We start from the raw sequence: 56,157 nt of genomic DNA on the forward strand, positions 1-56,157 counted from the left end.
CTGAAAACCCTTCCGAGCCTCCTTAAGATGATTGCCTTGAAAATGACGTACTATCCAGATTTTTTGTAAACTTGGCGCAATTGATACTCATACACAGGACAATTAAAAGTCAATGTCATATAAATTCAAGATGGGGGTCACCGATTTGCTTGGTTTTACGCGTCTGTATGCCCTTTATTCTCAGTGTTTTTACCTGATTACGTGACAAGCGTTCGAAACTGGATCAACCGGAAAAAATTGTTGTCATGTAGCCAAAGCTACTGAGTATTACTGAAAACTTGAACTTGTTTGTTTGTCCCGGCTATAATCTTTAAGTACAGTGATTTGAAATTCATCAATCATGCAAAGAAATGTAACAAATTGGACCGCTACAGTCATCACCATGCACTCATGTCGGGCTCCGAATGCAGTTTCACGTTCTTTAAATGTAAATACTACAACTTCTACCATCCAACTTTTTTTCGCTTCATAATATGTTTTCCGTGTACCTATTATGAGTAAATAAAACTATTAAAAATGAGGGGTCACAGTGCTCGTTTTCTTCGCAACACTATGATAATGCATGGCAAAGGGGCAATTTCCGCTTCAAAATGATCATTTTCCGCGAAAGGACGGGGGCGAGTTCCAAAACAACACCTTCTTACCGACAAGAGTTATCGTGATTGCTCTTAAAAGTCCTTGAACAGCAAAAGTGGCCTTAATTGCCTCTCTTCGGATGACCGCGGTGAAACACCGCTATCTCCGAAGTCGCAATGTTATGCGCAGTGTGAGATGCGTAGTGCAAAACCTGGGAATCACCGTAAATGCATCCCACAAAGATGAAAAATATTGCAGACTTGGGCGTACTAGGGCCTTGTATGCAGTTTCGTTGGTTCTGGATGGGCAATGTATTGAGTTCCGCTTTAGAAAGCCAAGAGTTGTTTGCTTTATTGGAGATGGTTTTAATATGTTCGTTCCAGCGGAGGTCGGTTCGGATAGGTAGACACCAAGGTACTTTGACAGAATGCAGAGAGTCCACCGAAGACTTGCTCTTTAACCTTATAAACATGAACATACGGATTACACTTTCTTGTGATGCTTAAAACGTTATATTTTGAAGTATTGAACTCCATCTTCCAATCCGATTCCCACTTTTCCACATTTAGGAGATTTTGTTGGTAATTGGATACAATCATCCCACTGTCATACGCGGACTTAATGGCTAAAGAGATCAAAATGTCGTGTGGCGAAAAGACGAACTTTGAATTTCACATACCGGGCCAGGGGAGGTTGCTCTATATAGGCCAAGAATAAGATGGGACCTAAAACGGAACCCTGTCGGACTGTCTGATGACACCGGAACTTGATCAGTCTTTGCCCCTTCAAGAACTACCCGTTGCTTACCCCGTAGAGTGACAGTTTGCACAGCAGTTCAAATGCCTTTGAGAAATCATCACTATAACATCCGATTGTCCGCCGTTTTGCACTTACCTGGCCAAGTCATCGAGGTTGCGTGGTATTTGGTGTTGGTCGAAGTGATGCATAATGTTGGATACCATGACATGATCCATAACTTTACTGAAAATACAGGTTTGGTCCTTTCTTGAAAACATTTGAAGATTTTAAGTGCGATGGGACAACACGGGACTCTTAACCAGGCTAAGGCTGGAGAAATTGAAGAACTTAATTCTTTTAAGACTTGAAGGTGTAAGGTATCAGGACCAGGAGCTTTGTGTGGATTTAGCTTAAATTATCAGTTACAGTGATAGTAATGGAGGGCATAATTCGAAAAATGGTTTGATCTGTAAGTAGATTTCTTACTGCTGCGTCAGCTACATGCTTGAGAGTCATGGGGCTGGACTCAGAAAAGATACCCTTAAAGTGAGTGTTTAACAATTCTCTCTTTGATTTGAATTGCGTTAACTTGTTAATTTCAATTTACAGTGTCCCCGATTAGTGCTCTACAGCGCTAGAAGATTAGACACTTAAATAAAGTTTCTTTCTTTCAGTTTTATGTGGCGGAACAAGTTACACGAAACATTTCACAGTGTAGCAGCGCCTTGAGGGACTCAGAGTTAACCCATGATAAGTGGTTCTTTTGTTTTGCAATTTTGGATGGAATAAATTTTTCGATGCCCGCGAATTTAGTAACTGAACAAAAGACTTCCTGAGAGACTCAACGGCTACACTAGCTTCACAGTCCATTGTCTCTTGTTCAGCATGAGCACTGTTGGAGTAAGGCAATCTCAGTCAGCTCGTCTAAAAAGGTAGATCTTTCTTGCTGTCTGTTTGTTGACGATTGGGGAAATGTTGCCTTCCACAAAAACAGCACCGTGATCTTCTAGACCAGGTAGAACTTTAACATTCTCGATCAGAGATGGATTACATGTGTATTGCAAATGAAAAGTCCAAGGTGTTATTTTGCCGTGTAAGTTATGTAACAAGTTGTGTGAGGCTGTTGTCGTCCATCATGTCTACGAACTGTTCATGCAAGGTTGGAAAATTACAATTTTGCTTAAGTGTGCCAGTTGATCAGTCAAGACCAGGCTAACTTCCTCACTGACATTAGGACGGTAATATGAACAAAATAAAGAAGTCTTTGCAGCCTGCCACGCATAGTTTAACTCGTACCATTTGACAATCGCTCAGACAAAAAACGCTCAGAGATTACTATTAAAACTCCACTTCCCATAGATGTCTTCCTGTCACAGCTGTAAATAGTATATTTGCATGGAAATATTTCATTATCTTTAATGTCCGATCGTAACCAATGCTCGAATCCAACAAATATCATCTAGCATAACAATGAGTTGGTCCTTACTAAGCATTGACAATTTATGTTGAGTAGGCATAGTTTGGCATAGTTTCCTTTTATAAAATAATTAGGATAATACGCGCACTCTTATTGGTCAATAGCTGTGTTTTGATTGGTTATGTGTTGTCAGACGCGCCTTTTGATTGGGTGGTAGGAAACATGAGCATGTATCAAGAAAATGTGTTTCAATCAAGAAGTAAAATACCAGCATTTCCCTTCATTTATCGAATTATTTTTTTTAGAAATATTTTATAAAAGCAATAGAGGATTTTTTTAGCCTCTTCTAAATACTCCAGGACAGTTATGCATGCAAACCCTCGACTGCTTCCTGTCTCGAATTCTCCCAACTCCCCCTCGTGGCTAAATACGGAAAAAGTCCTGTGTTGCTTAATTAGCTGAATTCTGTATGGGATGCGTAACGCCCTTCTTGGCTTTGTGTGGTCGGTTTGACGTTCGATGTTCGGTTTGATGTAATACTTTCACGAGAAGGTGTTCATGAAAACTGAGGCTGATTTGTAAAGATTGATTCACTGTAACTCGTATCTGATAAATCCGCTAGAAGACCAGAGTATTTTAATAATAAATAATACTTCATTATTTATATAGCTCTTTATACAAGGCACTAAAGCGCTTAACAAGAAATATTACAGTGCGACGCGCCTTACCGTGGCCACCTAACAAAGCCTTTTTACAAATTGTTCGCCAATCAGGATGTGTGAATTTGATTGACAGTCACGCCTCTTTGCAAAGTTCACACAATAGGCCATTTCCGAGTTAATGTCTGCCTCCTCTTCAAAGCGAGTCTCAGTGCAAAGTTTTTCTTATTAAAATTATTTTTATTCATATGTAAAGAAGAACTAATTACCACCACAAAAACTTCGCACTTAGACTCGCTTTGAAGATGAGGCAGACATTAACTCGGAAATAGTCTTTTGTAGGTTGAACACCGTTGCATGGGTTGTTGAGTTGACGTATTTACACGTAATTGTCAAATGTGAAAGTTTGTTGGGTGGCCACGGTAAGGATTGAACTGTAAAACTATGTTAAAGAATTACGAAATAAATAGGCTTTCAATTTAGATTTAAATTGATTTAAGTTTTTGGCGGATCGAATTTTGAATGGAACAGAATTCCAGTTTCGGCGCTGCAACGCCGAAAGTAGGTTAACCAAATGAAACCGTGTGTTATGAAACAGTGTTTTACATCTAATCAGAATTAACTATCACCCTTAGGCTTGCGCGGTGGGTACTTCAGATTTTAATTCGCGATTAAGTGAACATGTACAAGTAAATTGAAAAAGCTTAGTTTGCCGCGTGGCATTGGATAACGAGATAATTAACTACCAAAAAGTAAAAAGTTGTAATCCAAGGGAATTATGTGACCATTGGCCCCAGTATGGAAATGGGAGCAAAGCAATGCTACGAGACTTCAACGAAACCAACCAATTCAATCGTATTAATACGATCAACTGATGAGACACTTTCGCTCAGCTTCTTGAAATCAGTGCCAGTCACGAATAACAGTCCTCTGTTCACCCGGACCGCGGTCAAATTACGTCAAGGCACCCTTTATTATTGGACGCATTTTCCCCACAAAATGAGGAAATCAAGGTTATTTATAATTTCCTTTTAGGGATCGCCGCACATAGTGGTGAACGACATTATTTTCCAGACTTCAGCGGCAGACGGAGACTAGCCTATAGAAAAAATATTTGAAGAGAAGTCGATGTTGTTTTACGCTATTGTACCAAGTGCAGAATAGACCCTTCCACGGTTTTTGACCTCCAGCTTGGCTGGGGGGCAAAACACGACTAAATTTACAGTAAATGTGTGGGATTTTGGCCGACTTTTGAACCGCTGTAGCGCCGCTAAAAAGAGACATTCAACAGAAAATAAGGCCATCAAGGAAGGTACGACGTCCTAAATTCGAATTATAAATCTTCTCATATTGCTTCTAAATTCGCTGCAATTTGCCGAGATGATTTTACACGGGTTTGAATGAAATCTTAAAAATTCGTTTACGGTCGTTGTAGCCTGAATTTGTTCTTTATATTTCATGAAAATAATCTCAGTATAAATGTCTTATAAAATACACTTTCACTGTGGAAATAAGTCTCTTTTTAGCGGCGCTACAGCGGTTCAAAGTCGGCCAAAATCCCATACATTTACTGTAAATTTAGCAGTGTTTGCCCCCGAGCCAAGATGGCGCCAAAAACCGTGGAAGGGTCTATTTTACCTTCTATGGCTATGCTATAGGCAGATTGATTTGAAAAGAAGGCCCGCTTTTCTTGTTGACATGCGCTTCCATAAAATCATGCAGGGGTAACTTGATGGCTACCTTTGGGATTGAACTCATTGTACGCCGTGTCATTTGCACTACAGAGTTATGAGATTAAAGTTTGATTGCATCTGATGCTCCCAGAATATCATCCACAAGTTTCAATCTTCCTTTCAAGTCAATGCCTTTGTAAGTCTTGGATATCTCCGCTTTTCCAACAAAATGTTTGATAAAAATTCTCAGACACTGACGAAGGGAGGCGAGGTCTTGTACTGCCGAAATCCTTTCAAACACATTTCTGTAAAAAAAGGGAAATGTATCAAAGGACGGATAAAATCACCGCGACCATTACAAAACCACAAACAACAGGGCTTTATCCTTCCAGCTGCTCTCAAGACTCCGTAATGATTGGATCATAGCGCACATGATCGCAATACCCATGAATCTTGACGTGGTTTTTGGAAGTCGTCGTCTTTCACCAGGCTCCAAGTTGTTAGAAAGGTGATAAGTGTCGTTTCCGCGGGATAACTCATTTGTTTTTAATAAGGCATATCCTTGACTTTCAAGTAACCTCAAGGCGGCCACGTTTGTGCCCCTCAACAAAGATACGGCGTTCATCTTTGTGTTCCAAACTAATCATCCTGAATTAATCTCAATTCATATAAATAATTTTCTTTTGAAATGATGTATTTATTGTAACTCAGGAATGCTCGGAAAAAACTCAGAGTGCTCCATTGCATGATTGGGATTTTCTCCGAAGATTCCCGAGTCACGAGGCCAGGTTCGACTCAGTAAGATAAGTATCATTGTTTACCCTCCGATTTTTAGAGTAGCTATTAGCTAACATCTCCGAGCATTAAACAGAACAACTTTTAAGAAACTCTACTGGCCGGAGGCAAACTAGTTGGCTATTTACAAGTGCATCCAGGAAATTGAACCAGGGACTAGATGGAACAAATTGAGAAAGTGGTCAGAACGTGTCTTGAAGCCAGGATATCCGGATCTCAAAGCAAACGCCCTAACCACTGGGCTGCACTCTGCCTCCTTCAAAAGAGCAATCGGTTTTTTTTTCTGAGGAGCCCTGAGACACCAAAGGAAATAAATCATTTCATTCATTTATCAAGGTGAACATTAACTATCTCCATTACTGCAAGTTTTGTTGTTGTTTCGCTAAAGAAAAAATAGCGCCTGATAACATGGGTGAAAGCCAGCATTCCGGTAGAAGGAATCCGGTGGTGATTGTACGAACAGGGAATAACAGAGTTGTCAACTATGCAAACAAGCCATGCAGGCTTCACTGTAGCATTTATTTATGCTCTTTCGATATTGCACTTGTCACGAAGTGTCCAATCTGATTTTAGGGTCTCAGTTGACCAGCCGAATGATCTGAACACTGCTTGGACCAACAACAGAACAACTTACCTTGTTATCTCCTCTGAATTGCTCAATAAAATGTGGTGAAATAGTTTGGTGAATAGCCGAACTGAAGGCTTATCGAGCTCAACAAAGTTCACAACCTGCAATTTACAAAAACAATTAATTTCTCCAACAAAACGTCAAACCCGTGTGGCGAGCATCGTAAAATGTATGTCAAGTAAGAAGAAGTAGCGACCATTACTTTTTTTGGAACGGGAACAGTTGCCCTTACAATACAAGGTTCTCAACACAAGTTTACGTTTACTCTTTTGCCTTCTGAGACGTTTAAATGCCCTCGAATATTTGTCTTTGCTAAGAAAAATGTATTCACCCATTGCAAAAAAAAATGTACCGTTTTCACATGGAAATTCCAATTTTGTTGGTCGTAAAATTTAACAAAACCAGAAGTCAGTCGTTTGTCCCACGGCAGACGCACTAAGAGGTATGGGCCAGTCTTGAGATGTCGTCAAAAACTGCTTTGCAATGCAAAACAGCTTATGACGTCATTTCAGGTATAGACTTCAAAAAACCGAGATTAGGAGCACTTAAAGTGGTACTACGACCAAAGAAACCATTCTTTTTTTTCTTTGGATTTCAAAAGTATGTTAACTAAACACTAACTGACCCAAGTTTTAAGTTCTGATTTTAAAAAGACACCTGTTTATTTTAACTGGAATTTTCTTATTTATTGGTCCGCCATTACTAACTTTAAAATCTTTAGAGAGCTGGGTCGAGGAGAAAATGACGTCAAAGACTCACTAGTTTAAGAATGCAATGCGTGCATACGCGGCCAAATTAATATGCAGCACGGGAGTTTCGGGCTTTCAGACTTTTAAACCGGTGTTTTGCATATGTAATAAATTGCGTTTACACGCTGAAATTTTAAGCTAGTGAGTAAATGACGTCATTTTCTCTAGATCCAACCCTCTGAGGTCCAATCGGCCAGTTTTGAACGTGAGTAATGGCGGACCGTGAAATCCAAAACTTACACTCAAAATAAACAGGCTTTGGATAAAACTCAAAGCTCAAAATTTTGCCAGTTTAAAGTGCAAACACGCTTTCAAAATCTGAAGAAAAAAAGGAAATGATTTTTTGATCATATTACCACTTTAACGGAATTTGATGGAAACCTTGCAGCCTCTTCGCTCACTACAACATATTCTTGGGTTCACTCATAACAGCCATGTTTTTCAACGAAAGAAAAAGGTGCATAATAATAGCCTCGGAGTTCAATTCCCGGAGGATTGGGTAGGGACACCAACATGGCCGCCGTTTCATTGTTTGGGGACATCAACCTCATGTGAAATCCTGTCCAGTCTATCCACAGACGACCATTTTCTTCAGTGCTTCAAAGATTAACAAATTGATGTCAGTTTTTAATGTGTCTGTCCTGTTATTGATAATGAATTGCCTCATAACATTGCCAAAGTAGCTGTGGATCCACGAGGCGATAGCCGAGTGGATCTGCAGACGCATGAAAAACGGACATCAAATTGTTGTTTTACAATAACAAAAAGGCAGAGGGGTCAAAATAAGTCAAAACACGAGAAGAAAGTGAGACAAAAATGCGAGAAACTTCAATCTGACACGAGCAATATCGCGTCGTTATCGCATAAATTATAAATTTATGTGTCTGTCCGCTTATTGACAATAAAAATTAGCCAATGAGCGCGCGAGAATTTTTGCAGTCATTGTAAAATATTCTTTCGTTATCAGCGCTACAGGACTGAGTGATCCTCGCATTTACTGGACAATTTATGCAATTGCAACTTTACAGACACCTGCAAATTCAGGCCGCTTCAACGGTATTCGAACCATATTTTTTGCAAGGAAAGTCTTTCCCAAACCTTGTTTAAGATGTTTTATAATCTCACGGTAGACAATGTCAGCTGTAGGGTAAACAATTACGGGTGATTGTAAATTGAATCGTAACTCCATTTTCGCCATAAACAAATACATTCGTACCTTTAAAATGGATAATGATAATGCTCTGGTAGAAATGAGATGAGCCATGAGACGAGACAGGTTATCAACACTGTGAGGAGTCAAGTCATTAATTACTTTGAACTTATCCCAGAAGGAATACTGCAAGGTTACCTGAAAGAAAGAAAGAAAGAAAGAAAGTAAGATGGATCGAACAATTGATAGAAAAAGATGAAATGAAAAATGTGTACTAAACTGCAAACATACTTGAATTAAGTGTATTAAATAATTCTGATTCAAATTGAATGGGGTGGCAGCCCACAGAGAGATAGTAGACAACTATACCTGTAAACCCACCTATAAAGTCCCGATTCAAGTATTACCCGTGTTAAATAACAAATGATTAACAAAATGCCCCCAACACCCAGAGAAAAATACTTAAAAATCTTACCTGATAACTCCGACTATATTCACAGAACTTTTGTCCAAGATAAGCATAAAATGGGTTGTATGTTTTCTCCTAAAAAAAATTAACCGTGATGATGAGTAGAATAGACCATTTTACAGTTAAGCCAGGTCACCTAAGAATGGAAGCGAGGCTGCCGGTTGACCCTGCTTTGATACAAACCTTTGCGCTTTTCTAATGTTAATGTAGCTAATTACAATAACACAATTTACATGATAGAGTTGTTTTCAATTGAGTGTCGAAAGTAATTAGTGAATTACTTTGGTTTATAATTACTTCACTCAGTGATTGGTTCAAAGTTCTCGCGCCATTTTTTCAACCAATCAGAAGTGACACCAAAACCAATCGTGGCTCGCTCGTGCACATTTTCCCGCGCTTTGTGTCGGCTACGTGTAATTACTTCGAGTTTTGATTGGTTTTCTGGATTGTCTCAGACCTTTTTGATTGGCCAAAGTAATTACTTTGGTTTTGGTTTTACGACACTCAATTGAAAACTGCTCTAAAAGAAGTGAGGTCTGTATCAATACAAAGTCATCGGCAGCCTCGCAGCCAATCAAAGGCTAGGTCACTGAGCAAACAACTGTAAAATGGCCTATTATCCAATGGAGGGTTTTCACTCACGTGACCAGGAGCCATGCTGGACTACTGAAACAAGGGAAAGTATTTGCATAAAAATAGAGTTCAAATCCCAGAGGATTAGTTTGGTACACCATCATGGCCGCCATTCCTTTGTTTTGCAACACCAACATGGCCGCCGTGACGTCATGTGAAAACGCTCTATAGGATATTTGCATGATGACGTCAGTTCCATAATCCTTCAGGTTTTGCTTGTCTCATGCTAATTAGACCTATTGTTATTTTTACCCCGATGGCCATACAAAATTTAAATAAGACAATTAAAACAAACTGAATTCTGGTAGTTGTAGTCAAATGACGCTATCGTGAAAGTTGGCTGTTATCACACGAACGAAAGAGAGAAGTGATCTTCGCACTTATTCTGGACAATTTAAGCAATTGTCTCTAAAAGACGCCTGAGAAAATTCTGGCGGCTTCAACGGGATTCGAACCCATGAACCTCTGCGATACCGATGCAATGTTCTACCAACTGAGCTATGAAGCCACTCAGTTGCCCTTATTCACGATAGCCGCCATGTTGGCTTTCAAATTGTCATGTAAATTAGCCATGTGCTATGCTGGGGGGCAAACATTGGAATAAAGGCAAATTGCGGAAAATCGGCTCGTCGAAATATTGAATTAACATTACTCAAAGTAAATTTTAGAATTTAGAACTAAGTACCTTTTATAATAATTTTATATCTTTTGATTACCTCCGACATTTTGACTTTCTACTTCGTTATCAGCCCGGGAAGGGGAGGAGGGGGGGGGGGGGGGTACTCCCAGAAAAATAGGGTAGGGGTGTGCGGCCCGCTTCCCAAAACCCTTACCCTATTTATGACCAAAATCTGCGATTTTCCCTACCCTATTTATGACCTGACCAAAAATTTGATACCCAATTTATGACCTGACCCTTAAATCAATACCCTGGTGCAGACCTGCCTTATAATTATTCCCTAGTTCAGACCAATGTTAAAGGCAATGTTTATCTGCTTTTATTAGGTAGGTTACACGATAAAGAAGTAGCTTCTAAATAAAAAACGAATTCAAGACTAGAGTGCAAAAATGGATACCCTATTTATGACCAAAATGGCGGAAAATTGGCCAAAATCGATACCCTATAAATATTTATGACCAAAGCGGCTGAAAAACCCTACCCTTTGGGGCCGCACATATAATCTTTTAATACCTGTAAACAGCAGTCAACAAGAACGTGGATTATTTCACGGCTTTGAACATCCTTTAAGTTTAGCTTCATTAGCTTTTCAAATGCATCTACAAAGTCCTATCAATAAGAATCAATCAGGCGGCTGATCAGTACAATTATAATAGCTTCCGCCAGCTCGATTATCAGAATATTTGAAACTAAATTACCAAATACCAAACTAAGTTATATAAAATCAAAATAAGTCAAAATAACTGTATCTGTTTGCATCTTCTTTGCAAATGAAAGAGAAAGTCCCACACCTTACTGTACGCTATTAGAATTTTTTGAAATTTTAAATTGGTGCTCTTGTGCAAAATACAATATCAAAAAAAGGATATACCTCCTGCTCTCTATGATTTAGTTCAACCAGCTTCGACTGTCCATAATTATAATACCAGGTATGCCACTAAACAAAACTTGTACAAGCCATTTTCTAGAACTAATTATGGCCTAGCAAGGTTTAGCGTAGTGGCATCAAAGACCTGGAAAACAATACCTATGAAAATTAAGTGTCCCCCACCCCCTCGACAGTTTTAAAAAAAGAATAAAAGCTCTTTCTACTTGACAGTAAGGCATGTGATTAATTTAGCTAGAGCTTCATAAGTAGTTTCTATAAGTACTGTATAACCTCCACCCACTTGTAACTGCTCTGTGGAAGCGGCCAACTCGAAAGCTTGGCTCCTTTGACTGCTACACACCTCCTTTGTTATGTTTAATTCAATGTATAGTTAGCTCTGTATTTACTTCTTTTTATTCTTATTGTTGTTGTATTGTAATTGAAGAAGTGTGAATAAAATGAACTTGAAAGAATCACACTACCTAATGCTTTCTAAATTTGACTGCCAATTTACAAAAGCAACAACAACACTTCGACGCCAAAAAAGGATTGTAATTTGTTCCCCACAAATAGCCTATGATTTGGGCTTTCCCTCTCTTTGGCCTTAAGATATAACTGTTGGTAAACTCGCACTTGAAGATAAAATGTAAAGCAAGAGCAAAAGAAAACATACGCTCTTTTTTTATGATCAACCGGTCTGCGATCAACTTGTAACTAGAACTTACGGAAAAGACAGTGGTTTTGCTCGTGAAAAATCGGTTACATAGTAGCCAGTGAGCCCAAAAATGAAACTTTGAGTGGTCCCAGGGAAAAATAACTCGGATTTAAAGATCAGGGCCTTATCGCCAGATCAATTAAGGTTTCAAAATACCAGCAACATTGGAAATAGAGAAAACAAAACTTTTCACCCATACTTGGTATCCATAACATACCTGCACGCTGCCTTGCAAAGCCCACAAACTCGCAAAGCAAAGTAACAAATCGAACTTCAGTCAGCTTGACGTCAAGTTGGAAAAAAACTCTTTAGTTAATTAAGGGAGCTACATGGTTAAAGTTTTTATACGCACGCCAGGCATGCCGGGTCTTGTTGTAAGAGTTGCGCATACGCATTAGACCCCGAATGCAACTGAAAAAAACTGCACATTGACACATTCATTCGCTTGCAGTTCTGATGAGCATGAGCTTTCTTTCCGAGAAAGACGTCAGTTTGAAACGACTCTGCTACCGGTGTTATCAAGACTTACTTACCTCACTGGTCATGATAACAAGAAATATATTCTTTCTGACATCAGTGTTCATGCGTTGTTTACGGGCCAATTCCAACAGCTTGGTGTTCTCCATTGCAGCAGATGATGTCATTTCAATTTCACTTCCACCTCTTTTTAATGACGAGCCAGTGATCCACCAGCGTCCTACATTCAAAAATGTTCCATCATTAATTCACTGCACAATTTTCCCCACCTCTGGTATTGCACCATACACGGTTCAACCTTGTTGTTCATATGCTCTTTTTTGCCAAACCCAAGGCAAGTTCTACCTCAAACGTAGTTAACAGCTTCAAAATTTCAACGCAAAAAGAATGCTACCGCTAGGGTGCAGGAGCCACTTGATGGGCTCCGGTAGGGTGATATTCCAAGTAAGGAAAATATTGCCGTATGCCACCGTGATACACATCTGTTGAATGTGTTAGAAGTTGTGATGTCACGTTACCACGGTACGCCAATTTAAAGAGAGGCGTAACTGCCAAAAAGTATTCAGTATTGTTCATTCAGTATCCAGCATCTCTAGTAGTTTTGGCTAAGCGTAACCAAAAACACTTAAGAATGGTTTCTGTGGGCTCAAATAGCCGTTTTGAAGAAAATGTGGCCATTTCTTTTTGTTTGCCATCGGTTAACAGGTCTCCTTTGCTTTCCAGATTTTTACAACAATCCATGACACTGCCCCTTTAACTCTAGATTCACAACAATCGTACCTTTCCCTCTCTCCCTCTCACTCAATGTCAAATTACTGAAATAAGATTCATTCTGCGGTCACAACATGAAGTGCGGCCAGATTACGAGTGTAATTTGCATTGCGTGACCCTAAAATACGCGTTCCGACAAACGGTGTCAGAGTATAGCAAGACGCGTTATTGAAAAGTTAGGTATTCAAGTATTCTTGGATCGTTAGTCTACACATGGGATAGCCGTCGGCACAACAGTCATTTTGGGAATCGGCATTCTGGGACACGTTATCGGTTTGATGGTGCAGCGCATATGAACCTTATAGAGGCTCGAAATAGTTTCTCCTTTGTTCAATCAAATAAACATATTCTGCCCTTGGATACAGTTAGGGTAATTATATCAAGACGACATTTGGCCAGAGTATTTAGTACCCATCGCAGATTTCTCACATTATATTTTCCTACAAAATAACGTTACCATGGCAACGATATTAGGCATTTCTTTGAGCCCTAAAATCAACAGTGTCTTTTTTGAAGAAACGGGACGGTGAAATCTTCTCATTCAGCGTTACCAGATAATGTTAGAAATAATCTATAAAATATTTAAAATTCAACAAATCTGTAGGCCAGAAATTAAATGGTCACTTAAATCCGTTTGTGTTGGCCTGTAGCTCCACTCGCGCGCGGACTCAAATGAGCGGATGACGCATGCGTAAAAGCTGATCTTGTAACCCCATCATTTTTCCTTATTTTTCAACTTTACTCGTTTTTATCTCTGGTTCCGGACGGTAAATGTTTTTCATTTTTTGCATGTTAGCTTGGATGAAATTAAACACCGTTTGTCTTTCAAATTTAAAGAAATTCTGTGGGTGAAAAAAAATTACAGACTTTTCCAGAGAACTTAATTTTCTGAAAAACTGACCTACAGATTTTGTTAAATTCTAAATATTTTAGAGGATTATTTCTAACATTATCTGGAAACGCTGAATGGGAAGATTTCACCGTCCCGTTTTTTCCATTTTTTGCACGTTAGCTTAGATTAATTTAAAACGTTTGTCTTTCAAATTAAAAAAAAAATCTGTAGGTGGAAAAAAAAAATTAACAGACACATTTCAAAAAACTGATTTTTCCGAAAAACTGGCCTACAGATTTTGTTGAATTTTAAATATTTTAGAGAGTATTTCTAACATTACCTGGTAACGATGAATGGGCAAAATCTCGCCGTCCCATTTCTTCAAAAAAGGCAATATATGTTGATTTTAAGGCTCAAAAAAATGCCTAATATCGTTGCCATGGTAACGTTATTTGGAGGAAAATATAATGCGAGAAATCAACGATGGATACTTATTATCCTGGCCAAAGTTCGTCTTGATATGATTACCCTAACTGTATCTAAGGACAGAATATGTTTATTTGTTTGAAAAAAGGAGAAACTATTTCGAGCCTACTTAATTCAAACGACCTGATGACACCTCATACGTTCAAGTTAGCCCACACATCACAACTTCTAACACAACACATCACTACACTGACTCCCAGTTTAAACATCGCATAGTTTGCAAAATGCTATTAAGAGCGTTTATGGCAATACTAGCCAAGCTCTGTCGTGTTTAAGTGAGTTGATTCCCATTAGGAACAATGGCAGTTATAATTTAAGTTCTAGCGAGCAATGCGTGGAATTCATGATTTGGGCCGTTTATATGAGAGAAAATAAGCCGCAGCTTACATAAGACGCCACCAACCCGTATAAATGGTACAAAATCTACGTTCACGGCTTTCTCAAGCCGCGGCTTATCCTGGCCTGGGAGTTTATACTCGTATAAATAGTTCCTTTCGCGTATTATGTACGCCGCGCCAGAGTAAGCGGCGGCTTATTTTCTCTCGTATAAACGGCCCTATTGAGTCATAGCATTATCACGTCCTCAGCTATACCCGGGGATCGTTTATTTCATTTAGCCTAGAGGCCTCGTAGCTTTGAAAAGATCTTCCAAGAGTTATCAGAGACATGACGTCTATTAATAGTGTGAACACGACGTTAAATTACTAATGAACTAGTAAACCTAATCCCATCCTTTTTACGTCGGTGGAAAAAGGCAACTTGATTTCACTGTGAGAAAGGACATAATCAACGGCTTTTTCTTATTTTTTAACTGAAAAAAAAAAAAACAAAAAGCAATAGCGATACTAAGATTAATAACAATTTAATAAATTTGTATTGAACTATTGTTGATAATAAACATTAAAATCCGTGAATTAAATTATTCATGTCACGTGTTTATAAATTGAAATGTGCAAAATAACATAATATTTAATTCACGTTTTCCTAAACAAGTCGGTCTTTGAAGATGTTCCCAGGTCATGCACCTCCTCATCCCATAAGAGTTTAAATATCTTGGAAACCAGGTAAAAGGCGATGATATTTTAGCAAATCACCTTTTGTCTCTGGTGTTAGTAAGACTTCCAATGACACTTGCAGCTGGACTTTGGTTGCTTGACCTGGAAAGGTACAATCAAAATTGATTAAAAAGAGTAATAAATGAGATCTTGATTCTAATCTTGGCGCAATGTAAAAGGTTGGCGGGGTGGTCAGAACAATGGGCTCTTTGCTTGATAGTGTCACATTGTACAAAATCCGCCATACTAGATGGCAAAAGAATGCAACAGCCCCCAAAACAAACCGATTTCAACCAGCCAAGCGTGACTTTTCTTTGTTTTGGATTTCCCAGTGCGTAGCTTGCCATCCAACGGGGCAGATTTTATACCATGTGACATGCAGTTTCATGCAAAGGGCCCATTTGTCGCGAGTTTGAACTCTTGCTGGTTGACTTTGTTGGTTCTCTCTGACTCCAAGAGGCCTTTTCCTCTGAGTATTCCGGATTTTCGCTCCACCAAAATAATACACTTGAATTTATCATTCTTAAAATGATTTTAATTATTTTTCTGTCTCCTTAATCATTAGAGCTCTTTTGCTTGGCTATATGTTAAAAGCACTCATAGTAATTTCCCTTTCCTCTCGAGCAATCCTTCCTTCCCCACCCCCCTAAAGTAAGGTTGAGGCAGTTGTTCAGGTGGTCTGTTGCACACTCCCCTCACCCATTGGCTGATGACTGCAGGAAATTTCCTAAACATTCGTAGGTTATAACAGTGCAAGCAAGGACCATCGCAACCAAACTGAAGCAACGGACCCTAATTTTTAAAAAAACGAAAAAGGGCAAACCTGATTGACTGATAGAGGAATGTATTTATTATCTTACAATACAATGCAATACCTACTTAATTACCCACTCCCCATAGGGGCTTCTCAGGGCCAATGAAACACAATGAACGAAACGACAGAACACAACAACGACTGTTAAGAATCCCAACTGGCCGGAGGCAAACCAGGTGGCTAATTACAAGTGTGGCCGAGAACGTTGAACCAAATTTAACGAGTGGTCAGAAGGAGTCTTGAACCCGAGAACTCCGGATCTCAAGGCAAGCGTCCTTACCACTAGGCTGCACTGCCTCCTCCATTCTTTATCGGCTATATCCAACATTTTGAAAGGCACTGCCCTTCTTTATCAGGATTTTAGGATTTTACAAACAAGTTAATGTGAACAACCATGACCTCTTCTACGAGGGATATGCATTTGAGCCAAGGCTATTGCCTGTTGTCTGTTGACTCCCGTAAACGTCACACCATGCACCTTACTACCCAATCACATTCTAGGCGCCTCAAGCTTATGGACTAGTATGCCTAGTCCGACCTTTGCTGCTGTGTCATTCCAGTTCTGTCTTTAGTGCGAAAAGACTTAAGCTCAGAAGCATCTACACTGAAAATCCTTGCATGTGGAGAGAGTAGAGAGAAAAGTAGCGTAGGGAGTCTGCGCAAAATGATCAACACCGTCTTCATTCTCTTTTACCCACACTCGGGAACAACATAGGGACGAAGCATCGCCCTTAAGTGAAACGGCAAACGGCGGGGTTCTGTTTGTCATTAACGACAGAAAATTCACTAAAAGCCCCGTTCAAACGGACGCGAAATTGTTGGCCAACAACTCCAACATTGTTGGGTGTCACATGTTGCGTCCGTTTGCACGCACAGTTGCATGTTGTTGGGAGTTGTTGCACGAAGTTTGAAACTGGTCAAAAGTTTGAGCCAAAAACCAACATTTCTTTTGTTCGTTGATCGCCGAAGTGTGGCGCAACAATGTTGGATTCGTTTGAACAGCTCTTCCAACATTGTTGGGGCGACGCATGCGCGTTACTTATGGTCACCATGGAGATAGATTTTCCTAAGTTGCCAAGGTCTTATGGGTCGTGACCTTCCCATAATACATTGCACGTCCTTACATTGTTGGGAGTTGTTGCGTCTGTTTGCACGGGGCTTAATTCTAACTTCATATCTTTTGAAGAGTTACTCGATATCTGTAGACAACAGGTCAAAAATGAGTCAGAATCAATCAAGTTTCTATAATTTATGACAAGACGCAAATTTCGCTCTGACGTATGCTGTGAGGCTGAATCTCCGTAATAACGGTCCCTACTCCTGAAGGCACAAATCAGTCTAATAAATTACTACCTGCAAAACTAAGCGAATGCCAAATACAAGGCTTTTTCACACTGAAGTAGTTAATTATATACTCAACAGAATATCACGGTTCTGATTGGTCAATGACGAACGCACAAATATGTTACTGAGTGCAACGCGAAAGTTGCTATGGAAACAGCGATGGAGTAATTTTGTTAAGAAACATAAATAAAAAAAATTATGAACTTGCTCGTGTATTTAACGATTTATGGTCATTGACACTCGTGATGTTTTGAAAGTTCTCAAGTTGCACTGGCCTAACTTTCAAACCATCACTGCTCATCAATAAAGAAATGCACTTGCGTTCATACGATTTCCTTTACTTAATAAAATGATGTACAATTCGATGTAGTGGGTATACGTTATATTCAACGTAAATACAGAAAATATTTAGTTGATTTTGTTTAGGTTTCATAGCACTATAACTCATAAATTCAGTAAGTTACTAAGTATGATAAGCAATTATCGATTTGAGACATCACACTGACAAACTAAGGCCAGTGGAGTAGTTTTTACGCCCAATTAACAGTAGCGTCCAGCTTCCCGCCAGAAAAGCCAATGTCAGGCATATGTGCTCACAGGGACCGATATATGGTAAGATGTTTTTTTTTTTAATTTCAAAGTTATCTTGACTTTGTTCCCCTCACACCCAGCAAGGAAGGGAAAGAATCTCAAACGACACTATTATTATATCCCCTGAAGTACTTCCCCAATCTCGTGGACCATTTAGCTCAAAAGGAAAGAAATGGAAAGAACTTTATTTAAGAGTCTATTCTTCAAGCGCTGGAGCACTAATTGGGGACATGTAACCTAAAATCAACAAATACTTGTTAACACAAATCAAATCAAATATTGGTTTTTGAAAACCGGTAAAAAACCTCTCCGTGCAGAGTAGAGAACCAACAAACTCAATCCACATGACCCAGGCCACATTGGTGGGAGGCGATTGCTCTCACCACTACGCCATCCCTGCACCCCAAGCCAAAGCCATGACGTGCTCCTTACATGTTTAGGCATGTTTTTGCACAGTTAGTGAGAAGCAAGTCAGACCAGAGTTTTTCTCTTGCCTATTTGGAGGCCTTTGTTGCATAAGTCAGTCAATGATCATTATTACACACACACATTTTCAAGGCTTTGGAGCATCTTACTCGACTGTCGAAGGAGTGAACGCAGAAATTTTCTCAGATGTTCGATTCTTGATGGATCATATCCCGGGATTTTCCTCAGATTGTTGTTGCGAAGATTGGAAACGATCTCCAACATAAAACGAATCCTGGAACTGATAAAGAACAAGAAAGAGAAATCCACCACAATGTATCCACCTTGCAAAAGGAGACTATCACCTACTTATTAACCGAAAGGGGGAAGGCTTCTAGCAAAGACCAGAAGTTCGAGGTTAATCAACTGTTTATTTACATGAAAAGAATTAACTGATTAGAGTGTAATGTGAAGTGCTAAGCATCTACCCCATATGAACCATGTTAGCGTTAGCCCTACTAATGGAAATGGGCCCACACAAAGGCAGAGAAAAACTCTGACCAGGGTGGGAATTGAACCCACGACCTTCGGGTTAGATCACCACTGCTGTACCGACTGAGCTACAAGGTCAGACGTGACTTTAACATCGTCAGCTCCCACGGCCGTCTGACCTTGTAGCTCAGTCGGTAGAGCAGCGGTGATCTAACCCGAATGTCGTGGGTTCTTTTCTCTGTCCTTGTGTGGGCCCATTTCCATGGCTGTGACTAAAAGTGGGACGGGGACGTGGGACTGGGACGTGGGACTTGGGACTTGGGGACTCGGGGACGTGGGGACGTGGGGACGTGGGGACGTGGGGACTCGGGGACGTGGGGACGTGGGGACTCGGGGACGTGGGGACGTGGGGACGTGGGGACGTGGGGACTCGGGGACGTGGGGATGTGGGGACGCGGGGACGCGGGGACGCGGGGACTCGGGGACTCGGGGACTCGGGGACGTGGGGACGTGGGGACGCATTTTTACCATTTGTTTAACTTTTCATCATATTTCACAAAATCTTCGTCTGTTGATCGTAACTGCGTTGTACCTCGGTTTAAGTTCCTCGTTTGTATGATGTGAAAGAGAGATCTAGTAAATATATATAGTATAGTTTATTACTCGTCTTCATAAAAAGGTGACTTTCATTATACTACTATCAAGTTACATAGTGGAGTAATTTAGGTAAAACGAAGGGACAATTTTTTTTTTTTGCATTAAGTCCTTATTTGACATAGGCAACATGAACGAAACGTTGGTATGACCATTTCTCAGATCATTTTACAATTCCCTAAGTATATCGAGGCTTGAACATTTAAAAGTACTTCCACTTTCTGCATCCTAACCTTTTTATTTTAAATTATGCATTTCACTCGTAGTTGTCTGTCACGTCACATTTCTTGACTGAAGACATCATAACGCTTGTTTTTGAGATTGGGGGAACGTTTACCCTAAAAAATTCCGACAAAGTTTGGGTTGAAACTGCTTAAAACTACCATTAACGTATAATTATACCTATCAATGTGATATCGTTCATTTTTATTGTGACCTCTATGTGATTTGACCTTTTTTTTTCTTTTAATTTTGATTTACCGTTGCCATTAAGATGGGCATATGATTAAAAGGCAGAGTGATAAAGCCTCGGTAGGAGTACTACAGCAAGGTATCTTGATATAAGATGACTTTTCCATCCTCTTTTCCGATAAAATATTTCAATTGTTTTTAGCCGTTAAAAATCACGTGACACATTTCAGATGAAAGAGGGAGTAGAAAGCAAAGTATGCAGATTTCAAGTTAACGTCGATTGGATAAATGTTTCCTCGTAAAACAAAAATATGCCAACTTATTCGCTTGGTCAAGCCTTAACACACAGAAGCGTTATTTAGCTTCTGGCCCGGGGACGGTACTTTAGGAATTTCTGGGTGGGGGATGTGCCGCTAGGACCTTGGAACCCTTAGCCTAAACCAGAGCTTGTTCAGGTGAATTTTGCTACCCCGTACCAGAGTAAACTCCCCAAACCCTCCCTATCCTAGAGTAACTGTTTTTCAGAAACTACTGAGGTCACTAGCACAGTCTAGCCAAAGAAAAACCTATACCACAATCGTTTCTCTCTCAAAAAATGATTTATTTATACTTGAAGGCGGTAGTTTCTAAAGAAACTGTGGTGCTGTTTCGGTGGAAAAGTAGTATACAAAAATTTGGTTTTATCAACTTTCCTTAGTCTAGATAAAATCTTCAACCAACTGGTCAGTTCCGTGAAAAATTATATCCAATTCTAGAAACAAACGCTCTGATTTATGTATTCTATCCTAGAGCAAACTGCTTGAAAACCATACCCTTCACAGCGGCACATACCTATATAGCTCATATATGGCAGTACCCCCCTCCCCCTCCTGGGGAGCTTCTGGCCCTCTGATGACGAACATTTTCGACAACATCAACGGTGACAACCCGAATCAAAGGTAACAAATTGAACAAGCGCCAGGAAAGATGCAGTCACAATGCCGCCAACAAGGACATTGGCACGGTATTTAAACTTCAGTTACAGAGGAGTCATAAGGCTCAAGTTTCTGAGCAACAACAACAAAAAACGCTGAAATTTCAGCTGCAGTGTCAGCAATGGGCCATTAGGTCTTCTGCTTTGTTTCACATTCGAGCTCTGTGACGGGTGGCGAGAATGACTTTTCGAGAATCCAATTTTTGAATTTCGCTGTGTATTTAGCTGGTACTTGAAAAGCAAAATAACACAAGCAATTCAACTTTCTTGGCGATGTTGTCCCATTTCTGAAAATCTATACTTCGAAAATGTGTCGCCGCGTCCCCACATCCCCAAGTTCACACGTCCCCGAGTACCCGAGTCTCCACGTCCCCACGTCCCCACGTCCCCACGTCCCCATGTTCCCGAGTCCCCGCGTCCCCACGTCCCCGAGTCCCCGAGTCCCCGAGTCCCCGCGTCCCCACGTCCCCGAGTCCCCACGTCCCCACGTCCCCACGTCCCCACGTCCCCGAGTCCCCACGTCCCCACGTCCCCACGTCCCCGAGTCCCCACGTGCCAAGTCCCACGTCCCCGTCCCACTTTTAGTCACAGCCCATTTCCATCAGTAGGGCTAACGCTCACATGGTTCATATGGGGTAGATACTTAGCACTTCACATTACACTCTAATCAGTTAAGTCTGTTCAAATAAAAGTGCTACACGGCCAACTTTTGCAAAAACGTAATCCTTCCTTGTGTTTATTTACATGGTTTTATAGTTAATTCAAGTGGAAGGAATCATTTCACGTCCGATAATACAAGCGCTTATCAGTTCGAGACAATTGATCACACTTTGGTGCGGTAAATTTCCTGGACATTCCTGGGCAGAATTACCTCAAGTTTTTCCTTTTAATTGCGCAATTGATAATCGATCCGTAAACAACATGGTAAAACAATGCCCCAACAACGTCAGCCAGTATAAAAGATCACTCCTTAGGTCGGCAATGAACATGAGCCATGCAATTAAAATACTTAATGACCAAAGTACTTATGTTGGTAATAAAATGTCTCCTCATGCTCACATTTACTTTGCCTTCGTTAAAAACAAAAATTCTTTAACACTTTAAGATTGATTGCTCAACCTTACTTGCTGGTCAGGTTTGGTGCAGAAGCAGCCTTTGCTTGGATCTGAAGAATGATGTCCTACATGAAAACCGAGACAAAACAATCATATAAATAGAAGTGCAGTTTGAGATAAACCCAAGTGGCAAAAACAGTTGTAAAAAGTCTTTTCTGTGAATCAATTATTTGAAGAAACATCTCAAAAAATTTCAAGCTCTCCATTTTTCTTTTTGCAAACTACTCGACTTTGAGTACCCCGGGTGCCAGAGGAATTTTTTTCAAGGTCGGAGAGAACGCTCAGGGAGTCCAAATAAATGGTCAAGGACAAACTTAATATCATGAGTCCCAGAAATAAAGAAAAGAGGTTTGAGAACCTTTAGGGAAGCAGGATCATCTCTCCTGATTTCAGCTCCAGTGCCTGTGTTGATTAAAAGATGTGATTTTAAACAATAAACCAACTGATTGAAGTTTGATTTAATGAGCCGAAGATAATTGTGCAACACCACTTCCATGAAAACTACCTATTGCGAACGACCTTCAGAATCAAGACAGTTAGGGACACGTTTAAACAGGGATTCTGTCGTTGATGGTCATTGAAATCCAAGTGTAAGAACATGACTCAACTTTTATGATTGCAAACAGTATTCATATGGTCAATTCATTCACAGTTACTGTAGTTCATTTTTAAAACTGGCCACGCTAATCATCCATTCTTGCAGTCAACAGGACTGACCTCTTACTAACCGAGTGCGAGGGCTGTGGTGAGAGGTGGATAAGTTCCCTAGTCATGGGACATAGGGTGTTCAGAGATGATCACCTACCTAGAATTTTACATCCTAGTAATTTGAGTCAAACTAAGAATACAACAGATACATATGATTTGTAAAAATAAAATACCTGACAGTGTAAAAAAGGAAAATTCTAACTAATACCAGTAATAAATTGCACTGCAGTTTTGAATGATTGTTCACTTACTTTTAAGTAACAATAAGAGAAGTTCTATGTCTTGCTCAGTAAATGCATCTACCAATCGACGAATAATATCGTAAATCAGACCACAGTGAATAATCTGCAGAACAAAAAAAGTAATGTTTGAGTTTTTAAAACCTCTGAAAAAGAAGATATTTGGGAGCTATAAAATCAGACTAGGGGTCAACTTCAGAGAGGTTCAATCACCCAAGGCATTTGAATATTCTTAGCAACTATGAGTGCCCTTGCAAATGGATCAAAGGAGATGGTTACTATTAAAGCCCAGTAGTAAAAAGAAAACATGTATTCATCAGTGGTACAGAAATCACATTAGTCTTGAGCCAAATATGAGCAGGTGATCCACACATGCATCACATCAAAGTCTGACTTGTGTGCAATATTATGGAATCCTGATTGGGGTGCTCTTGACAGAACCAATGGCAAAGGTATGTTGAAGCGGAGGGTGTAAAGTGCAGGTTGCAGGTCATTGTTTTAAATACCATAACTGAAACAACCCAAACCTTTACAAAAATGCTAACCTTAAGACTTAAACATTATTTTTCAGGCCTAATGTTAGCAAGAGTAAAGGTTTGGGTTGTTTCAGCTATGGTGAAGCAGTGACCTGCAAGTCTCACCTGCAACCTGCAGTTTACATCCTCCAATGTTGAAGCCTGGATTTGATCAGTACATAACATTGACCAATATTATTGAAAGTAAACGCTTCTTAGCATCACATTGAAATAATACCAAGCGATAAATTCCAATTGCTTACTTACTTTAAAGTTGTAAAGATGTCCAAACAATGCTACCACATTGGCGCATTGTTTTCCTTGTCCAAAGCTGTCCTTTTCACAATCATGCAAAGCATCAAAAAGCTCTGCAAGCTTTTCGACAAAGAAGGCACCTACAATGAAACAAAGGTAAGGTAAAGTCTGCTTACGAGCCTAGGAAGGCCCATCAGGCCGGCGCTTATCTCCGGTTTCTGTAGCATGAAGCGACTAGGAGTATTTCTACTCCCCCCTGGATGGGATGCCAGTCCATCGCAAGGTTACCCCCAGCATTAAATTCGCTGGTACCCATTTATACACCTGGGTGGAGAGAGGCACCGTGGGAGTAAAGTGTCTTGCCCAAGAACACAACAGAATGTCCCCGGCCAGGCCCCAAACCCGGACCACTCGATCCCGAGTCGAGCGCACTAACCATGAGCCCACCGCGTCTGGCCGGTTTAGGCCAGTTTGGATGTTAAAGGGTTGGGGACAGTTTTTCAGTGAGTCATTAACCCATTGACTCCTGGGGGTTCCCCATTGACGAGTAAAATCGTCTGGCGTTAGACAGAGTAAAATACTACGTCTGGCCGGTTTAGGCCGGTTTGGATGTTAAAGTCAATAAAATAATAATCGTTGTAAGAAAACACTGGATCAAAGGAAATGTGCAAATAACCAGAAAATGGAATCAAGAAATGTGTGTGGCACTACTATCTTCAGTATTCTTACATAAACACCAAAAATCAGTAGCGGTAGAGTGAAGCCAAACTTGACTTGACAGGTTTTGGTTTTTTTCAAAAAAAGATCAGGGCAGATCAAGAGAAGAATGAGCAAGACAACTTGAATGTATTTTGTTCTCTTGCAATAATTTTATTTCACATAACTAATTCCTACAAACGAAATATTGCATCAGACTCCTACTTGACACAGCACTACAATAATTGTTATCATGGTTAACAATTATCTTGTGAGTCATAAAAACTGGCGAGTCATGTATTTATTGTAAGCCAATTTTTTTATTTGCTTGATATTTTTTTCTGTTATGCATATTAGTGTGTAAAGCACAGTCAATAAAAAATTTGTTCTGGTCAACCTTTCAGAGATTAAAACCAAGAAATATCTAAAAAAGGAAGAAAACTTTGTTTGGTAGAAGTGAAGGTGCCTTTGCTGATTAAAAAGGACCTAAACCATATTGTGGCTTGTGTCCTGTGGTAAGCTTGATTTCATGGCGAGCCACTGTGTTGTACACAACTTTCATATAAAATTCCTTATAGACATACATTAAAGGGAAGTGGTTCAACAAGTTTTAAGCCAATAATAGTAAATTCAGACTTTAACATGCATCACTTCACTAAAGATATATAACAAAATTTTGATATAAAACACACATTCTGGTTAAAACAACATCCTTTATGAGAATACAGATGCACAGCTGATGCCACTCGTAGGATTTGGAAAATAAAGTTTTCTGGAAATCTTAGCCGAACATTATGTGTAGTTCATTCATTCCGAAACGAACAGTCTGAACGCAGCAGCAGTTTGTTTACTAGCCAGACCAGCCACACACATTAAGCAGCTTGTTTTCCAATTATTGTTTGGGTTTTCATGAGCGAAAATTCAGCCATATTTTACTGCTTTTCAATCCGGATTTTAGAGTGAAAAAATACTTGCACTCGTCTGTTAGTTTGCTTTGAACTTGCTTTTGCTGGTTTCACATTTTGACAGCTTTGATTGAGTTTAACCAATAAAATGTTTTGAACCATTCCAATAAGAGTTGTGATTGGTCTGTCTTAGCTTGCTTTATGAGAGTACAGATGCACAGTTGATGTCACTCATAGAACTTGGAAATTAAGAAATTCTTTATATTTATCAGACAAATAAAGAAGCCTCAACTACATCTCATGTTTCCCCTACACTTGTTGAGTGCTCTATACACTTCCTAAGTTCTTTACAAAAGAACAAATCAACAAACGAGGATTCTTTATATTTTGTTAATTAAGAATATTTCTATTCCTTTTTGCTTTAAACAAGAGGCTGGTATAGTCTTTACCTGGGTTACCCTCCCTTTATATAGTAAAGTATTTACTTTTGTTCAGATAATCATAATCATTGTCTTCAGACTTCTTTGAAAGTTCAAATGCATATGTTGTTTTAATCATTGTTTTAAAAAGCAGCAATAATCTTTCCTTGAGAAAATAGTTTTTCTTGTGCAGCTGCATTATACGACTTTACATTTTCACTCCCACCTCACCTACTTCAATCCCAATGTGAATTGTAAGTATTGTTAGCAACATGACATGTTCCATCAGAAGTTTATCTGGCATCAAAGATATGGAAACACAGGAGTCCAGTATAAGGTCAGTTAAAATCTTGTTCATGTCTGGAGTAAACAAAGAAAACAAATCAATGATAATTCTCTGTTACTCTGGTTAACTAGTAATATTAGTTGACATCTTCAGGGATCAACAGTCATTTCACATTTCACAGCTAATGTCACAGTAGAGTCTGCAATGCATTAGTTCGTCACATGAGCATTGGCATGACCAATTTTATTCTTCTCAACCTTTAAATTTAATGTAAGTTGAATCACAAGTCTTAGAGCAATTCCAGCTGCTTAGCTCAGTCTTTAATTAAACAGCTTGATGATGGTCATTATTAAAGGTAGCAGTAGAAGTAGTAGTACATTGGCCGAATGCAATAATGGCCGTCATCTTTGTGTTAATTAGCCTAACTGGCCTCGTTCACACACATAAAGTTGAAAGAATTTGGGCTGTAAAACGAGGCTAGTAAAGCTAATTAATGAAAAGACAAAAGAATAATTTGTTGGCTGCCATTTTTGCATGTAGTAAATGTATCTTTGCTCTTTAATATTGACATCATACCATTTCTACTGTTGTGAATGAAAAGGTTTTCTATTTCACTGCTGATTACTGACATGTTCCCCTCACAGACTCTGTGACAAAGGCAAACAGGTAAAACTATCAGTACTTAAGGAAGTAATAATTTTACAATTTGAAAATAGTGTCCTATAATTTGTCTTGGTAGCCTTGCAAAGACTGGTTGAAAACAAAAATAACTTATAAAAACGTTGCGGTTCAAATTTCTTTCTTGGTTTAAAAATTTTCAAACCACTTCAATTTTGATTTAATTCATTTGTTCCATATCATGATAATGAATATAATGGTTTAAAAATTTTTGAACCATGCAAAGTCTTTTTGAACAACAACACGTACATGTGTAATAAATGTAGTATGCAAACTGTGATTGGATAACTTAGTGGGTCGTATTCTTTTGACGCAAGTTTTTCATGTTATTTAGGTGAAACAAACTGTTTGAATCTTGCAAGAAATTATTTTAAAAAGTTAATGAGATTTTTTCGTTTTTCAGATCTTTATGCATTTATTTAGTAGTAGAAGTATCATTATTTACTCCTGCATTTTTGGAGTAGCTTTCGTAACTACGGTAATATCTGTGAGTATTGAACAGAAAAACTTAAAGAATCCCAAGTAGCCGGAGGGAAACCAGTTGGCTATTTACAAGCGCAGCCAGGAAATTATTTTATTTTATTTTAATATTAAAAAGCAAATTGATATTAATACAGCAAATTAGTTACCCACCTACATAATAATTATTATGATATTACAACTAATATTACTAATACTAATACATGTAATATAATACAACTACGGTAATTAACACTAATAATTCAACTACAACTGATATTATTATGACAAACTAGAACTAAATGTTAACAAAACTTAATATAATGTAAGGAACATACTGATTAGTGTTACATATGTCACATATAGAAAGTGAATGCATATTAAAACTTTAAATAATTAAGCACTTACGAGAGGCAACACTATCCATTTAGCTTCAAAGAAATCCTTTGTTTTTTACTATGCAGACATATATTTTTCCGTTTCATATTTTACAGCAACTTTCTTTTTAAATCCACATATCTTTGGAAGAATTTGACTTCTTCTACAATCCCACAAGTACAATTTCCCAATCATAATTAGATAGTATAGCAGCTTAGTAGAAGGGGAGTTTTGTGGTATCATTCCAACTAAAACATCTTGTAACAAAAGTCAGATGTTTTCCTTTAAAAATTGGCTCCAGAATACTTCGAAGTCATGCCAGAAATCTATCGAGTAAGGGCAGAGATATAGGAGGTGATGTAGCGTTTCTGGTTAAGATAAAGAAAATGAGCATGATTCATTCATTTTAAAGCCAATTTTGTAAAGTTTAGCAATAGTGTAAAGAATACCTTTTATATATCTTTATTTTGTCGAATCGCAATTGCTAAATTAAATGTTTCTACAATAACTACAAAGAGATAAGGAGAGAGCGGGTCTCCCTGTTGTACCCCATGTTCAAGATTAAAGTATTCAGATGAAAGTCCGTTATTTATCTCACAGCTTTGTATGTTTGTGTAGAAGGTTTGAACCAGAAACCCATAAGGGTTGAAACGTATAACGGCCCCTTGTGTGCTTGGAAACAAGCTTCTGAATATTCGATTTGCTAAGTACCATATTTGGAACAACAAGAGCGAGGGGTTTCCAAATATGGTACTTAACAATGAAACATTCAACCAAGCCGTTCGCACTGAATATTCCAAAGCTGTGAACGCGCGTTACACGTTTCAACCCTTATGGGTTTCTGGTTTGAACCCAATGGATGCCAGGAAAGTGAACCAGGGACTACCTATTCGTTTTTGAATAGTTTGAATAGTTTAAATAGTTTGTAAGGACCTCGCTGCGCTCGGTCCATACAAAAACGACCAAGGGCCAATAATCCCCAGTACGGCCCTCGCGCTCGGTTAGTAAGAAGTTATTATAATAATAACTATCCTTGTTTTCTCAGTCCACATTGCACACTATGGATCCTTGTTTTTTCCAATTAATATACGGCCCAAGAATGAAATAAATCAACAGAAAAAAACTGGGTCCATAATGTACAGTACAGACCTTGAACCCGGTTAGTAAAAGGTCTGTTACTGTACCTATATTACTGTACATGTACATGTATGACTAATAACAACGACTGAAGAAAGCCCATTATGCATATTATGGTTATGATTAATTCTCCTTAAAATGCAGCAAATTAGAACTTACCCAAAAACAGTTACTCGCACTTCCCAAGTCAAAAGTACAGGTAACAGAGGAAAATCAGTTTGGTTTGTTTTTATCAAAGTGCCTTCATTTCTATGCATTTGGCTTGCAAAAATGTTTTAGAGAAGCTTGTTTCTTGAAATTCAGGTGTAATTTGGGGTTAGTGAGCCACTGTTACATGTACAAGGGCTCCCAGGATTGGTTCAGAAAGCAATGGATACATGAACTATACAAAAGAAACAATGGACCCTAACTCTAAAAACAATAGAGCTGCGTCCTAAAGCCGGATCCAATGAAATTCGAGGTTGTAAAGAGCTGTGTAATACATTTATCTCGTAATTATTTGATGAAATACATGTAACCAAAAAGATGAGAAAAAGTGATACACGAAGTAAATAAAATACTCAGAATAACAGTACTACTTAAAACACAAGTCTTGTTTTACCCATACCTGTTTAAAAGACCTTTCACCTGACGTCTGATTTTGTTTAAGTGTTCTCTTTGGACTTCAGATAATTCTTGTTTTCTCAATTGAGGGGCAACATACTTTTGTAAATTTGAGTTTTGATTCTTTACTTGCATATGCTTGTTAGTGCTGTTATTATTTTCATTATCATCATTATCACTTTCACCACCATCATCATAATCATCATCCATATCAACAACATCAGCTTCATGGTCGTCACTATAACTGGTTTTGTTGTTCCTGTCCACATCATTGTCTTCAAATTCATAATCACTGACGTTATCTGCAGTATTATCATCATTCCCCAATTTATCATCCTCTGTGTTATTACAATCATCATCACTATTTTCGTTTTCACTGCAGCTCTCTTCATTCATGCCTGGCTTCTCTGCTTTGTTATCACTTGGCATCTATTAAAAGCAAGAATCAGTGCAACAAAAAAATTAATGTTAACTGGTATTTAATCATGTATACTTGAGGACAAATACATGTATTACCAATAATTTATAATAATGTACATGTAAATACTTTACCAAAAAGTAATAATAATAATAATAATAATAATAATAATAATAATAATAATAATATGACTGTTATTATTATTAGTACTGTACATATACATGTATCATTACAGTTATAGAAATAAAGTATTGTTATTGCCTTACTGTACTAAATTAAGGGAGCACTGTACCTTACAAAGTTTCGTGTTAGGTTCCTCTTCACTCTCACTGTCTCTTGATATCATTTGAAAATCACAAACCTCCAGCAAATCTGGTTGGAATTCTTGTTAAGGTCCTCTTTTTCACAGCAACAAGAGGTAAACTCATAGATTACAATATCCACTATGGTAAAGCAAGATCTTTTAGATCTTACAGCTGTGCTTTGAAAATTTATCTTTTTTCTTCGCACTATTATTATAGTTGCAACGTAGTGCACATTCCAAAGCAGTCCTTGTTGATTCACTGATGACTATAAACACAAAATCACCTGGTCAATCTGTGGCACAACAATGACTACACCTGAACTTATTGCACAATCACTTATAGCCAGTGTGAAATCTCAGATTGCACCATCAGTCGTAGCCGTCGTGAAATGTCTGATGACATAATGGTCTTAATTAATCTGGAACTTTCTTCGGATGACGTAATGGCTTTTTATGTATTCAATACTTGCTTTGAATCAAGCGCTTCAATAGCACAAAAGCGCAATATATTTTGAACTAAATAAAGAGTAGAATATTCATAACATTTTAAGTATGTTAACTTTTTAACAGCTTTTGGTGAATAAACACCATAAGTTGCATCATTTGCAGAGCCACTGACTATATGGCCGAGTGGAAGTTTGGGTCTGGTCACCGACAAAACTCAAAAAACAAACAAACAATGTGCAGAGCAAGAACCGCGCTCAGCCTATGGCCACTTGGGTAATCAATTGACATACAGCTATAAAAATTATTATTATTTGGGTGTGTGTAGTCCTAAAATGGCATGTACAGGTGTAGGCAATTATCAATTTAAAACCTCAATATCACTGCTGCTTACACAGGGCTCAAGACTAATCTTTTAGCTCACTAGCACAGTGGCTAGTAGCAGGTCTGATTTCACTATCCAAAACTAAATTTGCACCAGCCAGTCTGGTCATGTGCAGTTTGAATTCACTCATTTGTGTAATGAGAGTGGTGGAGCTCAGACATTTCTTATTACATCTAAAAGTTACATGTATAAGAAGTTTCCACTTTCACAAACACAACTCCCGCTTTCATTAAATATTCTCATGTGTTCAATCTGTTCACTTTCTTAAAAGATAGCCCCTGATATTCATCCTCTCAACAGTGGCGCAAATAAATTATGCTGTCATGTACCGCTTCCGGTATTTTTCTCTGACCCGCTGCCCAAACTTTGCAACTCACAATTATTGCACTGGAGTAACGAAAACATGGAATAAAGTAAATCAAGAAATAAACAGTAAATAAAAACCAAACTTTATTTATTAGAAGTATGTGTATGTGGAAAGGCTGTTTTATTATAAATTGAGCTTACTAGTATTTGCGACTGAAATTTCAAGTTAGCTGTTGAATGTGAAAGTGTCATTTTACATGTACGCATGAAGCACAAAAGCAGTGGAATGCTGGGCAAGATATAAAGGAAATTTGAAAGGACAAACTTGGCTTATGATTTTCTTTTTAATAGTTTCAACAGCAATCTGTGTGTTTTTATGCTCAAAATGGTTTTCAGGGTCAATTAATAATTTATTATGGCAGCCATGGTCCTTGCTCAAAAGTCTTTTCTCTTTTAATGTGAGATTCACCATTCCTAATGAACAAGATCAGCCGCTCCATAATTTATCATTGTTTTTTAAATTTGAAATAAATTATAGTTGGAATCAACTTCTAAACCAGTGTGTGACCTCTTGGCCTTGTTGTACAGTAGCCAAGAAGTTCCACATGATATCACATGCTGAATACCTCCGAGCGCACTGCCCGTTTTCATGAAGTAAGCCACGCAGAATTAAAGGCCTTCATGTTGTTAGCACTTCATCTAAGGATGACCCAACTTCAAGTTACAAAATTAATAAAGTACGTAACCATCTACGAAAAAAAATGACGTAAGCTACAGTTTAGAAAAAAGATACAGTCAAGCCCTTCAGAGCTGAATTGACTGGAAAGCTTCTTTTTCTTATCCAGTCTAAGAAGTTTTTCTAGCCTTCTTATCTCTTTGTCTTCATTCTTATTGTCCTCCAAAAGTTTCAGTTTGTAGTTTTCTTGAGATTCAGAAGTTTCCTGTATGTTAAAGTCATTATTCCAGTATTATAAATAATAAAAATAATAATGATGAAATAATAATGATTTTAGTATTTATTCTGAATAAATAGTTTGCAGCATTTTCTTAATTTTCTAATCTAACAACATGCCTTGGTCCTATTCTGCCGTTTTCTTTTGTTTTTTCCTCCTGAGCCGCCTTTGCTATCACTGACTTTGCTTGATGCAGCAGTGTCATTTGTATTCTGTTTTGCAGGAATGCTTGGTACCTCAGAAACCTGTAAAAAATGGTATTGAATATATTCAGGCTATATTATGGTAATTGTGTTGAACGTTTTTTTTACATGTACATGTACTAGTTGTCAGGGCCGGAAGAAACCACTGATTTTTTTTTATTTAAACAAGACCTTCATTGTACAGCTGTGTTCCTTATGATGCCATCAATTTCTAGCACAAATTTAACGTTATTTTTGTCTTTGTAAGGGAAAGGATAAAAAATACAAAATATCCACGGCTAGAATTTTGAACCTTAAATTTTTTTCCAGTTCCAAAAACCATAACTTAATCACGACTTGTTACAAGGTATTCCCTGAAGAAGTTAAATTCCAAGGATAAATAATAATAATAATAATAATTATTATTATTACAGAATATTAACCCATTGACTCCTGGGGGTTCCCCATCGACGAGTAAAATCGTCTGGCGTTAGACAAAGTAAAACACTAAGTCTGGCCGGTTTAGGCCAGTTTAGTAGTCAAATTAACTTAGTTCAAATTTTCCCATTCTATGTAGTTATACCTAGCAGACTACGTACTCTGCAAGAGTTGGCTGAGTGTGATGATTATACAACTGCACATATTGAGTCTCAGTCTTTGCACAAGACAACTACCATATACATGTCAAATCTCCACATGTACATGTACATTTTAAAGTGCTTTGAATAATAATGGAAATGGAAATGGAAATTGTTTACCCATGGAACACCTTAAGAGTGCTCAGGAGCTCGTTCAACATGTGTCCGTGCATTCCGGATCGAACTGGAATTTGGCAGCGTTGGTTTTTTTTTAAGGACAGGGGAAAACCAGAGTACTCGGAGAAAAACCTCTCAGAGCAAGGAGAGAACCAACAACAAACTCAACCTACATATGCCGCCGGGACCGGGAATTGAACCCGGGCCACACTGGTGAGAGGCAAGTGCTCTCACCACTGCTCCATCCCTGCTATATCATTATCATAAGTCAAATAACGCACTACCCTTTGAAAAGACACTGCATTCATTTTAGCATTTCCAAAAATAACCACCATCTTGCTCTATAACTGAAAAAATGAAAATTTGTATGAAGTTTTAATGCAATAATTATTATTATGTACAGACCTGTCCCCTCTTCTTGGAGAAGAAAGTAGCTCTTTTTGCTTTCTTTTGAATTCTGGACTGCTTTCTTAGATCTCTCCTGCTGGGAGTTTTCTTCTTCTTCCCTTAAAAAGACATTTTTCACAATTTCAGTAATTAACTAATATGACCCAATATGGCCCAGTTTTTGTGTTTAAGAATTTAGCATTCCTCACATGATAGTGAATTTAAAGTCTGATAAATGAATGAAGTTGATTTGGACATTATATTACTGGAAAACAGTCAGTTTGCTCCTGTAGACAGAGCAAGTGAAAGAGAATACATTACGAACTACATAACAGTAGCCCCTGCGAGAAGGACTCGTGCAAGAGTTAAAAGTTTGTCTTTGTCACCATCGATAACATACATAATTCCGCATCAGGATTGATAGGCTTGGACACTGTGAATTCTAAATCCCATGGCTTTTGCATGACTTTTGAAGAATCCTGGCACTGAGAGACTCCACAAATGCAAACACCCAGGCTTAACTGAGGTGTACACAAAATTATACTGGTCAATTCTGATGTTCACTTAACAAGTTCCTCTCTAATTTTTTAGTTACTGAACACTAAAACTGTTAGTGGAACCTTAATGCAACATCCATAAAACAGAAACCAACACAAGAAATCATTTTGCCCACCAAATGAAAGAGATAAAAGAAGAAGAAAAACCCTGCAAGAATTTTTGATGATGTCAGTGCAAATCCAGTTTCCCCTCTTCTCAAAAAGCAACCTGTGATTTGATATGTTTTGATAATGGCCCAAATTACTGCATCAGTGCTAAATACACTTGACACCTTAATAAAGATTATTATTTATTATTATTATTATTATTATTATTATCATTATTATTATTATTATTATTATTATTATTATTATTATTATTATTATTATTTGTGCTATGGTCTGCTTTAAATAGCTAGAATTTAATGACTCAACCAGTTGCTGTGTCTAAAGTTGTATCACTACTGTTCAGTGCATTGCAAGTTACTAATTTACACATAGTAACCTTACAGGTTTGCACATTACAGAATACAGGGCCACATTCAAGACCAGTGGAAATACTGGCTTATTTGGATCAGCACTGGATGAAAGAACAAGTCATATAAATATTATAATACAAATATTGTGGTCTGTTTTACTGGTCTCTACATGTAGATATGGTCCTGAATTCTCTCCATGTAGTTTAGCCCAGGTGGAGCTCAAATATATGGCTGCTTAATTCTTAAATTGTTCACCTTAAGATTTCAGTTCGCAGGGAGGAAATTTTGAAGCACCCCTCGTGAATTCCACTACACACTTCCTTCAGATTTTGAAAGCGTGTTTGAGCTTCGAATTTTATCCAAAGCCTGGTTTTTTTTGGTGCAAGTTTAGGATTTCAGGGCCCATCATTATTCACGTTTAAGACTTACCGATTGGACCTCAGAGGGTTGGATCAAGCAAAAGATGACGCCAAAGACTCACTGGCTTAAAATTGAAGCGTGTAAATGCAGCTTATTATACATGCAAAACGAGTTAAGAGTCTGAAAGCTCAACATTCCTGTGCTGCATGTTAAATTTGGCATGTGCACATGCATTGCATTTTTAAACTAGTGAGTCTTTGACGTCATCTTATCCTCGATCCAGCTCTCTCAAGATTTTAAAGTTAGTAATGGCAGACCATTAAATAAGAAAATTCCAGTCAAAATAAACAGGTTTCTTTTTTAAATGAAGGCTTAAAACGATGCTCACTTAGTGTTCAGTTAACATAGTTTTGAGATACAAAGAAAAAGTAGAATTGATTTTTGGTCATAGTAGCACTTTATGGTCCACCATTCCTAACTTTAAAATCTTAAGAGAGCTGGATGAAGGAGAAAATGATGTCAAAGACTCACTACATGTAGTTTAAGAATGCAATGACTGAATTAATTTGCAGCACAGGAGTTTCGGGCTTTCAGATTTTTAAACTCGTGTTTTGCATAAATAATAAACTGTATTTACATGCTGAAATTTAAGCTATTGAGTGAATAATTAATGATGTCACTTTTCCCAAGATCCAACGCTCAGAGGTCCAGTCGGTCAAATTTGAATGCGAGTAATGGCGAACTGTGAATTCCAAAACTAAACACTCAACTAAAAATTCAACTAAACTATCATAATTAAGTAGAGCAAGATCGTCCGGGTGAGTGTAGTCCTGAGAGGGACTGTTTGAGATGACATTGATTGACGTTTCGACAACCTGAGCGGAAGTTATCTTCAGAGTCAATTGATTTGTGTAACACCAGTAGATGGTATAAATTCTCTGGCCATTGATGTGATTGGTCAAGTCAACTGTCAGCCGATGTCTACAACTTCCTGCACCCTACAAACGCCTCATCAACAACATCAACAGACAAACAACACACTGATTTACTCTATCACAGTACTGCCCGCAGTATTCTACGATACACATACAGACGTTAGACCTATAGACGGATTGAAACGCACCAATCACTGTTTAGTCTTCCCAGCCAATTACATGTAGGCTCAACTGAAAGTTGACCAATAACATCACAAATAAGTTGACCAATGACATCTATGACCGGAGTTTTTATATAGTATCTGATGTTACACAAATCACTTTACTCTGAAGATGACTTCTGCTCAGGTTGTCGAAACGTCAGTCAATGTCATCTCAAACAGTCCTTCTCGGGACTACACTCACCTGGAAGATCGTACCTTACTTAAGTATGATAGGACTCCTGGGTTCAAACCATTTACGATAATGCATCTATCAATGTTAAGCCTGAGGAAGGGGGGCCCAGGGCATATGTCGGACATTTGAACTCTATTGCTTTCCCCACCCTCAGAAATTTCACTAGGAATCTGGGTCCCAGGGTGGGGACGTTTGCTTCTTTTTGTGCAGAGGAATGGGACCAAGTCACATCGTCCCATTGTGCTCGTCTGTGCGCTGGCCATCTTTGAATTGAAGTAGCGCGGGTGAAGCCCTGAAACGGCTTTTTTCAAATAGGTAAGCACTTGTTTTTATATTTATAAAATATACACAACAACTACTTTGAACTTAAGGGATATTACTTCCCCAAGGTGGGGATATTTCATCTGATTTGACCAAAAATTCTTCTGAAAAGTCAAATGCCCCACATATGCCTGGGGTCCCCCCCTTGGGATTAACATTGATAGATGCATAAACTAAACTAAACACTCCACTAAAAAGTCTTTGGACAAAAACCAAAGCTCAACATTTTGCCAGGCAGGTGTTAAGCAAACACACTTTCAAAATCTGAAGAAAAAAAGGAAGTGATTGTGATTTTTTTATCAATTTAAATAGACCAATTTCGATATATTAAAATTCAGTCCTAAACAAAAGACATCATCTCGAGGCTCTGGGGAATAAATATAAGGATTTGTATGAGTTTATTCCCCAGAGCCTAGAGATGATGCCTTTTGTTTAGGACTGAATTTTAATACATCGAAAGTGGTCTATTGCTGCAATACTGTGACCTTGATGATGATCATAGTCGAATGGGTTCCACGCTGGACGACCCAAGTTGAGTCTCGTTTTCGCGCTTAATAAACTTTATGATGCTCAAGAGAAATCATTCATAAGATAAATTAGTTTCCTTTTCAAGATGTGTGCGCAAATGAACTATAGTGATGGCGAATCACCTTGTTTGCAAAACGACAACAATTGAAATTTCTTCACACAAACGTAGCTCCACGTGCCAAACTCAAACTAGCTCAAATCAAGGTAATTTATGTCGATCACATGCCTACCTATTGCTCTCACAAAGACCCTGTCATCTAAATCCTGACCAACTGGAACCTTGAGGAAATGTCCTTTGGCTCGAATATGAAAAAATTCATCTGTTTCTTTTCCTTTCCTGTTTGGTGCTCGACGGTCAGCCATTTTGTTAAGTTGGATGCGCGAGGGCTGGTGCTGTTCTTTGTCACGAAATAGCCCTTTACCTCCAGCCTCCTCTTATCAGATCGCGTGACGAAGGAAAAATTCTGTTACTTTACAAGAACCACAGAAGATTCGTTCTTTGTCGTTTTTGTCTGACGAAAGGCTTACAATCAAGTAGCTTCGTCACCAGTACCAGAATTACTGCCATGTCTCAAACATACTTGGTCTTAATTCCTGTTGATGGCAGTAAACACAGCGACAGAGCCTTCGACTGTAAGTATTGCTGTGTTTCATGCAATTACAACATATTGTGCTCCGGGAATTGCGACATCACTTACAACACATTTACTTACACCCATCGCCCAATAAAAGTAACGCCATGGTGCGAATCATCGCAAAAAATTTCTTTTCCGTCAAGGCTCTCCGTTTTTAGCGAATTGCTTGACTATTATTTTCTTATATAAATAAAAATTGTGGACTTTCAATTTATCTCCGCTGATGAATACAAATGAAAGTACGTCTTGGAAATGGTAGTCATAGCACTTGCGCTAAACTCTTAGTCTGAGTACTGTATGCAAAAACAATTCGTTGTGCTGACCTCTTGAGAGGTTTGGAAACATTTCATAGGAAGACTTGGTATCTTGGTGCTGCTGTTTTATGCTTTGTTTCAACCTGCAAATTCTCAGTAGCAAGAGCTATGTCATTAACATTATACTCCCTTTATTCTCTTTAACATTTCTGGTAATAAAGAATATCATTTCCGTTTAGCTGCGATTTTCTTTATTTTATGGGACACCTGTTACTGTTTTCGAATTCACCAAGCGTTCGGACTCTGGCATAAATAAATCATAAGAAATTGAAAACTAATGCCGGTAGAAGCGACTAGATAAAATAGAAAACGCGATAGTTTGCATGATCTTCTCCGAGTGGATGGCTCCCCATATTGATTATCCAAGTCTGACAAAACGTCGACGGCTTTTGCATCACGAGATAGTCGAGATAAATGTGCATGAACAATCTAAATATTTATACACACTGAACAAGCTACTGGACCACACCATCGCATGCTTGATTACGACTATATAAGGTATGATCTTGTTTCCAAAGGAATATCCTTTAACCGAAAGATTATTGGCACAGTAAGGCTAAGGTAATGGATAAAGCGCGCGAAATATTCTGGACTCGACTTCCGGTTTTTCTGTTGACGTCCTCAGCCCTCAGACGGTCACTTGAAAATTGACCCACGGATGGAAATCATAAGTGAAACATTTCGTATGCCAGGACAGTGGTCTCTCGCAAATTTCTAAAACGAATCGCCTCTAGTGGTGAAAAGGTACCTAGCAATGTAAATAAAGAAATATTACCATTTTGGCAACTTCACTCGTTTATATCTCTGCTTCCGGACGGTAATTTTTTTTCATTTCTTTTGCAAATTCTGTTGGTGAAAAAAATATTGCAGACATATATAAAAAAAAATTGATTTTTCTGTAAAACTGGCCTACAGATTTTGTTGAATTTTAAATATTTTAGAGATTGTTTCTAACATTATCTGGTAACGCTGTATGGGAAGATTTCACCGTCCCGTTTTTTTAAAAAAAGACAATACAGTCAACTCCCAGCTTGCGGACATCTCACTATTACGGACACCCCGCTATTAGGGCTCCATTTAAACTAGCTCTTCTAAATAATTGGATGCCCCTGGATAAATATTGAATTAAATAAAAAATAAATAAATAAAATTACGGACAGCAGCTAAATCCACAGCGAAAGTTACAGACGTTTGACTGAAATAAACTCCCGCTATTACGGACTCTCGCTATTACGGACTTACGGACACTTATTCGATCCCAACGTCACAATTTTATTGCTTTCTCTCTCATTATAGTATATGGTAATTTAAGGCTCAAATAAATGCCTTATATCGTTGCCACGGTAACGCGATGCAAAGCCTCAGAATTTAGCTCGTCATCGCTTCTCACTCGTCATTTCGTTTATCTAATCAAATAAAGAACATTACTTGGCTGTCTTTTTGTGCTGTTTACATCGTTCGCACGCGCCCTGAAGGACAGGTCCGTAGTGCCAAGAGGCCCGCAGTGCGTGCATAAATCACTAAAATAAACAGGTCTGTTGGAAGCGTGCTTGAGTTTCAACAAAACAAGTGCCAAAATCGGCGAAAAATTGTGACACTGGTGAATAATAAATCAGCTGCTATTTGTAAAAGGATGGAATTACCTGTTGATAAATAATCTCGTCTAGGAGAGCAAATTTTTGACTGCAGAAACAATGGTCAACCTCAAAGTTAGGCGATTGTGATCTTTGTGTTGAATTCGCACATTTCTTGTCAAACTTCATAACACTTGAAACGAAAAAAAACCAAACTAACAAAAACAAAAACCCGGTGTCTTGCCATCATTTTGACACAGATGTAGCCTTTGTTTCGCGATTTTACCAGTTACTTGTGCACCCAAAGGTAGAATAGTAAAATTGAACGTATCAAAAGTCTCTCAAAATGTTTTTCGCTGATGGTAATTTTTCATATTCGTGGTTCAAAATTTATGTTGTTTTTATGTCGCAAATGTTGTTGCTGATGGCAAAATATTTCATTCTCGATCGACACTTCCTTCTGCTCTCCCTAAAAACTGTGTATCAATATTTACTTTTTCATCAATATTTGTTTTGTATAAAGCAGGCTAACAAAATTTTAGCTTACTTAGTTCGCATTTTTGAGCGTTAAATTTTCGGTCCTATGTTTCTGACGCAGCAAGTCGTACATTTTGAGTTCTCCCATCCCGATACTAACCCCGCCGGATAGCACTTAACTTCAGTGAACTAAAAGCTGTCAGAAGCTCAGAGCACAGGCTTGAAGTTATAAGGGAACTTGAAAATGATCGTCATGTCAGCCTCGAAGCCATTGTATCTCGATTCCCTGTTATTTAGCCTGTGTACAGCCGCCCGCTCTTCCTCCCTTTTTTTTTCGGAGAGCGAGCGGCTCTACACTGGCTACTTTTATTTTCTTCGATCTTCCCGGGTTTAGTGTTTTACTAGTAACCACATGTCTTCTCAGGGCACGGTATCTAACACGGCATTATAATGATATACGTTACCAAAACAATGAAGTGTACTATTAGAGCTACATATTACGCAAAGAAAACTTGAATCCGGAAAAATCCGAGCCCCAGATGGGATTCGAACCCACGACCCTCCGTGATCTAGTACGGATGCTCTAACTCTGTGGCTGCGTGATGCAGCTCGAGTCAAATACCCACATTTCACCCTTGCTCACCATAGAGTCCAGTAGCTCAGTGGTTAGAGCATTCGACTAGATCACGGAGGGTCTTGGGTTCGAATCCCAGCTGGGGCTCGGATTTTTCCGAGTTTCCAGTGGGTTCTATTGTCACCATTTCATTTACTGTGTATATCCTTCTCTCTTTTGCTCACTTGGGTGGTTGGTTGGCCGCATCGTAGATATGCTTTAATGTGACTGCGTGATGCAGTTATGAGCTATGTTGCCGTTATTTGACTCTGTAGCTGCGTGATGCAGCTCGAGTCAAAACCCACATTTCGACCTTCCTCACCATAGAGTCTCCAGTAGCTCAGTGGTTAGAGCATCTGACTAGATCACAGAGGGTCGTGGGTTCGAATCCCATCTGGGGCTCGGGCTCGGCCGAGTTCCCAGTGGGTTCAATTGTAACACCTTTCATTTAATATGTGTTAAAACATTCTCTCACATTCGACAACTTGAATCTCCTGGAAAACAAAACGCAGCTCGGTTGACAATTATCGAATAAAGCGCTGTCCAGTTACTGCACTAACACATGTACGCAATACGTGCCTATTTTTGAAAACACTCACCAAGTGAAGAAAAAAAATAACACCTTCTTTGTTGTGGAATATTAAATCTCTTATTCGATTGTTTAACGTATAGTACTCGCGGACATTTTGCTCATTGCTCGTATGCTTCGTAACTCGCAAAATATCCGCATGTATTTTATGTTAAACCATCGAATAAGATGGTTATGCAGAAGCAACGCACGCATATTATGTATCACGAATCTTGCGCCATCCACGACTCGCATTTGATTAGCTATCTGTGTTGCACTGTCGAGAGAAAATCAGATGTAAGGATCAACAGTATTTTCAAAATGGGCCTGTAATTTAACCTTATTCAATGTACAGTTTATCTCCAGTTTATACACCGACCGGAGTATACCGTCGGGATATTACACGTGAACGAAGCATCTTCCAGTACCATCATAAGGATTCCGCGTAAGTTATGATGTATAAGTTGTCTCATTTATGGTATCCTAACCAAAAAATGATAACTGTGCAAGTCATTGCAGAGACACCACAATTTTACAAGGGCGAGACCATTTTAACTCATTCCGCTTGCATCCATAATGATTTACAAAGACAAAAGAAATGTTTGCTTGAAATGTAGAATTTAACACCCAGAGCATTGGTTTGGTTCAGGATCTGACATTATCGACTTGACATCCGCCATTACGATTAAAAACGCTAAGCACTCTTTTAATTGGAATTTGAAACAGTGGTTACCATTCCTTCGCTGGTCGAAGTTCTCGTCCGTGTTATGCTCTTCAATTGCAGTTGGTAGTGACATCACAGAAGAAGCTATAGAGAACATTGTCAGAGCCCAATGGAAAAAAGTTGATGATTTGATTGACAAATATAAGAAAAAGTGCGAACAAGCCCAGGTAAAATCTAGTCCTCCGACTGTTTGTTGAGTAGAAACCTTTTCCTTTGATTTGATTTCCCTTTGTTGAAATGATAACAGGAAGCTGCATTAAACACTGACAGAAGCGGAAGCTTGGAAAATCAAACTTAACACTGAATCCAAATATTTCTTCCGGTTCCTACTCTCGGACAAAGTGAAAGAGAATCAGCACATTCCTTAAGGTGTTAGAAATTATGGGTTAAACGGGTATTTATCTTCAACTCTTGGTGAATTCAGCAAAGGAAGAAACTAAACACGGTTCCTCTCTCTGACTCGCTCTCTAAGTTTCAACCGTGCATTGGAGCCAGCATCCTGAATATTCAGTGTTATTTTTCTTGAAAATGCCGCTAATGGAAATTATTTTCTGTGTTGGAAATAAAAGAAAGTTAGGCCCGATCCAAACGCCGCTCCTCTCATGTGCCGAACCCAACTCAATAAAACAGAGTTAACTGAATAGAGGGTAATGTGAAGTGCTAGATTTCTATCCCATATGAACCATGTGAGCGTTAGCCCTACTGATGGAAATGGGCCCACCCAAGGACAGAGAAAAACTCTGACCTAGTTTCCTCATATGGGATAGAAATCTAGCACTTCACATTACCCTCTATTCAGTTAACTCTGTTTAATATATAAGTGCTACACGGCCAACGTTCACGTTCGGCGTTTGGAACGGGCCTTAGGGACTAAAACAACATATTGAATGCAATTTATACGTATGTAGGGTAATTTTAGGTTTCCTGTCAAGTAATGCTCTCGCTTTGGAGATCTAGATTCAGTTTTGAAGATTCAATTTGAGCTCCCAGTAATGAACCCTAACCCAAACACCTTCAAGGAATTTGGGGATTTTTCCTTGGTGGCGCATAACCGGGAATATGTGTAATATTTGCGCGAGAGCGCCAATAACGAGTGCCCTTCGAAGGCACACGAAACTAGGGGGGTCCGGAGGCATGTTCCCCCGGGAAATTTTGAAAATTTAAGTACTCTAGGATGCAATCTGGTGCATCTGAACTCTAACTTTGGCCAAACACCAGGATTTATCAATTGTCACTTTGTTTCAGCGTTCAATACATGTTTTTCGCGCCCTGTCTAAAGAAAAGTACGCCTGATCACAGATTACTCCTTTTACAGCGAACGACACTAAAAACTTGATTGCTTATTGTTCGATTTTCCCAGCTGGGGCGACACCTATATGATCTAGGAAAGTCCAACTAATTAATAGTTTGAACTTATTTCTTGTTTCTTGTTTAAAAGTGTTCCGTTTTCATCGAAACAAAAGGAAAACCAGGAGAGGTGATCTGCAGAGTTGCAAAGGAAAAGAATGCTTCTCTGGTTGTCATGGGGTCAAGAGGACTGGGAACGATACGCCGCACCATATTAGGAAGTGTGAGCCAGTACGTCATCGATCATGCGCACATACCAGTTACTGTGGTACCACCGTAAGCGTGAAAGCGGTCAACCAAAATAAAGTGGTAGAGGGTATATATGTTGTCGGTCAAATTCGGTCTCAGGTTGAATCTGTTCTTACCTAGGTTAAAATGGTCATCCTCATTTTACCTGGGTGTCAACCCCCCAAAAAGGACTGAAAACACCTTATACCTTCCCTCAAGATCTGTTTTCAGCATTCTCAACGCGTCTTCTTAATGTTTCGTATCATCTTATCAGTTTCGGTATTCATACACTTATCCATTCAGTCTCAACATTACAACATACTAAGGGAACAAAGAACTGTTGTACTATGCACGGGCTGACAGGTATTCAAACTCGGACCGTCCAGATCTATAGTCTTGTGTCTTCACCACGACACTACAACAACCAACATGCTCAACCCAACACAGTTCTTTTTATTATTTACTTTTGTATAATAACCAAAACAAATCCTAACCTGACCCTAATTTTTCTCTAGGCTTAATTTAGGCTCCAAAAAAACTTCTTCAATTCATCTGAGTGCGTATTCAACCTAGCGGTAAAATAAGTATCACCAATTTAACCTAGGTAAAAACGGATTTTCCTGTATGGTGGCTATGTTGCCGGTAAAATCCGTTTTCAGGTTGAATCCGCTTTTACCCGAGTTAAATTGGTGATCTTCATTTTACCTACTGTAGGTTGAATACGTACTCAGATGAATGGAAGAAACTTTCTTGGAGCCTAAATTAAGCCTAGAGAAAAAAAATAGGGTCAGGTTAGGATAAGTTTTGGTTATTATACGTGGATATCAATTGACTTATTATAGGAAATAAATAATGATGAGAAGTCTGGTGTGTTGAGCATGTTCGTAGTTGTAGTGTAGTGGTGAAGACACAGGACTATAGATCTGGAAGACCAGAGTTCGAGAACCGGTAAATGCATAGTACAGTTCTTTAATCCCTTGCCATGTTGTAATGTTGACAAGTGTAAGAATACAGAAACTGATAGGATGATCTAAAACATAAAGATGTGTTGAGAAGGGTAAGACAGTGCTTGAGGGAAGGTAAAGGTGTTTACGGTCATTTTTGTGGGGTTGATAGCTGCTTTAATCAAATGAGGATCACCAATTTAACCTAGGTAAAAACGGATTCAACCTGAGAACGGATTTGACCGACAACAGTTACACTCTACACGATATTGTTACGAGATGTCGCGCTCGTTTTCACGCAGCCTCATATCCTTGAACATTTACTCATCCAACCATGGTATTTTATACAACATGGTGTGCTGTAGGATATAGACAATAAAATTGGCATGATAGATGTAATACATTTTGAACCTTTCTTTTTATTTGTGGAAAAAATACGATGAAACCACGTGTACGAAAAAGAGGTTACCTGACCTATTTATTGCATTTCCAAATTGACTGAAAGTAGTTTTGCATTTTTGTACTTTGTTGTAAAGGCAATGCATGATTCTTGTAAAGAGAAAATTAAAGGAGAAAATAATAAAAAGCTGATCTCTGTCCTGCGTTTTGGCTACTACGGTACCATCCATTCAGTGAAGGTTGCCGGATTCCGTTCAATAGAGGTTTTGCACGGCAGCCATGTTGCATGGCAGGAACAATGAAAATAATTTGCATTAGAAAGAACATTTGTTCCCATAAGAAAAATAATCTATTGTTCCTGCCATACAACATGGCTGCCGTGCAAAACTATAGGCCATTTTCGAAATATCAAATATTTGCATATCTTCCTTGTCCTCAGAACCTCTCTTTCAAGCTAAATTTTAATATATCGAAAAAGGCATATTCGCGACTTTCCAATTCCCATAATGCAATACGTTTTGGTGGGTTCTTTGCATAAAAACATTACAAGTCCTTTACTCTTGGGACTGCATCATGCTTCAGTGAACTGGATATCCATTGTTTAATGCAAATAACCCCCTAAAATGAACTGTATTATGGGATTTGTGAAAATAGCCAATTAAAGGTAAAGTTACCCTTTTTATCACGGGTCGCAAAATAATAAATATCGTGCACACATTACTTTCCTTATAATTAGGGAATTCTGCCAACTCACTCTTCCACTCTGCCTTTTTACCTCAGCGAATTACATGGGGATGTTCTGTACCCGTGCTAACATGGAGAAAGGTTCTTTTAAGGTGTTCTTTAACGGTTCCCTGTCTTATAGAAAGACACGTGAAGCTCTTCTTGTGTGGCGAGTAGTGAGGGCCCGGACGCGCGGAATTCTTTGTCATAAAAAAGACGCATAATCCGTATTTGGTAGTGTTATCCTCCTTCATGAAACAACCGCCGTCAGTGCTGTGGCCTTCTAGAGGAAATAGTTGATCTTGAACAATTCCGTATGGCGGTCGATCCCTCCTGTTAACGGGATAGCATACTGAAAACAACAACCCGTGAAAAGGTCAACACCCAGTACTTTTTAAACCCATTAAGAAAGCATTCCATCCGAAAATAATTATCTGGTGGTTTCAGGAACTTCAACGAAGTCTCCTGGGAACTCCTTAACGCTTGAAACGGCGACCATTTTGCAAATTCCGTAAAAGCGGAAATAAACGTGTCGTACTCTCGTTCCAGCTTTACCAGACAAAAAATAAACTTATCATGATTTAAATAATGTCCAGGCTTTGCGCATATTTGGGCAAGACATGACTCAGACAAAATTTCCAGGGGAAGAAAAAGGTGACAGGAGATATTTTCCGTTTCCGCAATAGATGAGCAAAAAAATAAACGTTCAAACGGACATTCTTTGATATTGAATATGGACAAACTATATTAGAACTTTCATTTTTCATATCGGTGAAAATATATACAAAGCTTCAATCTGAGAACCAACTTTCGCTCAAAAACGTTAACCGAAAACTTAACTTTACAACATTTTGAAAACAGACACCCACCAAGCTGAATTTTTAGATAGAATTGAATATTCCCTACACAGATTTGCAATTAGTAAACTTCGTTTGGGGAATCATAGTCTTTAGATTGAAACAGGGAGACACTGTCTCTAAGACCTCTAAGCATTTAAGAATTTGTACCCTGTGTCAGTTGAACAACATCGAGAATGAAAGTCGTGTTCTCTTCTCTTGTACGCAGTGTGGCCCAGTGGTTAGGGTGCTTGCCTTGAGATCCGGAGATCCCGGGTTCAAGACCCGCTCTGACCACTCGTTGAATTTGATCCTAGTAGTCCCTGGTTCAACTTCCCAGCTGCACTTGTAAATAGCCAACTGGTTTGCCTCCGGCCAGTTGGGATTCTTAACAGTTGTTGTTGTGTTCTGTTGTTTCATTGATTGGTTCAGATTGGCCCTGAAAAGCCCCTATGGGAAGTGGTCAATTAAGTATGTATTGTATCAGGAGCCCATCTGGAGCGTGCAACTTCCATACAGCGTCTGTGAAACGGCGTTTTCACAAGTAGGTTTATTTTTAGACTAGCCCTTCCCGCGAATTAGGTCAAAAAACAAAGGCAGTTCCGGTTCGGTGACTCTATGACGTCAGCTTAATTTCTTGTAATTGGTCATTGGGCTCCTGTGGGAGTCTCATTAGCGGGAAATTCAATCTACAAATAACCTTACTTGTGAAAACGCCATTGCACGAAAATAGGTAAGTTGCACGCTCCGGGTGATGGGCTCCTGGTTGTATTGTATTGTACTGTACGACGCCCTTCGCTCAAAACTATATGATTAAGTAGTTCCTTGATATCAATTTAAAAATTTTGTTCCTGTTAACAATATTGATAACAATATTGATCCTTTTGTTTGTATATCACTTGCTGCTTTTGTTGGACGTTATGAATTACAGATATTCGTGGTTATTTTTTATTAAATAGATTAGTAATTTCTATTGCATAATTTGATAGGTATGCCATGTATAAAAATACCTGAATAAATTGTTGTTGTTGTTGATGTTGTTGTACATTCGTGGTATTTATTGCTATTAACAACATTGTTGGTCATGACTTTTAAACATTTGTTTCTCTCAAAAAAGCCCTTGTGGATATTTTGGCGGTAAACTGGAGTGAATTTACTTTCTGCTTGTGCACTTGGTCACAGCCTTTGTTCCTTCAATGACAGCGTGTTCAGCCATTTCACCGGGAAGAAGCAGCCTGATGGCGGTCTGGATCTCCAGAGAGCTGACGGCTGACTTCTTGTTCATGATGCCCATGGCTTTGCTGGAGATACAAGTGTCAGGATGAAATTGCTTTGAGACTTTTTGATGTAGATTGCATAGCCCTCCTTTCCGTCGGTCGTTTCCTTTTCTTATCACCAGTGGTGGCCTAAGCCTTACCAGCTCTCTTTTCGCCTTTCTTTCCTAGAACTTTTTTGAGGCATTTTTCGTTTTCCACTTTAGACAAGAATCAAGTGATAAAGACAGGAGAATGAATCTTTAGCTTGCGCGTTTTGTTTTTCCATTTCAGACCTCGTGATGTTACTCTAGAGAACAGCTTATTTCAAATGTCGGCTTTTGCACGTGCTTGTGTAAGCATGACTTGGAAAATTCCCTTGAGAACATCACGTGGTCCGAAATGGAAAACAAAACGTTCAATTTAATATAACAAAATAAACTCAAGATCAATTAACATACAAATCGAAATTTTCGATTTTTCATTGGCTCATAACTTAAGGGCTGGTCAAAGGTCAACAAACTCGGTTTTCTGCGTATATATCATCACATTTCCTTTTCCAACAAAAATTCACGGGCGTATAAAATCGCATTGGTAAGTTTAAATCCTATGGAAATCATGTGGTGCGTACAAAACATCACTGTCATTGTATAATTGATATCATTCAAAATATGACTGGTCGAGGTAAAGGAAAAGCAAAGGGCACTAAGCCCAATGGCCGCTTTTCTCGAGGAGTAGTTCAAGTTTCTGTTGGTCGACGCATCCACCGTTTTCTTCGCAAAGGTAATTACGCTAAGCGTGCTGGCACAAGAGCTCCTGTTTACTGGGCAGCTGTTCTCGAATATCTCATGATCAGCGCTGAGATCTTGCAGTTGGCGGACAACGCTGCTCGCGACAACAAGAAGACAAGAATCATTTCCCGTCACTTTCAGCGACGTGGTGATCACACTGACGGAGAGTTCAACAAATTCTTGGCTGGTGACAACATCGCACCGGGAGGTATTTTACCCAACATCCGAGCTTTCCTTCTTCGCACGAAAACTGAGAGGAAGGGTCAAGAACTGAAGGAAAAGCCTTAAACAAGCTTCTATTCTCAAAATTCAAAAGTGTGCAATGATCAAAATGAAAAGTAACTGGTTTAATGAAGCAATGGCAGCCTTAATATTTTAAGATATGGTGGATGTTCGGCAGGCTGTTTACGAGGCTCTTCAGCCGCCTTCTTCTTTGGACTGAGAAACTGTACCGCAAAAGACTTTTTCCTCGCTGCTGACGTTGCTCGTATTGATCGCAGTCACTCCAGAGATCCAGATGCAGAAGAGCTGGAAATCGACTGCTGAAATCCCCAACCATTTACTTGCTTCAGGGTGAACAACTTATCTGTTCTTCAAAATTTCTTCCTTGTGTATTTACTAATTTCAAGATGAGATTTTAGGGACTACAGTTCATTTTACTGTCTTTATGAGCTTATTGAGTAAAAAGTGGTTTAAAATACATTCCCATGCATGGTGTAACACAGTTGATTACTCGTTTGGTGTCGTAGCATTGTTTCCAAGCCAAGCCAAGCCATAACGTGCGCAAATTTAAAATTTAACATCAATCTGCATACTGAAGCGCATCTACCGTATTGTTTCATAGAGAACAAGGTTTGTGTTCAGATTTCAGTGCGAAACTCATGGAAAGCGATCAAGTTCGATTTGTAGTAGTGTAGCATACCTTTCCAATAAGAATACCAGTCCTCCTGAAAAAAATGTTGAAAATACTTGAGTGATTTGAATGATACTTAGCGCGCCAGCGGAGCACCATGGGTAAGATTTTTTGAGGAATCTACCCATGCGAGAGGGGAGATTCTGCTTTAGAGCCTCAAAAAAACTGAGATTTTGTAAGAACAAAAACAATTTTAAGACGAGTTTCCGTCTTGCAGCGATATTCCGCATCTTTAGTTCCTTGATGATTACAACTGAAGTTCTAACCACAAAAACACAATGAAATTTGGGAATGATTTCCGTACAGGTCCCTACTTTATTATGCATGCAGAATAAATTAATTATTCATTCGCGCTATTGTTTTCTAGAACCATACGTATACCCAAGAGAACCGAATATATACATGGGTAATTTGTACTTACGGGATGAATAAAAACGGATCTCATTTTTTTCTCTCCCTCCCTCTCTCTCTTCTTTCCCTTTATCGCCCGCACCGTTACTCGTTTTTGTCTCAGCTTTCCTCTTTCTATCCCTTCGTCTTGTTCTTATTTCCAGACCCCGCTCGGCTTTTTCTGCCATTTTATCCCATGATATGTCACTCGCAGCTTGCCTTGAACTCCGACCCACTGTAAACCTCTGGATTACTTGTCCCTGTTCTTTACCACTGAGCTAACGTGTCAAGTTGCTAATTCACACCTTGAAAATGATATTTATTTTGAATTCTGGCTGACTATTTACATAACAATGATACGTAATTATATACACGTGCCGCGCCGAGCACCTACAATCGAACTTACACTTGTAGGTTACCGTTAAGAGATCCCTGTTTTAGTACTCTTGAAACAACCGATCCCTTTAATAATGCTAACCGCAACCCTAATTACGACTAAAGGCACTGTTTAGGCTTAAGGTTAGTCCCTGTGATAGTTTTAGGTTTTCCAGTATTGCTGTGAACTGTGACCTGCTTTTCCTTCATGCCCCGTGCGTGCGGCACTCTTATAAGTTCACTGCGTGGAAGAGTATACCACGCTTAAAGTCTGATTGGTGCATCTTTCATGGGAAACTTTCATGCACGAGTTCATTGCAATTAAATCGTTTCATATTTCTCTTCTTTTGAAGCAAACTTGTGTCTTCGTAATAATCAAGATGGCTACCGAAGTAAAAGGGTCACAGCAATGGAAGATTTGATCATTTGGAAATTGTCCCTGCTTTATAGCCTTTCCAGAGTTGTGCATAGAGTGGTTCAAAGAAAACAATTTACTTTCGTCTTCCGTGTCCAAAACCTTTGTGAAAACGCAGTCAGTTGGCAAAGACAAAGTGCCGCATCGGGAGATGGATCTGTTTCGCGATGATCAAGAAAAACCTGCAATGGATAGCCTTCAATCCGCCAGAACACATATTAATTTTCTGACCGTAAACTTTCCTTGAAAAAATATTAGCCCTGGCTACCTGTGGCCGGAAAGTTTACAACTGCCTACAAGACAAGGGCTAACATCATCTCATCGCAGTTAACCATCGCCTAAACTTCGTCGACCCAGACAAACGAGCCCACAGCAGGGCATTGAAAAGACATGATGGGGAGTGAAACGAAGTATGCCTCGTAGGGCAACATCCATGGATCTCTACCAAAGCTATTTACTTGGAAGTATCATTGAGCATATTGCCGATCTCTACAAAGAGCGGTAAATCGCAAAATCCCTCTAAATGCACCGTTCGTGATCCTAAATACAGGAAAGGAAGAAAATATACACTTTGCAGTGTCTCGGCGAATTTTTAAGCAGACAGGAAGAACAATTTCACGAAAAAAAGGGCAGGTAGCCATTAATTTCTTATGACAGTTCTTTTATTTGGTTTGTTTGTTATGTTTGCGAATCTGAACCCTATTACAACGATTGCTTGAAACTCCACTTGTTGCGCTTATTCTAAAACTGAAAAATGGGTGAAATTGCAGGAAAAGTGCCGAAATTGCAGGAAAAACTGTTCGATTTTCCGTATTTCAGACAGAAGTTCGACCTACTTTTTTTTAAGTCCATATAGACTTGGAAAAAAAAAACCCTAAAAAAAAAAAAACAAAGCGCCACAGTCCTAAAGGACGTCTATTGTTATCGCTATTGTTTTCTCGAAACAAAGGAGTGTATGCATAATGAAGTAGGGACCTGTGCGGAAATCTTGCCGAAATTTGTTACCGCTGGCATTGGATACAGCGCTTTCCACTCGCTTTTGAAAGTCACTTTATATAGTGTCTTTCCTTTTTCCGAAGAGGCGACATTCGCGTTTTCGGCCTGCTTTCTCTTCGTCGCCATTTTTATTTCCCACACGGGGTGCCTGGGCTGGGTATTATATGTAGATCAGTGTTATCTCTCATTTCCCTTTGATAACCCGAATGTAAGCCGCCATATTTAAGGCTCACCTTCAACTGACAGGCATTGCGTGCCGTGGAACAATTTTCATATGAAGATTCTGCGTTTGTGAAAGGATTGCGCCGTGCAGAGTATCATCGCCAGCTAAAAGAATGCGAAGGATTTCCACTTAGGTGACGGGCATTTCAACCTATGTAATGACTCTGAACCTGCCCGTCACCTACGTGAAAATCCTTCGCATTCTTTTAGCTGGCGTATACTCTGCATGGCGCAATTCTATCACAAACGCAGAATTTTTGAAGGCCTGATGATCCAACAATAGAAACCTGCTCTAAACAAACAAATTCATTGCAACATAGTGAAACTCTTCCCATCGGGAATTACCTGATAGACATAAATACACAATCACGAGGACCGTCAAACTACCCTGAAGATGGCTTAACGCCGAAAACGTTCGGTCTTTAACTTTTTAAAATTTTTAGCCTTGTAAATACAAGTCCTACTTCAATTATGTTGCGAGGTTTTTTATCATGAAGTTAATTTTCTATAATCTTTATGTTGATCTGGGTAAGCTCTAGCAGCCGGGAGAAAATTGTTTGAAAGCGGGAGACCGGGAGAAAAGGACGAAAATCGGGAGACAGGTCTGCAAGTTACTAAAACTTCCGGTTAGGTTTGCGTTTTTGACAAATTTTGTTCCTGAAATGATTTTGGCGCGGAGGAGGAGCGGAGATCTCGTGAGATACTCCTGGCCTCGGTTTTTCAAACGATGGATAACGCTATCCACCGGATAAATAACCGTTATCCAGCGGATAGACGCTAACAAAACCAATTGAGTCAGTGGATGGTAATTCATTCACAGGCAGCCCAGGCTCGGAGGGTAAAAATTATAAGGAATTGTATGGGAATTCCGATAACAAACTCTCAAAAAGATATTTACACGCAAAAGTTCTCAATAAAAAAGCCGAACTTTTGCGTGTAAATATCTGTTTGAGTGTTTGTTATCGGGATCCCATACCGTGAACCCTTATAATTTTTTTTTACCCTCCGAGCCTGGGTTGCCTGTGATTTCCACCCTTCAAAACAACTGGGGCCTGGGTACTACGCATTTGTATACTTCGTATATGGTTTCTTGAATTGCAGACAACTGCAGTTTAACATCGTAAATTGTTTTAAGGGTTCTCGCTGATCAAAATTCCATAAACTATTTGTTGTCTGTCATCGAGTTTTGCAAAGGATGGAAAATAAGCAGGTAAATGAGTCCCAAAATCGTTTTGTAGCAGCTGATCCAAAGATTACTCGCCATTGGTTCGCAACCTTGCAGGAAACAATGACATGTCATTCTTTCTATTGTTTTAGCTATTGTTTGGGGTCAGGGTTGCAAACCAGTGGCGAGTAAAAGGGCTTATAATCGTTACTGTTTTGACTTTGATGTCTAATTAATAAGGGCGAATTGAAATTTAAGGTTATATTATTCATAGACTACACATCTAATGTGTATAGTCCAGGGCCCGGTGGTTCGAAAGCCGATTAACTTAATCCAGGATTAGCATAAACTTTGGTTAAATGTTTTCAACTTTTAAGTACATCTTTCTTTTGGTTATTTTTGGTTTTCAAGATTGACTTCCTCTAATCTAAAATTTTGCCAAATATCAGCGTTGTACAACTATTTGGAGTAGAGAAATGAACTCCTTGGTAATTTTTTTAATCTGGGATTAGCGTTAATGGGCTTTCGAACAACCAGGCCCAGAGGTTTGGCTGTTACCCGATTTCCCCTCCCTGCCCACCCTGTGAGATTTGTATAGTTTTTCCAAACCTATTTTGGGGTCAGTTCTGGGTACATGGGAAGTCATAAAAAGAGGAAAGCCTAAATCACCCTGAAAGATCTACTGATGTAATTCCTGGGAAAAATTGTAAGGAAATATCCGTAGTTTAGATTTTAAGCAGCCAAATGCCAGTGCAAATGTGGACTAGTCTTGAAATGCTGCTCTATCAAACTGAGCTACAAGGTCAAGGTCAAGGTGAACTAGTCTTGAAATGGCAATTACAAATAATTACAAAATCCTTTTCATGATTATTACAATATATTATTGCTTTTCCTGGTTATTACAATAATTGGCTTCCTGAAAAATGTAAAAGTTAGCAAATCTAGTAATTATTATTAGAGTCATAATAATTGTAAAGTGTTTTTTTGCCCTGCTGGTATAGATAAGCAGTTGCTGTTCTGATTTTTTTGCAGCTTCACAGGGCATGTTGGGGTTTTCTTAGTTTTGGCTTGTCTATCGGAACATTTGGAATATGGTGGACCTTTTTATTTTTATATACATATTGCTGTTTGCAGTTCGGGTAAGACATTAGTATTATTATTAATTAACCCTTCACTTCTGAAGAGTACGTACTTCATGACAAGTAAAATCATCTTAAGGCAGAGTAAAATCTTTAAGTGTCTGACATTCTAGGAAGGAAAAGGTTAACAGATTTGATGGTGATTACTTAGCTAAGTCTCACTCCTAGTACTAATCTAATAATATTTGAGGAGGCTACAAATCAACTTAAAGCAGATAGCATCCAAGTGGTGGTTTCTGGTTAAAGGAGGAAACCAAAGTACCTAGGGGATAAAATTCTCAGTGTAGCGAGAAGTAATACACTCAAATAACATCGCATGAAGGATCAATCCAAGGCCACTCTGTCGTCGAAGGAAGGGTTACGTTTTACAAATGTTCGCTGTGTAGCCCCTTTATTTGAACAGACTTAAGTTGGTTGGAGTGTAATGTGAAGTGCTAAGTATCTACCCCATTAGTAGGGCTTACACTTACGCTTCCTTATACTCAACATGTTCACTGCCGTGACTTTAACAGCTTCAGTTCCCACGGCCTGTTCCCGTCTGACCTTGTAAGCTCAGTTGGTCGAGCATGGGTGATCTAACCCGAAGGTCCTGGGTTCAATTCCCACCTTGGTCAGAGTTTTTCTCTGTCCTTGTGTGGGCCCATTTCCATCTGTAGGGCTTACGCTCAGATGGTTCATATGGGGTAGATACTTAGCACTTCACTTTACACTCTGTAAAAGTTGAGTTCTCTCACTGGTGAGTGCAAAATGCAGACTGAGAAAAAGGATGGATGATACCATATACTGATTATTTGTTTGTGAGGTTGTCTTTGATGAAAATTGGGAAATGTTTTTAGCCAATTTCTTGGTGTATATCTTTAGCTTACAATCAAGGGACATGGTTAACCTGGAAAAGTCATGCAACAATGGTCTGAGACTTCAAACCTGAATAATTAAAAATATTCTTGCTAAATAATATTAAGCAATTATAATAATACTGTAAATGATTTGAACAAAGGAGTCTATAATAAGGTTAGTGAGTATGATCAATCCGGGTGAGTGTTAATTAAGTGCTGAGAAGGACTGTTTAGAATGATTGACTGACATTTCGACAACCTTAGCAGAAGTCATCTTCAGAATCAAGTAATATGTGTAACCCCCAGTAGATGGTATAAATTCTTTGGTCATTGATGTGATTGGTCATTTGATGTCATGGGCTGTGAAGACTATAAACCGTGATTGGTGCATGCATGGTCAGTCTATGTCTAAGGTCTGTATGTGTATTGTAAATAAAATAAATTGGTCAGTTATTGTTTTAGAATAAGTCTGCTGTTGATGATTGTTGTTGATAAATCCTTTGTAGGTGCGAGAAGTTGAAGACTCAGTTTAATGTGTCTCTTCTCATTATTAGTAAACCCAGCTTTCCAGTATATGTTGATAGTCTGTAATTTTTACTGTAGGTAACACATTCAGCAGAGTCCCAGTTGATTTTGTGGTTTGTCTGTAAATGGTGTTCAGGAGTGTTATTTTTTAATGTCACCATTTCTCGTCGCGGGTTCGTGTTCAGATCAGTCTTGCGTTTACATTTCTTCTGGTGTCACTGATACACTAGTGGCCTGGCAGTTGCAGCAATAATTTCGATGTCCGTAAACTAGCGCTCTTTGTCTGTCCTTTTTTGGTTCACCTTTAACACTAGTCAGTAGTTTTCAAAAGTAGTAAGTTGCAGTACTGTCATGATGATAGGTAGTAATACACAGACAGAGACGTTTTTTGAAACTTCACAAAACTTTTTATGAAGCATACAGCCCATAGCTTGTCATTTGACTGATACTTTTCAATGGTTTTTCTTGTTTAGTTTTCTCTTGGTAATGGGACTGGGGATTATACTGTCATTGGAGACTGCAAAAAAATGTCAAGAAGGGGACTTTGGACCAACATCCAAAAGGACTTGAAAAAGTGATTCAGGAAATTCAGTGTGAGGTCAGGAATTCATTTAAAATG

At 38.8% G+C, this 56,157-nt stretch overlaps 2 protein-coding genes across 2 annotated transcripts; one reads left to right on the plus strand and one right to left on the minus strand.

Moving 5' to 3' along the window:
* Window positions 1-4,344: 4,344 nt before the first annotated feature.
* On the minus strand, window positions 4,345-37,508 carry LOC138060444 (nucleolar MIF4G domain-containing protein 1-like). Its single transcript, XM_068906254.1, has 21 exons — window positions 37,367-37,508; window positions 33,600-33,700; window positions 32,377-32,502; window positions 32,098-32,245; window positions 30,158-30,237; window positions 29,452-29,876; window positions 26,769-26,839; window positions 26,138-26,266; window positions 23,899-24,026; window positions 23,129-23,222; window positions 22,528-22,571; window positions 22,179-22,234; window positions 18,695-18,825; window positions 15,410-15,472; window positions 12,283-12,446; window positions 10,680-10,775; window positions 8,861-8,929; window positions 8,452-8,583; window positions 6,493-6,587; window positions 5,029-5,368; window positions 4,345-4,557 (listed from the first exon to the last, which is right to left on the minus strand). Exons 1-20 carry the CDS (start codon window positions 37,497-37,499, stop codon window positions 5,185-5,187), a joined length of 2,469 nt encoding a protein of 822 aa, XP_068762355.1. The 5' UTR covers window positions 37,500-37,508; the 3' UTR covers window positions 4,345-4,557; window positions 5,029-5,184.
* A 37-nt stretch (window positions 37,509-37,545) lies between these two features.
* Window positions 37,546-45,149, plus strand: LOC138060519 (universal stress protein Slr1101-like). The gene is made up of 4 exons (XM_068906358.1): window positions 37,546-37,769; window positions 41,673-41,762; window positions 42,102-42,208; window positions 43,480-45,149. The coding sequence occupies exons 1-4, from the start codon at window positions 37,703-37,705 to the stop codon at window positions 43,666-43,668; spliced, it is 453 nt and encodes a 150-aa protein (XP_068762459.1). The 5' UTR covers window positions 37,546-37,702; the 3' UTR covers window positions 43,669-45,149.
* Window positions 45,150-56,157: the final 11,008 nt, after the last annotated feature.

The sequence above is a fragment of the Montipora capricornis genome, chromosome 1 (genome assembly GCF_036669925.1).
Source record: "Montipora capricornis isolate CH-2021 chromosome 1, ASM3666992v2, whole genome shotgun sequence".
Lineage (NCBI taxonomy): Eukaryota > Metazoa > Cnidaria > Anthozoa > Scleractinia > Acroporidae > Montipora > Montipora capricornis.

What these genes read in the sequence shown, in the direction of transcription:
- LOC138060444 (XM_068906254.1), bottom strand. Translation starts at nt 37,499, where the DNA reads ATGGCTGACCGTCGAGCACCAAACAGGAAAGGAAAAGAAACAGATGAA. An exon ending in ACTAACACCAGAGACAAAAG is followed by an intron (nt 12,447 to 15,409) that starts GTGATTTGCTAA and finishes TTTTGAATGTAG; the next exon opens with GACGCTGGTGGATCACTGGC. An exon ending in TTGTTATCATGACCAGTGAG is followed by an intron (nt 10,776 to 12,282) that starts GTAAGTAAGTCT and finishes TCTTATTGATAG; the next exon opens with GACTTTGTAGATGCATTTGA.
- LOC138060519 (XM_068906358.1), top strand. Translation starts at nt 37,703, where the DNA reads ATGTCTCAAACATACTTGGTCTTAATTCCTGTTGATGGCAGTAAACAC. An exon ending in TACCATCATAAGGATTCCGC is followed by an intron (nt 41,763 to 42,101) that starts GTAAGTTATGAT and finishes CTTCAATTGCAG; the next exon opens with TTGGTAGTGACATCACAGAA. An exon ending in AAAAGTGCGAACAAGCCCAG is followed by an intron (nt 42,209 to 43,479) that starts GTAAAATCTAGT and finishes CTTGTTTAAAAG; the next exon opens with TGTTCCGTTTTCATCGAAAC.